The 60,948-nt window shown below is 45.5% G+C and overlaps 1 protein-coding gene across 3 annotated transcripts; it reads left to right on the top strand.

Annotated features, from left to right (window-relative positions):
* The first annotated feature begins 347 nt into the window (after window positions 1-347).
* On the top strand, window positions 348-31,580 carry SUCLG1 (succinate-CoA ligase GDP/ADP-forming subunit alpha). Of its 3 annotated transcripts, none has more exons than XM_084766566.1 (9): window positions 348-500; window positions 7,981-8,084; window positions 12,142-12,258; window positions 16,320-16,532; window positions 16,712-16,769; window positions 21,192-21,275; window positions 22,829-22,980; window positions 29,857-30,045; window positions 31,360-31,580. In XM_084766566.1, exons 1-9 carry the CDS (start codon window positions 404-406, stop codon window positions 31,384-31,386), a joined length of 1,041 nt encoding a protein of 346 aa, XP_084622692.1. In that variant the 5' UTR covers window positions 348-403; the 3' UTR covers window positions 31,387-31,580. The 3 variants fall into 3 exon arrangements, with proteins under 3 accessions (XP_084622692.1, XP_084622691.1, XP_084622693.1); XM_084766565.1 differs by having other exon boundaries at window positions 383-539; XM_084766567.1 differs by lacking the exon at window positions 348-500 and adding an exon at window positions 4,343-4,409.
* Window positions 31,581-60,948: the final 29,368 nt, after the last annotated feature.

The raw sequence follows: 60,948 nt of genomic DNA, 5'->3' as shown, positions 1-60,948 counted from the left end.
CTGGCACTTGGCGTTACTGCTGGCGCCTCCCCTAAGCGTTTGTCACTGCTTTTCCTGGGTGCCCATGACAGGAGTTTAAGTCTCCTACTATCACTTCCCTTTCTGCATGCAGCCTACTCGAAAACTACATTTCCCACAACACCACGCGTCGACCGGGCCTCGCATGTGGTGTCCCCTACATAGCCATTATGTTTATTGTTAACCAAACCCACATTTAGAGAAGAATAGAGCTATTGTCTGATTTTTCAAACTGTATTCTTATTTTTCTTTTCCACCCGTGACTTTCGCTCTTTGAGAAGAGACTCCGAGGACAGCAAGACATTCAGGCAACTTCTCTGGACACCTCTTTGCGCGAGCCTGGGCCAATGCCAAGGTCCTGGGGTCCTGGGAGTGTCATTGGGGGATGACCGCAGCGATAGTTGCAGCAGCTGCCACTGCGACCATGGTCTCCGGCAGCAGCGGCCTCGCTGCCGCCCGCCTGCTGTCGCGCACCTTCCTCCGTGAGTCGTGCCGGGGCTCTGTCCTCCATGCTTCCGCAGGTCTGGGGCTCCATGTCCTGGACCCGGCGGCGGCCGAGCTCTTCCTGGCCAGCCCTCGGGAGGGGCAAGGGAACGGGGGGGGCCAGACCCCAGTTGCAGCGCTCGGGTTGGGGGTTGGGGGGGGATAGGAGGGGGCTTTGTCCGATGGGGTCGTGGATCGGCCGAGGCAGAGTTCAGGGTAGGGTGTCCCGCAGACCCGGGAACCTATTCTAGTTGCCGCGGTGACGAGTGGTGGGATGGAGGTGGCGTTTAGGCTGGCTCTTACTTAGAGCCAAAGTTGAAGAGTTCCCGGATGAACTCTGCTGGGTGAGTGAACGTCCGGGTTGAAGAGACTTTACCCCGTACCTAAGGGTCCTACACTTGGGAGTTGACGGTTCCATCTGTAGTAAGGCCAACGGAAAGACGGTTTTGCACACCCAGAGTAAGCGTGGCCTAGTAGGCGCGTAGACGCTGAGGGTTAGCCGGCACTTTCACCAATAACGTGTCGCTCGTTACTAAGCTCTAGGAACACTTTAGTTTCTGAGAACTAATCTCCCAGGGTTGCTACTCTTTAAGTAATGCTGACTCTGTCAAAAAACGATTGCTGTGTCCAAAGTCTGTGTTAGGTGTGCTAGGACACAACGCTGGAATCTGTAACGTCGTGTTTGAAGTCTGGCTTAATCCATTCATACTTGTATAATAGTCCCCTTCAAAAAAAAAAAAAAAGACTTCTCCACGAGTGTGGTGGCCCATGCCTTTAATCTCAGCACAGGTAGGTGGATACCTGTGAGTTCCAGGCCAGACAGGGCTGCACAGAGAAACCCTGTGTCAAAAACAAGACAAAACCAACCAATCAACCAACTAACCAAACAAAAAGATTTCTCAAGCAATGTGTTCCCAGTCACATGAAAATAGCACCATATTGCAGCGAGTCTAAGAGAGCGTGCTTTGTGAAGCACAGCAGTGTCCTGCCTGTCACTAACAGGAGAAATGGTTGCCAGTTACATTTGTGATGAGCAGGTTGTCAGATAGATCTAGATTTAAGAGATGTTAAAAAGTGATGTGTGGTTTGGTTTCATTGTGCAGAATAAGTGAGCCAACTTACAGGTCAGGAATAGACACTTCGGAGCTGTTCCTTGTTACAGATTGTTTCTGTTTCTTCTTGCATCAAATAGTAGGCGAGACTTGATTCCTTTCTTGAGTATCCCAAAAGTGTTTAAGGATAAATGTGGGCACCAGTAGCTTTACTTCATTGCCAAATCCTTTGAAGGACAAAGGTCTGACTTGATAACATTGCCAAATAGGAAAGAGTTGAGTGGATTTGGGCAAGTTTTCTGGAGCTCCTTCTTGAACGATGAAAAGGCTACTTGACTGTGTTCTAGACAGAAGGGAGTAGATGTACCAGGAGTTACTGTGGGCGGTAGAGTTTGAGCACTGCTTGTGTTGGTTATGGGTCTACTCTAGCTTACTTGGAATGGTTTGTGGGTTAAGATGTGAAACACCTGATATGGACATTAGCCAGTGTGGTTGGAACGCCCAGCAAAGAGTGGCTAACCTACACACCCGTGTCTTCTTGCTCGCCTGAGCTCTTGCTGCCCCAAGGCTCTTCAGAGCCTGGTCTCCATCTGGGAGGTCTGCTGTCTTCGTAGAAGTAGCTCCAGAAAAAAAAAAAAAGTCTAGATGATCTGATTCCTTAAGTTCATTCTTAGCAAAACTTGGCATTCCTCCTCCCACTGAACTAAAGGGTTTTCTTCCAGACTCCCAAGACTGAGGGCCTAGAAGAGATTTAGCTGGAGTCATTGTGGATCCGAGTCCTGTTATTAAAGCTCTGAGGGTTCTAAGATATAAACCAGCGTTTTTTGTATTAGTAGTGTTAGTTACTAAGGTTACAAGTGACTTTATTTAATATATAAAAACCTCTAAGTTGGCAGACTTCGGAACCCTGTCACACCTGCCATATTTCTAAGCCACTGCAGTGGCCACATTGCCTTGCAAGGCTGTTGCTCCTGCTTCTCCTCTTCCTCCTCCTCCCTCTCCCCCTCCCTTCTTCCTCACCTCCTCCCTCTCCCCCTCCCTCCTTCCTCCCCTCCTCCCTCTCCCCCTCCCTTCTTCCTCACCTCCTCCCTCTCCCCTCCCTCCTTCCTCACCTCCTCCCTCTCCCCCTCTCTTCTTCCTCACCTCCTCCCTTTCCCCCTCTCTTCTTCCTCACCTCCTCCTTCTTGTAATAAATTACTTAGGCTCTTAGGTTAAAATAACTAGAGACGATAGGGAATCTCATGCCCCCCATCCTTGAATTTTATCTGCCTGCACATTATATGTTGAGGTCCAAATTTTTGCAATGTTGATTTGAGGTAAAAAAGATAAAAGTCAAACACTCCTAGGTGCTGCAGGGTGCTATTGGAGGGCAAGTTAGAAATTGCTAAGCTGCCCTCCATTGCACACTTTCATGGCTTGTGAAAGAAGAGGACAGTCCTGTTCAAGTGGGCAGGATAGATAAATGGAAGATGAGAATAATTTCTGATGAGAATGTGTAAAAATTTTGTAAGCACCACTGAAATTGAAATGAAGTCTTAAAAGAAACCTAGAGTGTTCTAGGTTCTTTAAAAATATCAACCAGGCATTACTGTAAATCACACCTTTCAAAATAAATAGTAAGAGAAGGCATTATTGTGATCCTTAGAATTAGGATATTTTGATGTCAGAAAGTAGATCTGACAATCCAGTTAGTTCTACTCTTTTGTTTGGAAATTTCACAGACCGTGTCCGAGGAGTTCGGAAATCCAGGTCCGCAGACACTGTGTAGTGTCTTTTTCACATGTGTGCCTTGGGAAGCTTGAAACTCCATGTTAGAAGCAGGATTTTTTTTTTTCTCAGTCACCTATGGAGGAGGCGTCCACTGTGCTCATGGGTACTGCTTGCCTTTCTCATGTCTTTGCCAAGTTACACAGGCTTGTTTGCAGACCCACGGAAGCACTTGGAAGTGTGTGGAAAAGGCGACACACATTCTTTTCCTTTCTAGTCTGTTGCTATTTGCTGCTAGGAACTAAACCTTTATTTAAGAAATAGAAGCCTGTTTCCAGATGTCTTGATGCAGCCATGAGAAAATGACTTGATTTTCTGGCCTCAAATTTGCTTCATAGCAACACTGAAGTTCAAAATGATTTCTCCTAGGTATAGGATAATAATTTGAGTTTGCCATGTGGCTGGTATTTTGTTGTGTTAGACCCATTTATTGATTTTTTTTTTTACTTTATAACATTTCTAAAATCTGGATATCTTCTCATTGGTGACACATTCTAAAACATGCATATTACTTTCCTTCCTATTCATACTTGTGCTTAAAACCAGGCGTGTGCTTCAAAGTTTATGAAACATGGTGCTAGTGAACAGCTAAGCCAATAGTATTGGCTTTATCATCAATATACAGTTTGTATTTGAATAGTCAATTGTGATTTGGTAGAAGTAGCTGCTGAGGTACACTCCCATGTAGTGTAGGTATATTGTGTAACAATTAACCCATTCCATCCTGCAGGAAATTCCTCAGGCAGGAAGGTAAACATCTCTAAATAGCTTCAGGAAGTTCCTAAAACTGACCAGATTCACTAGACCCCTTTCCCTCTCAGAGTAAGCAATAAAAGCTGAGCCTTCCCCTCAGACAGAAGGGAGCCAAGCTGCAAAGAAGACTCTCAGACCCGCTCAGCAGCCTGGAAGAAGCAGAAAGAAGCCAAGCTGCTTGGAAGAGACCACCTGAGGCACCAGAAAAGGGCACTCCTCAGCCTGCCAAGCTGCCTGCAGGCTGTGCAGTGTGCTCCAGGTTCCTAGCTTTGTGAGCTGTGATCATGCTGGGGTGGACTTTGGTGATGCTCTTGTCTTTGAGACATTTTTGCTCGAGTCAGTAACCCCTCACCCATATTCCTCTAAGTAACCCCAATAAAACTTATTGGTTCACCAAGTTGAACTTTGTTAGTGCTTGTACTTTGGTCTGTCCTGGGTTTCCTATCTGGGGTAAGTAGATGTGTATTCTGCATCTCCCCAGGAAAAGTTTTGTCATACAACAAGGTCGCTTCATGTGGGTATCACAATAGCATACACACACACACACACACACACACACACACACACACGGTTAATGCTGTAGTTAGGACAGGTTTGAGTGTGCCCCCAAGAGTTCACATGCTAGGAGTCTCCAGTGTGGTAAGAGGCGAGGTGGTAGAACTTTTAAGAGGAGTAATGGAAGGTGGTTAGACCACCAGGACCCTGTGGCCTGGAAGAGATTACTGTTAGTCTGTTAGTCTGTCAGAGTTCCTCCTGGACCCTGCCATGTGCTTGGTCAGCACCGTGACACCATGTTACTCCCCATGCTGCTCTTCTGGCGTGTTATAGTCCAGGCCCAGGGGTCCTTGCCAGAGGCTGGACAGATAAGGTTGCCCTAAAGTGTGCTAGACAGACTGGCTTTCTTTGTAAGTAATTCTGTTGTTAAAAGTCAGTTGCTGTGTTAAATCAGCTGCAGGTGGACCAGTACAATTAGTAAGCTTACATTGTTGCATTCATGGATACATACACACCAGGAAAGGAGGAACAGGGGCATGTTCTGAGGGTTGAGTGGGGAAGTCTCATCCTGAGCAGAGTCAGGCCATTGGTTAGGGGTCATAAAGGGCCAAGGCTCGAGTCCCACTCCTTGGCTATATAGTGCAGCATTAATGGCACCAGCCGTCTTATACGTGGTACAGGTTCTACCTATAGGAGATAGGACTGACTCTGTGGACTAACTGGCAAACCTGTCTCCTCTGTGGAAACATCTGTCTCAGTACTCAATCCCTCTCCTTTAGCATCACATTTATTTCAGTTTGTCCTTTCGTAGTTAGGTGCTTTTTTTGTTAGACATTTGGTTCCGTTACAGAGCCAGGGGGCTTCAGGGGGTAGGGCCTGAGTCTGGTCTGAAGCACTCAAGAACTCTAGCATCTGGTGGATAACTGCCACACTGATTTCTTACAGGAGTTTGTCTGCTCAGTCCGCAGCGCTGATAGTAATGATGGTAAGATAGTGATTAGTGATGCCCCCACACTGTACCCTAGCAGCTGTTTTACATGCTGTATATAAGCTTATTTCACCTCATATGAGCTGGTGAGGTACATAATATTATTTTTATTTTTACAGTGAGATTACCCTGTAAAAATGTTCCTTTATGAAAAGATTCCCAATTCATGCGCGAATGCTACACAGTACATGTACGCAGAGGTTAGTTTATTTGTGTATAGAATGTATGTGAGGACAGACCAGTGAGACGACTCTGGGTCAAAGCTCAAGTTGGACGGCCTTGCTTCATCCATGGAACCCATACAAAGGTGTAAGGAGCGAACTGACTTGCAGGGTTGCTTTCTGACCTCCCACGCTGGTGCTCTATCCTCCCTTCCCCTCCCCTCCCTTTCCCTCCCCTCCCCTCCTCTCCCCTCCCCTCTTTTCTCTCTTTTTGAATGTTCATGAAAAGCATATCTGGCTGGACTTACTTGATTTTAAAGTGTGAACTTTCTATTTTCTCTTATTAGGGCAGTGGTTCTCAACCTTCCTAATGCTGTGATCTCTTAATGCAGTTCCTAATGTTGTGGTGACCCCTCAACTGTAAAATTATTTTCATTGCTACTTCATAACTAGTTTTACTACTGTTGTGAATCATAATGTTAATATCTGTCTTTTCCGAGGGTCCTCGGCAACCCTTGTAATGTGGTCATTCAACCCACAAAGAGAGCGACCCACAGTTTGAGAACCATTCTTTTAGGGGAAGCTTTGCCTTTGTGCTCATGTAGGATTTCAGGAGAGAACCTGGCACTTCGATGCCTAATCTGCAGGCATCATCCCATGTTAACACCGCACCTTCCCTGTGAGCCACTGTTAACCCATTTACAGATGGGACAACTAAGGCTAAGAAGTACAGTGATGCTCTGGGTTGCACTGCTGGAGACCAACAGACCATAAACACTAGCCCAGGCCTGTTTGGTTTCTGAGAGTGATGTCAGCTGTTTCTGGGAACAGTACCAAGGCTATGCTGGCCACTTGCTTAAGCCTCCGGAGGTGGCCCCCCAAGATTTGGCCCCCCAAGATTTGGCCCCGATGGCTGTCACCATCAGTGTATCTTGGTGGCCATCTTTAGACCTTCCTGCTGTCCTGCTGTTTAATTTAGCTTGTTCATTTTCTCTGTATCAGTAAAAGTTCAGTATCTCATTCCTCTACCATTGTCATCTGCTGCATTTCTTGCTTATGGCCTTCATCAGAGTGTCTGTGAGCTAAGGGCAAGGATGATCTGAGTAGCATCCCCAGGCTCTGCTGGACAGTGCAGTGGATCAGCCTTACAGGCCTTGAGTCCTGGTTGTTCCCTGTGCTAGGACTTGGCTGCAGGGCCCCTCCCAGCCCCTGTTGAGCACAGTCTGGTCCAGGAGTGCAGCTGTCTGTTACGTGTAGAACGCGTTCCGAGAGTCAGGCTACAGCTAGCCCTGTCTCTTCCCTACAGGATGAGGTCCCCGGATACCTCTTCTAGAAGGAGCGTCTTCAGTTGTGGCTCCTGAGGTCTGAAGAGTGAACATGTATGGGGAGGCTCTGAGAAACATATGAAAGGATAGCTTTGTTCTGGAGCTAGCTTTCATGAGCTGCTCTGAGGTAGCTAGAAGGCCTGGCTGCTTTGAAGAGGCAGGGATGGACCATAGAGAAGACCGGCTAAGTGGCTCTGTGGAGGTTTAGAAGGCAGCTCATAATTGTGAGTCACATGTTGTTCTTTGCACTGATTTTTGAAATAGGAGTTGGTTGTAGTAGCTACTTAGACTTTCTTAGTCTCCCTTGAGGTGGGTTGCCGGAAATGACTTAGGAATGTGGCTTTTTGCTCATTTTCACATTTCTCATCTACGTTGGAGCTCATTTTAATGGGTTAATTTTGAATCCGACATCAGAAGGGATCAAGCCAAGTGATGTTGGGTTGTATTTTAAATGAATTTGGTGTAGCATTCCCTGCCATGCTCTTACTGGGGAATAAGTTACAGAGTAGCTCTCACATTCCTACAGTATGCTGGTGGCTCACCTGGTGTTCGCTGGGGCTGGAGTGGGGTGCTGCACACGGCACACAGTAGTAGGAATGATTTCAGTGTTTCATTGACCCTTTCATTTGAATCTCAGGTTCCTCTGAGGGGAATGAAAATTACAAATTTCAGCTTTTTTTCCTCCCTTCAGAAAGTGCTAGAAGACTGCTTCTTGGTAACAAAAATGGTCCTGGGAGGAGAACAGGCTCCTTGTGTTTCTTTTTCCAGCTTGCACCCATAGTGCACGTGTCTCACTTAACAAGTGGTAATAAGTTGGCTGTGATCACAGCATTGCTCTTACATTAGAAAATTTTTCTTTTTTGAAAAATGGGTTGTTAAGTTTAAATCATGGTTCAAAAGTGGAGGGAAATTATAATGTCTTTTTCTTTACTTCTCAGTGCAACAGAATGGGATACGGCACGGGTCTTATACAGCTTCCCGGCAACATCTCTTCATTGATAAAAACACGAAGGTTATTTGCCAGGGTTTCACGGGCAAGCAGGTATGTGCATTCCATTTTTATTTAAAGTGCAGACCAAAGATGTAAAGATTGTCTTCTACTTTTAATAACAGAGTAATAGTAATATTTGATTGGCACAGAACTGTGCCATAGAGAAAGGGGCTGTTAGGAGGAAGTCAGGTGGTGTGGTAAGCCTGCAGGGTGAACACTACTGGAACGACAGTGTCGGAGACCCCGTCTTTTTCAGCAAGCACAAGACTCCTGGCTTTCCTCCAGCACATTACTGCTCCTTTGAGGACGAGGTAACTAGACTATAAAGAAAAGCTGTCTTAAGCATGGACTCCACAGCTTGGTCTGGAGAAATGCACACATGGAGATGTTCCTGGAAAGTGTGGGCAGATGAATAGCAGCGTGACTTTTCCCGTTGAGCACTTGCTGTGGGCCAGGTGGGCTTTGGAGAAGTGAGATGGCAGCCTGGTTCTCGTTCTTCTCTGTCCACGCAGTCTCGCTCCCTCCTTCTGTCGTAGACTTTGCGTAAGTTGAAATGTACCTACGATTTGATTCAGCAGTGAAACCACCATGAGTCTCCCTTCCCTCTTCCAACCGTTCTGCTCAGCAGGAGTCTTCGGCTAGGTTGGCATGTGTCTATCCAGATGAAGCTACAGGCTCCCCAGTTCCTCCTGAGGAACTCCATGGTGAACTTCAGTATTTCCTTCTCAGTCTAGAAAGAGCTACCCAGGTGTCCGTGAAAAGGGTGTCCCTGGAGAGGGCAGGGTTTGTGTTTGCTTTTCAGATTTATTTCTGTGGACTATGTGTCTCATTCTAAAAACACATGTACAAGTATTTCGTGTTTACACAATGCCTCTTTTACAGCATTTGTGCTGCAGAACTGTTCTAATATACTGTAATTCCTGAAAGTAGATGCAGACACAGTCTCACAGACCAGCTTGCCACGCTCTAATGTGCAGGGTGATAGCAGAATGCCTCCAGATATTACAACTGTCATGCCCACGTGCAGGTGTCCTCACAAGGAAGATCTCCACGGGTGTGATATGTGTCTGCCACTGCCTTTCCAAGGACAGTCAGTCTAGTTTTGTGCATGCTGCATTTGTATATAATCAGATTCCTGAGGAAGTTCATTACACTTGATTTTCTCCTGTTTGTTGAACTTTGTATGACATTCTGTGACACTGTGACCTCTGCTGTCCTTGTTAGAGCTATGCCTCATGTCTAAGCGGTATTTGGAACTGGCTCTGCTTCCTAAATTAGGAAATGATTTATTTATTCAAATCTTTAAATCCCAGATTGGTCTTTCTTTTCTTTTCATTTCATTTTCTTTCTGAAACAGTCTCACTATGTTGCCCTGGCTGGCCTGGAACGCATGATGTAGTTCCAGGCTTTGAACTCATAGAGCTCTGCCTACAACCGGCTCCTGAGTGCTAGTTTTAGGGTCTTTTAGTTTTCCCCAACTAAGCCATTTCTCATTCACTTTCCTTGTATTTGCATTTTAGTAATTGTGAGTCTTAAAGAACTCAGATTTTTTGACTGACTATTGAGCTGAGTGCCACAGAAGCTGCACGTTGTCACGCTAGTTCCTTTCTCAGTGTGCACCCTGCTCACATAAATGAGACCTGTTTGTGTGTTAGGGTGGATTGTAGCCATATACATTTCTCATGGGTGCTGCAGGATTTCTCTACTGGCTTTTATGGTCTGCAGAAATTTTTCCTGTTCTAAACTGTATACTGGTTGCTGGTAACATGGAATCTATAAGAAATAGCTTATTTTGAATGGAAGCATTATCTTTCATTTGTAACACTGTAGGACTAAAAAGACGGAATCGTTGGCCTTTACCTGGAAGTATAGTCTAAACCATTGCTTCCGAGACTCTGGAGAAAAAGACTTTGTTGATCTAATGTGAATCAGTACTTTTGTGAAACACAGTGAATATTACAATAGTGTCACAATACTTGTGAACATTATTATTATTATTATTATTATTATTATTATTATTATTATTATTAAATTAGATTTTTGTTATTCTCTCACCTTTGGGATCTTTTCCCTTCTGTCTTGCTCATTTGCCACTTAGGCCAGCTGGTCTGTAGGCCATGTGGAATCACAGTGTTTAAAGACAGAATGCAGAGCACTGGCTGTGGCTTTTTCTAAAACTCCATCACTAGCTTCAAATTGGCTTTTTAATTTGCTCAGGGCTGAGTTTGCTAGTAAAAAATTTAATTGAAAAAATTTCTAAAGTCCTTAAAGTCATAATTTTTAATGCATTAAGTAATTAGGAACTTGAGTAGTTGGCGTGGCATTTTCAGGTCCCTGTCGAAGGACCACATGAACCTCTTCACTGTTGATTGGTCACTGTTGAGTGTCTGCTGTGTGTAATGTGTTGAATCAGGTGCCATAGTGCAATAAGCACAGTAGACAGAAGCCGTTCTCTTCATGGAGGTACCTCTCAGCTGAGAGGAGGAAAAACATCAGCAAATTCCATGGCTGAGTTATGTGGTGCACTAGAAAGTCTAACACCATGGAAGAACAGACCAAGGCAAGGAGGAAGAGTGTCTGTTGTGTGTGGGGTCATGTGGTTGGTGTGGGGGAGAAGATTTGATGTCAGGTGCTCAGGGAGGGTTTGCTCTCAGAGTCAGGAGTGTGCTGGCATCTCGTAGATTCCTAGTGCATAGTGCACAGCGAGTACCCGGGGCAGGCAGGCATGAGCCAGGGAAGCTGCAGTCAGACTGACAACAGTAAACGAGGGCTGACAGGTCTGCCGTGAGGACACAGGGTACCTGTTAACTTTCACAGCTAATGAACCGGAAAGAGATGGAAAGGTTCTCCTCAGGTTTATAGGATAACTCTTGCTGCTGTGGGAAGTACATTCAAAGGGAGCAAGGATAAGAAGCCACTGGGGGTGGGGGTTGAGGTGATGCCAGCCACTACAGTTCCCAGGAGAAGGTAGGAGAGACTGGCTGTTTGGAGGATGGGGTGGTGAGATTTACTAATGGCTCTAACTTCAGGGCATAAGAGGGAGAGGAATCTAGTGTAACCTCCTACTCGGAGTCTGAATGTCAGTGCCAGTGCAGTTGTCATCAACAGATGGAACAGATTGAGAGGAGAGTGATCAGGAACTCATTTGAGGTACATTCATTTAGACGCCCATTACCTCTGCAGGGGGAGGTGCTGGGGAAGCATATGAGTGTGTGCTCGCAGGCGGAGGCCTTGGCTAGTTGTGTGAGGAGTGTGAACCACATAGATTCTACTTGCTGCCTTGGTAAGGGTGGGCATCCCAAAAGGCATTGGCTGAGGTGGAAAAGAGAAGAGGAGGAAGTAGAGGCCTGAACGTTAGTGGGAAAGTCTCCCGCTCTCCCAAGCCATTGACCTTGTTACAGCTGGGTGGGTTTGGGGAGGGGGTGTGTGTGGCGTGTGATGGGAACGGTTTGGGAGTGCTGTAAAATGTCTTGCAGGATGGCCTCCCATAACAAGGAAGCCCCATGTCCCAGAGGCCAGGAATTCTGTGAGAGAAGTGAGTTGTAAGGATTGCAGGAAGTGGCAGGGAAGTCTGAAAGACCCACTGAGGCTCGACTGATCCTTAATTAAAGTAAGGCCAGTCAGCACAGCCTTGAGTTTTCTCTAGTTACTGTTTGATACTGTGTGTGTGTGTGTGTGTGTGTGTGTGTGTGTGTGTGTGTAGTGAATTAGATGAAACCAAGTTGTGTTTTTGCTATATATGTAATTTAAAGTGAAAGAGCCAGGGTTGGACAAATATAACGATCCATCATGGATTTGCAGTTGGCAAAGTGGGGTACAAGGAGAGGAGGAACAGGGGAAAATGGGATGGCCTTTTAGGCAAGCAACAGGGTGTTTCAGATCAGCAGGGAATAGAAAAGGACCCTTTCCATAGCTTTTCTGGCTTTGCAGAAGCCAGCTTCACTTGAGGGTTGACAGCAGTGCTTACTAAGTGGGTGAGAGGGCTTGGCTTGGGCTGTTGCCCAGGAGCACATAATGTGCTTTTCTTTTCCCAAGTAGCTGAGATTGCTCTTGCTTCTCAACTGTCTCTGTCGGTCTCTTTCATGGCTCTCGTGCTTTCTCCTCACAGGGCACCTTTCATAGCCAGCAGGCCTTGGACTATGGCACCAAACTCGTAGGAGGAACCACTCCAGGGAAGGGCGGCAAGACGCACTTGGGCTTACCCGTCTTCAATACGGTGAAGGAAGTAAGTAATGGTGTCTGAGAACAAGCGGGATGAAGGCAGGCATTCTGGGGTAGAGGGCTGCCTTTTGTCTTGCTCTCTGGATATCCAGTAGCCTAGAGAAGTTGGGATTGTGTTAAAATCCAGTAGTGATTTTTGCTAAAGATGTGCATCATCTGTTAAAGGCTTCTGTCTGGCTTCTTACCTGTGCCCCATTTTTCTTCCAGAATGCTAGTCCGGATATCAGCATCTGTTTCAAAAACTGTTTCAGAGTGCAGACTGTGAGGCAGGAGTGGTGCTGGGTGCCTCATGCACACTGGCCTAGCCAGGCCTTACCACATCCCTCCACGGCAGCTGCCCTTCTGTGGAAGCCCAGGGTGCTGCTGATGCAGAGGCTGATGGTTCTGCTCCAGGTCTCCCAGATGAGAAGGGGCAGACTTAGAGCCCTGTGCCAACAGACAGTATTCACAACTGCTTTCTTCACCAACCGCTGTTTCTTTAAAGTGTTTGTTTGTTTGTTTTTCCCCAGAAAGTTTAAAATGTAGAAAAAGTTACAAATACAGGATTTTAGATGAATCAGTCTTTTTTTTCCCCTCTCAGTTTTTAGGCTTTGTAAAACAAAGGTTTTGTTGAATCAATTCATATTTTATTCACTTTGACACAGGCAGATTTGACATTTGGATACCCTGTAAGTTCCTAGACAGGTGCTGTTTCTTTTCCATTAAGCGCGTACAGAGAACTTTCTAAATAAGTGAGAATAATACTTATTGCTCAGTGTGACGCCCCTGAAGCAGAACTTGTTGCCAGTGTCTGGAAGTGTTTGCAGCCTTAGGATTTGTTTCTTAGTAAAATGTGGCGTGCCCACGATCTGTTGGTTCTGACCTTGGTTTCCCTTGTTTGCTTGGCTCCCGTCTATCATTGCTTCACCCTGTCCCCCACGTCTTGTCAGTAGCTCCGTATAGTCTTGAACATACTATCCTTCCTACCGCTGTGGCCCTTCAATACAGTTCCTCATGCTGTGGTGACCCCAACCATAAAGTTATTTTCATTGCTGCTGTTGTGAGGTGTAATGTAAACATCTGTTTTCCAATGGTCTTAAGATGAACCCCACGAAAGGGTCATTCAATCCCCAAAGGGATCTGGGCCCACAGGTTGAGAAGTGCTGCTCTAATTAGTATCTGAGTCCTGAGTGCCAGGATCACAGGCATGTGTGCCACACAGACCTAGTGTTACATCTTGAAAGAATGAAAGTTAATGACTTCTAATTCTTCACGTCATTTCTCATTAGTGAGTCATCTGCCAGAGTCCTTTGACTTTGCTCTCTGGACACTGTTGAGGTGACACTGTTTATTGGGGACGTAGTGGTCAACACTCAGTCTTTGGCAGCACAAACTCATTCAGGGGCGATTCCTGAAGACATTGTCTTTTACTTGTGCTTTTCCCTCTACTTGCGCCTAAATATTTTATGCTTCCATATTTATAGTTGATGTAAAATCCCTTGGTGCAGCCTTTCAAAAACATTGTGAGTCCTGTCTTGATTATAGAGAGCCTCCTGCTGTAACTGCTATGAGCAGACACTTCAGAATCAGATACACCCTAGATTAAATATTGGCTCTGCACGTGCTGCCTGTGTGACTTTGTATAAGTTATTTACTATATTTTGTTTGGTGATTTGTTTTGAGAGGGGTTCTATGTAGCCCTGGCTGTCCTAGAACTTGCTATGTAGACCAGGCTGGCCTTGAACTCAGAGATCTGCCTGTTTCTGCCTCTGGAGTGCTGGGATTAAAGACATACACTACCATACCTATGCTATTTACTATGTTTTATAAAATTAATTTTTATTTGCCTGATTTAACTGTTGTCTCAGAGGTTTATTACCCCTGTCTGCTAATCTGGGCCCTAGTCCTGGAAGCTTCTGCCCTCTGTACAATCTAATTTAGTCCTAGAATGTTTTCAGCCTCTTGAGACTTACTGCTGAATGAGCTCACACTTTCTAGTTCTTTCTGAACCCTGACTGGCTGGTTCAACTTGGCTGTTCTGGCTCAAACTCCTCTCCAAGCTGACTGAATCAAATTGGCTTTTCTCAGCTTCTGGCTGAATTGTTCTGCTTGGCCTCATAGTAACTCTAGCCGTCTGTTCTAGTCGTCTGGCTGCTCCTCACTCTCTGGATCATTCTGTCTTCACCTGTGTCTAGCTTGTTCTCTCTTCAACCTGTCTCTGCAAAACTTTCCCTGCAGAACTGCCTCTGAATTCCGTGAACTGAACTGCCACGAGCTCAGCTCCACTGCACTGCCTCTCAGTTCACTGGCTCCATCGAACTGCCTGAACAGCACTCAGAGCTTTGCGTGCTTCTGTCTCCTAAGTGCTGGGATTAAACGGCTGCTTCTTTACCTGAAACTTGCTCTGTACCGGGTTGGCCTTAAACTCAGAGATAGGCTTGCTTCTGTTTCCTGGGATTAAAGGCATATCTGTAATCCAGCCAGAGTAACCATGTTGTTGGAGTAAAATTCCTCTACAGTGTCTTGATCGCAGCATCTTTTTTTGCTTTTTAAGAATTCTTAGGCAGTTTCATTCATTCATACATACATACATACATACATACATACACACACACACACACACACATATACACAAACGTGTGTGTGAGTGTGAGTGATACTTGCTGGTCACTCTCGCGCCCCGTTCTTCTTTCTCACTGGATGGAGCCCTTCTCAAGGACTCTCCTACCTACTTTGAGTCTTCATGTGTGTGACCCACTTAGTTTAATTTGAGTTGTTTGCCTATGCCTGCTGTGGAGCCTACTTAGGAGGGAACGTAGCAGTGGCTACACCACTGAAGAGAATGATACCCATTCCTGCAGCACACATGAACTGCTGTTAGTCCTCCGGGGAGGGCTGAGGCCTCCCGAGCCCCTCCTGCAGGCCTCAGAGTCTTGATCTGTGAACTGGAGTACTCTGCTTCAGGGGTCCTGAGGCCTGACTGAGTCCCGCTCGAGCCTTCACCGGCTTGTTGTGGATGGGTGCTGCTGCTCTTGCAGTCAAGCCTCTGTGGGCCACACAGAAAAGTGGATGAAGAGCCAGGATTGGTGGTACAGGCCTCTAATCCCAGCAGAGCCAGGTGCATCTCTGCAAGTTCAGGCCAGCTTGGTCTACATAGTGAGTTCTAGGACAATCAGGGCTACATAGAGGCCCTGTTTCAGAAAAACCACCACAACAAAACACAAGATGAGTGAAAGAATGCACGTGTGTCAGTGCCACATATGGATCTGGTTATGGCCACATGGAGAACAGTGATCAGATTGACCCTCTGTGAATGCTTTGCATTGTTATGGGTGGCAGCCTTACACTTAATGCTTGTTTAACCACTTCTTACTCTGTGGCCATGTTGTATATGGACTTGGTTTGATTTGTTGATTTCTAGTAAGGATGTATTAAGCGAGAAATGTCAAGTAAGAACACTGTACTTGAGCACGGGGGAACTGGCCCAGCAGTGGGGTGGAGCGTACTTGCTGCTCTTCTAGAAGATCCAAGTTTGGTCACTTTCCAGCACCCACACTGGACTCCTGACAACTACCTGTAACTCAAGTTCCAGGGGATCCAACGTGCTCTTCTGACCTCTGAGGGCACCTGTTTGAACACGTGTGATAAATCTATATAAAAAGGAACATTACTTGTTTGTTGGTAATACTTACCATAGATTTAAAATAGATGCATGAAGGTCAGTTGGATCTTCTAAGGAAGAGCAGAGTTTTAAGCTGCATAGGTGGCACTGGATGTTGTTAGTGAGTCTAGGGAAGGACAGTGAAGCTGTGCCCAGCCTCAGGAAGGAGGGAACACAGGAGCAGGTTAGGCGGTGCTCTCAGTGTCCTTCTATGGGGTAAGGTGGATAGAACCTTTTAATCCAAAGTGGCGTCTAAAGGGGACGGAGAGAGGCTCTGCTTGACTCTGCTTTTTCTGACTGTGTCGTGGACTACAGAATGGGGGAGTGAGGGGAGCCTGCCTGTGACCCCCATCCTAGACATTAATCAAATTAGCCTGTCGAATGTATTTTATTTGTGACTCAATCAGTTGTGATTAATGTTTCAGGCCAAAGAACAAACAGGAGCGACAGCTTCTGTCATTTATGTCCCTCCTCCTTTTGCTGCTGCTGCCATTAATGAAGCAATTGACGCAGAAATTCCCTTGGTTGTGTGTATTACTGAAGGTATCCCTCAGCAGGACATGGTACGGGTCAAGCACAGGCTGACACGCCAGGGGAAGACGAGGCTAATTGGGCCAAACTGCCCCGGAATCATCAATGTGAGTGAAAAATATGAAGAAAGCCCATATTTATGATTTCATGAAGCTAAGTGTCTTTGAATTAACGTGTGTGTGTGTGTGTGTGTGTGTGTGTGTGTGTGTGTGTGTGTGTATAAGACAATTAGGAGTAAGAATTTTCTTTGGAACTTTTCTGAAACTGCAATGTACTTTTCCTCCAGCCTGGAGAGTGCAAAATTGGCATCATGCCTGGTCATATTCACAAAAAAGGAAAAATAGGTGAGTAAATTTGTTACTTTCTGATAGATTAAAAAAAACTTTCATCATCCTAACTCCAAACTCACAGGGAATTTGTAAAGAAATTGTGTGACTGTAATAAATCAAACTATTCTTACAGCGAGACAGTGATGTGTCCCGAGTGTAACAGGTCTATTTGTGAATCAGCTGTAGTTCTGCAGATCCAGCGATGGTCTGGAGGGGAGTGGTCCTTCCTTTTCTGTTCAGACTCTGGGTTCTTCTGTGTTTTCTGTGTCTGGTGAAAACTAGCTTCTTGCTCAGCCGCTGTCCATCTATGTGGCTTTACCACTCTGTTTTCCCATTTTCTTAATGGTCATTTGGGTGTTTCCAGGTTTGAGCATTAAGAACAAGACTGAAATATAAGCCTTGCTTTGGATTCACTTTCATTTCTGTTGGACAAAATTTACAAGAACACAAGTTAGGTATGTTTGACTTTTTAAGAAGTTGCCAAATAGTTCAAGGAGATGACCGTGTCACTTTGCAGTCTGTCAGTGGAGAGTCCCATTTATCCCTCCTTCTCCCGGGCTCTTGTCTTCAGCAGACTTGTTCTTTTAGGGGAAGCAACAATGTCACATTGGCTTTCACTGTGATGTCCCTGGTGACTGAGGTCTGAGAGCACCTTCTCATGTCTTTACTCTTGATCAGGAAGGTGCACTTGGAAGAGCACACACACACAGGCGGGAAGTTTGCTTGGCTTTTAGTTTAAGTTGGTGGTGACTGCCCTTTCCCTACTGGACAGCATCATTTAAGGCAGTCAGACTTAACCACAAGATGGTCTGTTCCTTCTGTCAGCCCTGAGCCAAGGCTTCCCAGGGTTTCTGAGGTTCATCTTGTGTTCAGCCTCCCTGTATAGACTTCTTGCACCAAGTTTCATGTCAAAGCATGTCTCAGCTTCTAGGATACCCTGACTACCAAAGGACTGCTCTGGTGGCCCCACAGTGTTTCTTGCCTTTGTTTGCACAGAGTATTCCTGGCCCCTTAGGAGTTTCCTTGGGCTGGCCCTCCCTGCATAGTCTACAGACTTCCAAGTCTGGATTCTTTTGTTGACTTGGAGAATGCCAGAGGTCCGGCACCCAAGAGCCACCGAAAAAGAGCTGGTAGGATGTGTTTCCCCTAGGAGGTGGTCTGAGGCACTCTTTCATCTGAGCTAAGTCCCTGGACTGAGCATCCAAATTATTTGAAATAAATTTGGGGTCACAAAGAAAGCGATCACCATTCTTATGAAGACAAACTTCACTCTTGATCAAGCAGTGCACTTGGGAAGGGCAAGCCGGGAACATTCTTATCATTTCCATTTCTGCGTCCCATCTGAGACTTATTTTGCTTACGTGGATTTCACAGACTTTCTCAAAATGCTTTGGGAAAACTTTACTGTTATTTGGTGGGTTCCTTAAGGAAACGGCCAGTTCACATTTTGAAGTTAGCTGCGCTAGGCTTCACTTTGGACTCTCTGTGGCTAACTTCGACTCAGCTATACTATTTCTCCATAGCAATAGCTGGTGGCAGTGTTGATCTCTACCTATGACTGTAAGACTAACTATTAATGCTAAATAAGAACAGTTATCACAGTAGGGCATCGTTGATGTAGTCTGCAGAGTTTAGGTTCAACATCACAATTTTTGTTGATGACTTCCATTTTCTAACTTGTCATCCCCTATGCCAGCGTTTGGTAAGTTGTTTGAGGGAGGTTACGGGAGCTCAGTGGAGCCTGTTCCATATAGCCTGGTGCCTGTAAGTATGTGTATGTTCTTTGGTCTGCTTTGAATGCTGCTGCTAATACTTAGTAGTATTTGCTACAATACCAAGAGAGAACATCGAGCGGCGCCTTCACTAGCCCTGATCTCAAGAGGAAGTGGAGTCCGTGTGCTCTCTTACTGTGCTTTATGGTAACCCGTTTAGTGAACAAAGTAGTTCTTAGCTGAAAATGCATATGGTTACACTGTGGTATGTGAGGCATAACCTCTCAGTGTCCCACTGTTAATAGGGACAATAGGAAACAGAGACGGGGGTACTGAGAGAAGCAGATCCCATCCCATTCCTTTGGAGCAGTCCAGGGAGGACCCGTGTGGGGAAACAGCATGCAGGCTTTCTCTGTGACTTAGAGTGATAATTGGCATTTTTGTCAGATAATGGGGGTGAGCACCCCATTTTAAGGAGAATAAATGTGAAAAGATTGGGAAGCATGAAGGATAACAGAAAAAAAAAACTCGGAGGTTTTTTAGAAGAAGGAAACAATAGAAATACATTTAGAGAATAGGCCAGGTCTGTGCTGGATAGGGAGTTGGTGCAGACTGCCCTATAAGGCAAGGTGTTGTCAGGGAGCTTCGTGGAACTCACATAAAAGGACGACTGGATGGCGTGCTGGAGGCCCATGCATGCTTGCTTCCAGTTTGACTTTTCTATGTAGAAAATCTACAGTCTTGTGAGCCTGGATCCATAGAGCAGAGTGGTGTGTGCATAGATTGCACACATTGTGCCCGTGAGAATATGGTGACAACTGAGGCGCTGCACTGAAAGGCTGCACTGAAGCTGAGGTCATGGTTAGCTGATGGTCATGTTAGCTGATGGTCATGGTTAGCTGATGGTCATGTTAGCTGACGGTCATGGTTAGCTGACGGTCATGGTTAGCTGACGGTCATGGTTAGCTGATGGTCATGTTAGCTGATGGTCATGGTTAGCTGACGGTCATGGTTAGCTGATGGTCATGTTAGCTGATGGTCATGGTTAGCTGACGGTCATGTTAGCTGACGGTCATGGTTAGCTGATGGTCATGGTTAGCTGATGGTCATGTTAGCTGATGGTCATGTTAGCTGACGGTCATGGTTAGCTGATGGTCATGTTAGCTGACGGTCATGTTAGCTGATGGTCATGTTAGCTGACGGTCATGGTTAGCTGATGGTCATGTTAGCTGATGGTCATGTTAGCTGATGGCTATGGTTAGCTGATGGTCATGTTAGCTGATGGTCATGTTAGCTGATGGTTACGGTTAGCTGATGGTCATGGTTAGCTGATGGTCATGGTTAGCTGATGGTCATGGTTAGCTGATGGTCATGGTTAGCTGATGGTCATGGTTAGTTGATGGTCATGTTAGCTGATGGTCATGTTAGCTGATGGTCATGGTTAGCTGACGATCATGGTTAGCTGACGATCATGGTTAGCTGACGGTCATGGTTAGCTGACGGTCATGGTTAACTGAGGTCATGTCAGCTGATGGTCATGGTTAGCTGATGGTCATGTTAGCTGATGGTCATGGTTAGCTGATGGTCATGTTAGCTGATGGTCATGGTTAGCTGACGGTCATGTTAGCTGATGGTCATGTCAGCTGATGGTCATGGTTAGCTGATGGTCATGTTAGCTGACGGTCATGGTTAGCTGATGGTCATGGTTAGCTGATGGTCATGTTAGCTGACGGTCATGGTTAGCTGATGGTCATGTTAGCTGATGGTTACGGTTAGCTGATGGTTACGGTTAGCTGATGGTCATTGTTAGCTGATGGTCATGGTTAGCTGACGATCATGGTTAGCTGATGGTCATGTTAGCTGATGGTTACGGTTAGCTGATGGTCATGGTTAGCTGATGGTTACGGTTAGCTGATGGTTACGGTTAGCTGATGGTCATGGTTAGCTGATGGTCATGGTTAGCTGATGGTTGTGGTTAGCTGATGGTCATGGTTAGCAACCCATGGACATTCTAGAGCTGTCCATGCTTTGATGTGTTTTAGTTAACATTTAAAAATGTTAATATTTTATAATAACTAAAGTTAGTTATGCTTGTATAGAGTTGGGAACTCCTCTCTGCATCACGTATCTGTTGTAAGGTAAGTACTGCAGGGATTGCTGCATATGACTGTTGCCTTTGGGCAGCACAGGGCACTCGAGGCAAGCTTGATCTTCTCCCATAGGTCTTGGCTGTGAAGTTAGGCGTTCCTACCACAGGCTTGATGCAATGAGGAAGTTAAGTGGGAGGCTGGCTGAATGCAGGGGAACTTATCTATATAGTATGTGAAAAGTCTTGGAAAACTAGTTGTGGGGACGATAGATAGTGTTCCTAAATGTGGTTAATTCTGTTTTTTATGGTGCAGTGAAGGGTAACTAAAAAGCAGTCTGTTCCACTGCCCTAAGCAGGACTTTGTCTACCAAGTTCATATTAATATTATCCTCTCCATAAACGTTCTCAGAGGAGGGAGTTTAAGGCTTTCTTGTTTCCTTGTGTTGGCATTGGTTTCAAAGTCATAAAACAACCCTGACTAATGACATATTTCCTTTTTTGTCTTCATCATCTGAAGATACTATTGATCTAAATGGCAAACCATGACTCGAGTTTTATGCAGTCCCCGTCAGGTTCATGACCATTTAGCAGTATGCCACCCACACAGCTGATAGTTTTCATTCTCTTCCTTTTAAGGTATCGTATCCAGATCTGGCACTCTGACTTACGAAGCAGTTCACCAGACAACCCAAGTTGGATTGGGGCAGTCCTTGTGTATTGGTGAGTAGTTGGCCAGGGCCTTTCCTCATGGAATGGTACTATGACAAGGACATCAGATGGCTTATAAAGACGCTTTGGTACTAGTTGGTAGAGACATGTTATGATCTCACGTTCTGTTCGCTGCAGTGTGGCACTTTCTGTATTTCTCAGGATGATTCTAGGTTGAGGAGTGCACACTGTAGGCCAGGTGGCTGTGGGATGCACATTGTGTCTGAAATGTCACCTATCTAATTTGCTGTGAAGGAATGACTCCTCATATTTGACATCTGTATCTCAATACATTTTGTGTTTTTGTAGTTATTGAATTCTTTGTTTCACTATCTCTTTCTGGGCAACCCCAGGGCGCCTCTGATCTGAGGTTGCAAGGTGTACCTCAGTGGGCAGAAAGTCAAGGTTGAGGGTGGCTACATGCCCTAAGGTTTCTCTTTCTGCCACACAAGATTGACTGACACTTAAAAAAAGTCACAACAGGTTTTACATTTCAAAATTACCTGCCTTTTTGTTTTTGTTTTTACCAAAATTAGACAAGATTCTCATTTTTAAATCTTCAAATCCTCAGAATACCCCTTAAAAACCTTTCAAAAATAACTCTTTATAATAAAAATAATAAAGTAGAGCTATGGGATATTTTTATTATAATCTAAATAAATAAACTCAAATTGAAAACATGAATTGAGCCTTTCTATTTTCAGGACACATGATAGGCATGAGATTATTTGGTGCAATAGGGACTCATAACTGGTTTTGTAACAGACTTGCCAATTCCATCTTCTTGAGGTTCGGTGCTTCCCTTGTAAATAGAGGGATGACGTCATTTCACAGAGGCTGGGGATTCACCAATGGTGGGTCTGATACATGTGAAACAGAGCACAGGACTTCACGTTTATAATGTGAAAACTCAGGCATTGGTAGGCAGAGATTAGCGAGCATTTGCTTCATTGCTATCCGAGTTCTCGTGCTTAAGTGTCGGGTGCTCGGAGTTGAACCCTGTACGCAGGCTCTGCCAGTTCCCAACTTGGGATCTAGAGGAAGAGGGCCAGGGAAGAGGGCCCTGTCGCTCACTGACAGTGTGTCTTCAAACTATAAGTTTCTCTGCAGCACACTTGTCAAGAATTTCTCTGTGCAAAGAAATTTGTTCATTATTTTAAGTCTTTCCTGTGCCGCCTATAATGCGAATAGCTGTGTCTTTCTGAGCAGTGTTTTCAAGTCTATTAAATACATGCTCAGAGAAATAGAATCAGCAGTAGGTGTCAGGAGACACTAGGCCCCAGGCGCCCATTCTCTTTCAGGCACCCTTGTCAGTGTGGAGTGGTAGGACGGGTTATGTAAGAGGACCGCTTCTGTGGAGATGGGCAGCTCATCCCCATTTATACGCATATGGGATTATAAAAAATGTCTCATTTTGTGAGTTTTGAATGTTGAAAGATGATGCTACATCTGAAAATATTAAAGAAAGGGGGTACAGTGAACAAAACCTGAATTAGAACATTTCTTAAATATAATCCGATGGTTGATCCTTATTGAATGATGTTGCCATCCTCTGCCCTTTTCAGGCATTGGAGGTGACCCTTTTAATGGGACAAATTTTATTGATTGCCTTGAAGTCTTCCTGAAGGATCCTGGCACGGAAGGCATCATATTGATTGGTGAAATTGGTGGACATGCTGAAGAAAACGCTGCCGAATTTCTGAAGGAACATAATTCAGTAAGTCTGTCTTTGGAAGTCTACAGCTCTCTCCTCTTGACTGATACTAGGGCTTGTTTTAGAAATTATCTTTATTTTTTTAATAGATTCATTTCTCAAGAAAGCATAAAAGCTAACTTTAAACCTAGGCTTTTTATTCTATAAGACTCAGAATATTCTAGATTCTGAGCTTGTCCTGTTCCCTGCTTCCTATATGCTGTTCTCTACTTCTCTATTTTGAACCTCCTTTCCCAGGCATCACCCCACACTCTGTAGCTGGTGTGTTGGCCTCGTGTGGAGGGGAGAGGATTCAGGCCGTAGGTCAGAAGCCCACACTTGCCTTGAGGCCTACATGGAGGTCCTGGTGTTCTTTCCTAGATTCCAAGGGAAGTTAATGAATGTCCTTTGTCTTTCTCAAAGTTGACCTCTAAAGAGCCTTTCTTTCAGATCCTTCTCTGTGATTTTGCCTCCTGCTAAGCTAGAAGGCCCTTGTAGAAATGCCTTGGCACCAGGTCAAGTAGGAAGCTTTCTGCGTGCTCCAGGGGAAGGCTTCCCTGTTGCCTCTGCTGTAGAGTTTAATACATGGAGTAGTGTTGTTGTACTGCCTTGCCTTTGCCTAGGGATCTAAAGTCCTCTGTTGGGATTTGGTAAGTGAGGTGTGAGGGAGGAGATGCCACAGTGATGGAAGTAGGCTGCTGTCCAAATGTGACCGAGCACTGTGGGGAAAATATTAGTGTTCCTTCATGAGTAGTGAGAAGTGTTCTTCAGGAGGCGAGGCAAGAGGGAAGATGGGGACTGGAGAGGTAGCTCTTGAGGAGGACATGGGATCAGTTCCCCACACCCTCATGATGGCTTACAGTCATCGGCCAAGGCCAGTTCTTGGGGATCTGGTGCCCTCTTCTGGCCTGCACAGGTACCAGGCACATACTTAGTGAACATGCAGATACATGCAGGCAAAACATTCATATAATAAAATAAAAAATAAGAGGGGGCTAGCCTCCCCTTTGCTTGTTGGAGGGGGGAGCAGCAGCAACAACAACAACAACAACAAAGCCCCGAGGAGTGAATGAATGAATGCCAGAAAGAAATAGTGACTATGGCAGTGTTAAATGAGCCAGTAGTGTCAACTGCAAGCCTGGTACACAGGGATCCCTCACTTATTTGTGACTCAGGAGCTCTCAAGGACTGTTCTGAGTGTTCGTGATCTTCTGTGGAGATCTGAAGCTCCATAGAGTTGTGAGACATGACAACAGTTACATCCTCCCTTCTGCACCGTGGTCCTTACTTATCCTTCATGCGCTCACAACCCCACCCCCAGCCGTCTTGTTTCTGTTGAGAACATTCCTTAGTCTTGCTGTTTTGGTCTTGTCATTAGCACAGGCCTGCAGGAGTGTATGTGAGGGTTAGTGCGAATGATACTATAGCATAGGGAAGCAGAGTTGGTGAGCCCAGCTGCCTGTGTTCTCAGGATGCACCTGTAGAGGTTCCCCGGAGCCTCCACTTAGGCCTCAGGCATCCTCTGGGGCTTCTCATAGTTGCCTCCTTGCTCCTTCTCACGGATCTGTCTCTCACATTTGTTCCTAACTATGTGATTATCTTACATGCTCCCATGCTTGTGTCCACTCAGCGATAGGTCCAGGTTTAGACATCTCACCTAGTGCCCCTTGCCTCTCTACATTGTGCCCCAGCTTGCTTATTTGGACTGCCCCAGTGACACCCTCCCTGATGTCTCTACTCCTCCTCAGCCACTGGTTTCTCCCCCAGGCGCTGGTGCCTTTTGTCTCTAGGTAAAGACAGTCAGGGCTTTACACTTTGGATGTGAAGTGTCTCCATAAGCTCAAATGTGAATGGCTTGGTCCCTGTTAGGTAGCACTGTGAAGGTTCTGAAACTTTAGGAGGGGGGCCTAGTTGAGGGAGCAGGTCACTAGAGGCAAGTCCTTGCAGCGTTATCTTGCTCTTCTCCTTCTCCTCGCTCTCTCTGCTTCCTGGCCGCAGAGACGTCAGCAGGCTGCACTTTGCGCACATGTACCTCACTGGGGGAGCATGCCTAGTGTGCACTGAGTGAGCCTTCTGAAACAATGAGTGAAAGTTACTCTCTCCTTCTTTTAAGTTGTCCATTACGTGTGTGTCCCAGTGGTGGCTCCAATGGCAATGTTCTAGCTTCTTGCAGACTCCCCTGTCACCTCCTCAAATCTTAGTCCCATCTGATGTGCCAAGTTGCTGTTTGTGGATGTCAGGGGCTTGTCACCTCAGCATAGTCTGTAGAAAGCTCTGATGAATGCTGATAAATGAGTAGGGCAGATTGTTAGTGGCTGCCCTTTTTAAAAAAAAATTATTTATGTTATTTTATGTGCATTGATGTTTTACCTGCATGTATGTCTGTGTGAGGGTGTCAGATCCCCTGGAATTGGAGCTGTAGACAGTTGTGAGCTGCCATGTGGGTGCTGGGAACTGAACCCCAGGACCTCTCTGGAAGAGCAGCCAGTGCTGTTAACCTCTGAGCCATTTCTCCAGCCTGCTGTCTTAAGTTCAGAAAAGTTTGCAAGTTTAAGTAAAAACTGATTTTTCTTTAGAAAAAATCAGATACTGTTACACTGTCAAATTGAATATTAAAGTGTATTAAGGCTCAACTCTGAATTCCTTGAATAGTTTACAAATTTAGTGGAAAACCATGCACATTTGTTGGGTTGGGTTTTACAGAGCTTGTGTCTCTTATCTTAAGAAACTGACTTGTATGTGGTTCAAGGTTAAGCAGCTTAAGACAAAGTGTTATATAAAACACAGAATTTGTTCCACAGTCTGCTTCGCCCCTCGGGGTGTCCAGGTGCCACCAGACACCGAGCTGGAAAGAATGAAGCCGAGTGTGGACTGGGTGGGGTCCGCAGGATTCAGGTCCCACTGGGAGAGCCAGGGGGAGAAAGCCTTGTCTGAGGGTTTTAGAGTTACAGCAGGCTCAGCGCTATCTCAGCGAAACAGCAGCTCTCAGATGAAACTTAGTGAGACAGCTTCTGCCAGGTTACTCCAGGGGACAAGGAGTGTATCAATAAACCTTGCGGAGTGGGAAGAGTTTCCAGGGTGGGTTAACTTCATTGGCTGGTGCTTAAGGTATTGGGGTACCTCATTTTTATGAAGAGGCATTCCAGGTGCCAGGCTACTGACTACTGTGACTACCTTGAGAATTTCAGTGTTGGAGGACTCCAGGTTGTGTGTCCTGTAGCAGGGAGGGAGTGGTCCTGGTCTCAGGATCAAATTTTTGGCCTCAAGTTTGAGATTTTCTGGATTTGGACTCGTCTCTGACCTCTAGTTCCATGCCTGTTTCCCCCGGCCACCCAGCCTGCGCGCCCCGTAGATAACAGTACCTGGTGAGGAACAAACAATCAATAGTGCCTGCTGAAGGTTGAAGCGGGCAGAGTGTGAAGGACACGGTAGCCGTCTGGGCTGGCTGAGCTCACTGAGCTACACAGCCAGTCGCTGGGTGTAGGCTTGTCGTAGTTCTCATCCCCCTCTGTCCTGTTCTCCTACCACACTTCCCTGATCCTAGTTCAGCAGTCTCCACTGACTCTTCCTTTGACATTCTAAGCTTACAACCCTTTCCTTCCTAGTGCAGCAGCGCTGTCATTTTAGGGACTTTAGGGAACGGATGGGTAGAAGTTAACCCACTAACCAGGAGGTTCTCATGGTCTGTGCAGAAACCACGTGGGGCTGAGGAAATGGCTGGAGCTTGTTTGCTTTTCAGTCTGTTCCTGCTGGGTTTAGGGAGCCGAGGGCGACCTTGATGTTCAGAGAGCTCATTCTTAGCAGGAGACCAGGGGCAGCAGATCACATCCAGGGTGCTGTGTGTGTGGCAGACACACGGGAGAGGCCGAGCAGGACCACACAGGCCAGTCAGCCCAGGGCATTGGTGAGATGTGGGAGGAAGAGTCAGCTTCCTGCAGGAGGGGAGAGATGAGGCAGCCGTAGGCAGAAAAGCTGCATGTATGCAAGGAAGGTGAGTGAAGGGCAGAGTGGGAGTCAGCACGGAAAAGCAGCGTGGACCAGGGCCAGAGCCAGCTGTGTCAGGCCTGCGGAGTCTGCTGGAGTCGGAGCAGTGGGATAGCTCCGTACCTGTGGGTAAAAAGAAAGTCAGTTTTACTTAAGAGTGCTCCTGGTTAGGAAAAAGAGTAGTTTTATTACATTGTGACCCCTGAGACTATTGTGATTAACTGGAGTGCTCTCACAGCTGGCTATGAGCCCCACAACTGCTTCCAGCAAACACTAACTATTTGGAAAAACAACTGGTAAACAAATTGGTTCACTGGACCTAGCAAAACTTCTCCCAGAACACAGTAAGGAAGCTTGCCATATCAGGAAAACCACCGCTGCTGCTTGTTGCTAATGATAAAATCTGAACTTTCTAGCAAACAATTTAGAAAATGCTTTCTTCTGCCATGAGCTTAGGATGCTGGTTGTGATGGTGGCCTGTGCTTGTTGACACTGAATGGTGAAATTTAGAAGCATTTGGAACAAGGGTTCTTAACCTTTGAGTCATGACCCCTTTGGCAAACCTCTATTTCCAAAAATACTTACATCACAATTTATAACAGTGGCAAAATTACAGTTATGAAGTAGCAACAAAAATAATTGTGTGCCTAGGGGTCAGCAGCACATTAGGAACTGTATTGAAGGGCCGCAGCATTAGGAAGGTTGAGAACCACTGATTTGGAACATGTGCATACCCACTGAACTGGTATTTTCCAACTTAACAGTCTGGGTTACAAAACCACTGTGTGGGAAAGATTAAGCTTTGTCACAGGTGGAAGCAGTCTTGGCGGGCTTTACCCTTGGGGCACACCATGAATACCTTGTGAGAGACTGTTTGGAGCCTTCCTGGGCTTGGAATTCAGGAAGCCTACCTGGGAACCCCACCGTGGCTATTGTTTTCCTAATTGACCCTCGAAGGGAGGAGGAGACCGCCCTTTGCATGTGACTGGGAAGGTGGTGAGGAGAAAAACAAGAGGTAGAGAGAAAGAAGGGGAACGCGCGGAGAGAGAGGAAGGGACTGGACCAGCTCGTGGGACTGAGACACCTAAGGACCCGTCCTGCCGAACAGATTCCAGGAGGTTTACTCTTCTTTCCCTTTAACCTTTTTTTCCTTCTTGTATATGCTAGTTGGGTTGTTTAATAAAGTTTAATTGTTAATAAACAGAGCCAACACCACTGTGGATCAAAGAGCCACTGAGAGACCAAGACAGATGAGGCCATGACAGAGGGACAGAGGACAGAAGCGCATTGCTGTGCTTCAGTTTGCAGCATTGCATGTGACCTTTGAGAACTGACCACTTGAAGAGGTTTATGTAGTGTCAGAGGCATCCTGACGGCAGTTAAAATATGTCATCCTTTTCCATCTGTCTGTCTGAGACCGGATTTTCTTCTTGTACTTCAGCTAAATGAGCTTTAACAACAGGGCCAAGTACAAAAGCAGATATGATTGGACTTGTATTCAGCTAAACAGCCAGAGCTGTAGAAATGAGTGCAAAATGCCCCTTGTCTCACCAGAGTGTTTTAGACACCATTTTAAAGTGTTGGTTTTTTGGGGGGTCTGGAGAGATGGCTCAGAGGTTGAGGGCACTGACCGCTCTCCCAGAGGTCCTGAGTTCAATTCCCAGCAACCACATAGGTCTTGTTATCTCATCTATAATGAGATCTGATGGCCTTTTCTGGTCTGTAGGTGTACATGCAGACAGAGTACTGTATGCATAATAATAAATCTTTTTAAAAAGTTGATTTTTTAAAAGCAAATCCAAAAATATTTATAGAACTTGGCTTCATGTTGTATGTGTGTGGGTGTGTCCCCACATGCTGTAGCGTTCATGCGGGTGTCACTGGACAACTTTATAGAGTCTCCTTCCACCTGTATATGGGCTCCAGGGAGTGCAGTCAGATCATCAGGCCTGCAGGGCAAGTGCCTTCAGTGGCTGAGCCATCACTCAGCTTTAAGCTTTAGTGTAGTAAGTATTATTGGAATCACTACTTAGAATAAATACCTCAGAATTTAGTGCCGTGGCAGTGATAGGCACAGAGGTTGCATATTCGAAAGGACTTTGGTCATTTATGTGAACAGAAGTGCTTTAAGATCCTCGGTCACTTTTCTAAGTATCCAGGGTCCCCCAACTAAATGACTTGAGAACTGCTGCTGTGTGTGTGCGTGTGCGTGCGTGCGTGCGTGCGTGTGTGCGTGCGTGTTGGGATACAGCTATTGATTGAAGGGCTGAATTCCATGTTGTACAAGTTCTGCCTTCTATAGACCTTTCTTCCTGGATGCATTGTGAAACCTGACCATACATAGTCACGTGTTACTGGGTGGCATCTCATGATGGATTGATATGTAAGCATTTGACAATATTTGATAGTATTTCTTCAAGTACAATGCAAGCCCAACTGTGGTTTCCTGTGTGTGGGCTTTTAAACAAATTTAATGTCAGTCTAGAACAGTGATAGTTATGCAAGTGAGTTTGTGTACCAGAATGCATTTTTGTTTAATAAAGTCAGCTTGATCATGATCTTCTTTAGAGTGTAGAATTTTAGAGTAGAAAGAATTAGTGACTGTCATCCATTTCATGAATCCTATGTTATTGTCACAAGTCACAAACTACAGTTTTCAGGTGGGTGTGCTTTTTTAGTTATCAAAAGAAAGGCTCAGGTAGGTGTTTGTGGAGCAGCGTGTGGAGTGGTGATGTGCTGTTACTCAGCTGGCAGAAGACTTCGCTCAGTAACTTCTGCACTGGTGCGGAGAGCTGAGACTCTGGGAAGATACTTCAGTCACTGCGTTGAGTGATGGACCTTCCCTTCCCAGGCTGCTTACTTGCTTGCCAGCAGCCACAGATTTGAGGTCCAGTATTACAATGTCTCTCTCTCCAGGGTCCAAAATCCAAGCCTGTAGTGTCCTTCATTGCTGGTATAACTGCTCCTCCTGGAAGAAGGATGGGCCACGCTGGGGCAATTATTGCTGGAGGAAAAGGTGGCGCCAAAGAGAAGATTGCTGCTCTTCAGAGTGCCGGTGTTGTTGTCAGCATGTCCCCTGCACAGCTGGGAACCACCATGTATAAGGTGAGTTCACAGGAATTGTGGGCCATAGCTTACTGTTTTGATGCCTTTGTAAATGTAGACATTTGCTCCATTGTCATTGAGAAGGCATGGTGTGCAAAGTATTTCAGAGGCCACAGGTGCCGTGGCTTACAGCCTGGGAGGTGGAAAGGGTTGTGGCTTTGTGTTCTGTGTTTGGGGCTTTCCAGGAGAGTTCTTGGGATGTAGCCATCCTGACGTCACAGTTGTCAGTTTCCAGAGAGAGGGGCTGCAATTCAGTAAAGAAGCGAATAGTAAAGAGATACTGGGGTGAGGACCCTGGGAGGGCGGGGCTGTGGGTCCTGAGGCAGCGGTGACTGGCTGTGCGGTGCTGTCCAGTACTCACAGGTTAGCAGAGCTGTATGCCGGCTGCAGCTCTGCTTTTCCTGTCTAGTGGGACAGTGGTGCACCCTCAGCGGCTCTCCTCCTGCAGTCTTGGCAGTGATTCTCAGTATGTCTTTTCTGTCATTTACTCTTTTCCTGTCTACTCTCTGAGAGTTTTAACCTTGACAAAACAAAACAAAAGGCAGGTAACAACAAAGCACATCAGGAAAACCTAATTTGTCTCTTAACAACAAATCCCCGTGTCATAAGCTGAAAATAGGTACAAATTATTTTCCTAGACAGGAACAGTTTACAAAGAATTCAAGAATCCTGCTTTGTTTGAACTTTGCCCTCATCTTAGAGATTGTAAACCAGACCCCTTGTTTACCAAGTCTTTGCATATCTTACCTTTTGAATATCATATTCCTTAGTGGCAAGAAGCATGGGAGATTAGTAACGTATGTGAGGAGGGTGTTTGGAACACGTTGTAAGCCTTACCGCTTTGCTCCAGCAAGAGGCAGTTGGCGTCTTTCCTGTTGCTGCAGCTTGGCTACTAACTTTGTTCCTTCTGTCAGGGGCATTTGTTTGTTTCAGACATTTCTAGAGTTCTTGACATTTTGTTCAAATTCTAACTGATCAGTGTTGAGTTCTACTCTCCGAGTAAGTCTTTATTGCCTTATTAAAGGGCCTGTTGGGTTCTAACGCACGACATCAGGGGTTTGGATAAACAGTGATGCCCATCACCCCAGCAGTAATTCTGCAGTGAGGACGTAAGGATTGCAAAGCCTTCCTTTGGTTTGGCGGGAAGCGCCAAGCCGTCGGTTGTTCAGGCTGATTTGAAAGCAGCTGCTTTTCACACAAGAACCCTGTTCCCGTGCATTTAGCTCTGTGGAGCGGAGGCCCTAGAGGAGACCGGTTGAAATTCCCCTTGCCCATGAGTGTAATTTGCAGTTTTCTTCTCTTCTGTTTGTGCAGGAATTTGAAAAGAGGAAGATGCTATGAAGGGCACAACATGAAGATCCTTAAAGCTGTGGAAGAATCTCATAGACTAGAGAGCCAGTCCAGACTGTCAGCCATGCATCTGGCACTGGTCTCTCAGGACTTGGGAAGCCCAGGCAAGTTTTAGAATGTCCTAAATTGAGCTATTTTCACTTACTGTGTAACAGAGACATAATAAATCTATCATTTGATTTGAACATGTTGTGAAGACTTGTCATTGTGCCAGTGGTGGTAGTGGGGTGGGGGGGAGAAGTGCGTACGTGCACACACACACACACATGCACGCATGCATGCACACATGTGCACTGATGGCTCTGTGGAAAGCATGAAACTTTTAGCTGACTCAGACTGTAACAACTCTTAAGGCATTTGTCTGTTCTAGACATAGATCTTAGGCCTTTGAATCATAGGTCACGTGTATATGTAATCTTCACTGTCTGGGAGATAAATGCATAAAGACCCTTGTGTGTAGGAATGCAGTGTGGTTTCCTTCAGAGCCACTCCTGTCACCACCACCACCACCGCCATTGTTGCAGACAGGAGGCTCCTGCACTTGGGCAATCGGGAGTGTTTGTTAAAGAGCTTTTCTGGCTGTGCACAGGGCTGCCTCCTCTCCTGGCAGAGCCTCCGTCCTAGCTTGAGGTTTGGACATTCACTGCAAGAAGCAAAAAAGCCATCGGCTGTGCAGCCTTGTGTCTAAAAAAGAGCTTGTTAGCTGGAAATTCCAGTGGGAATTTGTCATTAAATATGACATGCTCAACCCTGATTCTGGAGTGGGGAAGAAAAAAATATTCTCAAATTGTGTAACCACCTTGAAAATAAGCAATAGCTTTCAGAAGTTGGGGGAATTCTGTCTTCTGGACAGAGTGCCTCAAAGCTGGAAAGGGAAGGCAAGTCCCCAGGGGCTGGGGAAGTTGACAAGGGAACCAAGATCTGAGCTCACATGACTGCCTGGGCTGCTGCTGAAGAGATGAGGAGCCTAGGAAGACCACGGGAGCCTGCCCGGGCCTGGAGGATGTGCAGTGGACAGCTGTGGAGTACAGGGGACCAGTCCTTTATGCACCAGTTTTGTCACCTTGAACGTACACAACGACTCATCCCACAGGATACCTGCTAGCATGTATGACACAGTGTAGGCTGGAACAGGTTTGCTCTGTAGCCCAGGCAGGGCCTAAAACTTACCATATAGTCCAGACTAGTGTTCAACTAGTAACAGACCTTCTGCCTCAGTGCTCTGAGTTCTGGCATTACAATAGCTTTGACACCTAACCTTAACAGCGTCTTTTAATGAGCTGAGGTTTTAAAATAAAAGGCAAGAATATTTTTTAGTTTTATTTTTCTCTGCTTTCTCATCTTAAGTACTGTGCTTCTGCCCCACGTTCATAGTAATAGTCTTGTTTTTTCATAAATCTTATAATTTAAGAGCCTATACATTTAGCTCACATCACCTCTAAGTTGATGTGTCTGAATAGCATGAGGTAGTAGCCAAGACTGACTTTCATTTCTTTTTTTTTTCTTTAAAGATTTATTTATTTTATCGTATATACAGTGTTTTGCCTGCATGTACACCAGAAGAGGGCACCAGATCTCATTATAAATGGTTATGAGCCACCATATGGTTGCTGGGAATTGAACCCAGGACCTTTGGAAGAGCACCCAGGGCCCCGACTTTCATTTCTTATAGTTCCATGCCTGGCCTGGTGTTAGCAACTCTGCCTTTAATTCTTGGCATATCTTGACTATTCCTCATCTCCTAGGGTCTATCCCTAGCCCCAAATATAGCAGTCTCATCTTGAGTTCTCCATAACTCATCCCTTTAAAAAAATGTTGAAGATACGTCTTTAACTATGTACATGTGTGGTGTTTGTGGGGGAGTATGTGCATGTGAGTGCAGATGCCCACAGAAGGTAGAAGAGGGCATCAGATTACCCAGGGCTGGAGTTAGAGGCAGTTGTGGCCTGCATACAGGCTACAGGCTCCCAAAACTCATTTTTTTTTCTTTTAACATTTTAAATGGATTCTTTGCATCCCAATCCCACTGCTTTCCCAGTCCTTCCACATTCACTTGTAACCCCCACTCCAAAGTAAAATAAGCTAAAACAAAACAAACAAACAAACAAAAAAACCAAAAATCAAAAACCAAAACCAACCAACAACAATAACCACCACAACAAAAACACCTCGCCGACCTCTCTGGGCAATGACTTGCTCCTCTCTCATTTGAAGCAGTCTTCCCACCGGTCACAGCTGTTGTGTCTCCTGCTGTTCATGTACCATTCTGCTCCTCTGCTTTTCCTGCCTCTCCATCCCATATTGGTTCATCATAGTGGCATAGGAAGCTGTGGTGTCCCACCCTTTTTCCCAAACAGGTTCACTTGCAGAAGTTCACTGCAATGAGTTGTTGGTCTGGCTCAAGGCATCTGGCTTCTGCCACACCATCAATACTGGATCCTCACTGAGACTCCTCTCGGATATTCTCCTGTTGCCCTAAGTCATGGAGATCCTGTGGCTTTGGTTCCACAGGCCTGGCCCCTTCACATGTTCCAACAGCTCATTGATGAGGTAGATGTGGTGGGCTAACTCAAAGCCCTGGTAGCTGAGTTGGTCAGCCCACCAGCTCTCCCATACCTGTGTCACTGAGGCCAGCTTTCCCTTGACCATGCTACCCGGGCCAGCTCTCCTGCACTGCTCAGGTGAAGGGTGGGTCCAGCTCCGCATGGCCCTTGGACATCCACATGACTTCAGGTGGCAGCCCAGACCACAGACATCTGCATGGCCTTTGGTGGTAACACGGGCCATTGCATCTCCTGCTCTGCATCTCTGCATATAGCACAAAACCATTCCACTTGTTTTTCCCATCTCTCCACCACATCCTTGCTCACTGTAGTGGTACCTGCCTGCTCACACCTCAGGCCTCTGCCAGAACTCGTTCTCGGCACTGGTGTGTGATAGATTTGCCAGGAGAAACAACAGGATGAGCTCAGCCATACTTTTCCTTGGTCACCTCACAGTCACAGAGAAGTCCTGACCAGGGAACTCTGTCCCCCAGGATCACCCCAGTGCTTCTCCCGCAGCATGCTGTCATGCGGACTTCCCCTCCCCAGCCCAGATTCCCAGAGTGAGTGTCTGTGTCTTCCCACTGTTGCAGCCTCTACCTGCTCAGAAAATCACACTTTTTATTTTATTTTATTTTATTTTTTTCTGAAGAGCCTGCAGCACTTACTGTGCCTTAGTCCCATCTCCTTAGGAGGTCCTGGTCTTCAAGAAGAAACACATCAACAGCCTTTGACAATGTCTAAGGGGTCCCCTGGGAGAGACCCTGATATCACTAACAATTGGGTCTCTTGGCTTCCTCCCTTTCACCTTTTCTATATTGTCACGCCAGCTGCCTCGCACCAAATGCTGCGTCCCGGAGTTTGGTTCAGTTCTGACTCTACCTACCTGCATTAGCTAGAGATCCGAGGGGTCAGGGCAGCCGTCTCACAAGGTGATCCTGCTGCACATGCCACCTACACTTAGCTTGGTTTGAGCTTGGAGGTTTCTGTAACTCCCTTCAGGCTAATTTGCTGGCATGACTCAATTCTGAAAGCACAGTGTTTATGACCGCAGTTTCATTATAAAACAACTGGAGATCGGCCAAGTAGAAAAGGGAACTACATCAAGGCCATGAGGGTAGGATGGAGGAGCATGCCAGAAGGGGGTTCACTTTTCTCTCAGGAAAAGAGAAGCCTGGGAAATAACAGACTTCCTGTGTTCTAGCCCTTCAGGAGTTGGAGGCAAGAGGATCAGGAGTTCAAGGTCATTCTTAGCTACATAGCCTGGGCTGCGTGAGACAGTGTTCCAGAGATGCAAGAGGTCTGGTGATTCTGGGCTCCAGCCTTACAGTGCTTGGCTACAAGCCTTTGCTGAAGAGTTGGTATTTAACAGTGAGATCTTGGAGAAGGAGGGACATAGCTGGGAATTACAGTTTAACATGTCCCTGTACCCTCTGCTATTAAAGGCCACTTAGAAAGAAGAGAACAATCCCTGTGGATGGCTCCTCAGAGGAGCTTTGACTTTATGACTGACTTTATTTATTTGGAATCCCGTGTTCTCATCTGGCTGTGAGCCTCCTATTGGAATTCTCTCTCCTGGGTAAGTCATTAATTAGGACTTGATCTCTCACGTGGTTGAATGTTGGTTGTCCTTTGACCTTTGCCATGCGAGCGCTTTAGTTTGCAGCTCCCTGAGTTGTCATGGTAGATGTCTAACAGACGGCACACTTAAATGAGAAGACCTTCAAGTCAGCAACTGGGAAAAAGCCTTTTCTACCTTTAGACCTTAGTTGACAAGTGGTATGCGCTGTTGATGAAGCTGGTGAGGCCAGTGCTATGTGTGAGGTCACAGGAAGGGGGGTGTGTGGCCTGCACAGAGGAGCACAACCACTGCCCAGGCCAAACCCTGACATGGAGGGAGGAGATTGCATGCCTTGACTAACCCACTCTCCTCTTGTATCTTCTGATGGGAGGGTTGGCTGAACCCTACTAGAAGGCCCAGCTGATGCCATGCATAGGGAAGTCTCTCCAGGCACGGGGAACCATGGCAAAGTGGAGAATGGGTCCAGAGGACCAATTAGAAACTTAGAATTTCGCCTTCTGTCTCACGTTGTCAAGGGTAGCACCTGGTCATATTCTCTCTCTCTGTCTCTCTCTCTGTCTCTCTCTCTCTCTCTCTCTCTCTCTGTGTGTGTGTGTGTGTGTGTTGGGGGGGATTGTGTTTTAAGTATCAGCAGAGGTGGGCTACAGGGTATGTTTGGAGCAATGCCCAATGGCTCCAGGGAAGTGCTTGGTAGACATTTGCTTTTGAGGGGAGTAGGGGGCCGACTGAGAGGGGCAGGTCAGGGTGCTGGGCCAATTAAACGGCTTCGGGGTTCATCTTTTATTGCTTGTCAGGGTTCCCTTGGTGACTGTGTGGTTTCAGGCTATTTCCAGGCTGGCCTCCCCAGAAAGGAACATTCCCCCCACCCCCACCCCCACCCCTAGAACACTGACACAGAATGTGGCTTGTACCTGAGGCTCACCACTTGGCAAGATGGGCCAAGAACACAATTCTCCTATTGTTATTTCTTTCTTTCTTTTCTTTTCTTTCTTTCTTTCTTTCTTTCTTTCTTTCTTTCTTTCTTTTTTTTTTTTTTTTTGTCCCTGTTGGTAGAATAGTGACCTGAAGATTGTCCTGACCTCATGTCTCAGCTAAGAGCCAAGGAACTGAAATCTAAACTCATAACTGAGTTGGCAGAAAAACTGAAATTTGACCCAAGGTCACTTCTCCCAGCTCCCAGCCCATGCCTTACTAGGCGAAGGGCACAAGGAGGGCACATGAGCCAGTCAGTGAAGGAAGGAGGTTTACATAGCCAGCATTCTTGGGAAGGCCAAGGGGCCAAGACAGCAGTGATTCAGATGTGTGGAGTATGCAGGGGACCCACCCTCTTGATTTTTCCCACATTCTGGGAGTGGGATGAGTTGGCCTGAGAACAGAGCACAGCGGGAGGGGGGATGGGAATCAGGACTCCTTATTTGGCTTTAGTGGCTCAGAACTCAACTCTTCTCTCCAATGAGCTGAGCAGAGATGATGGAGAGATGGAGAGGGCAGCTCGGGGTCACGGTGGATTTAGGAAAAGCCCCTGAAGAAGGAAGTGTGGTTCCACGAGCATTCTTACCTTACAGAGAATTCTGCCAAGGTGGTAACTTAGCTGATAAAGTATTTGATGTACAGACATGAGTTTGGTACCCAGAACCCATGTAAAAAAAGTTGGGCATGGTGTGCACACTGGGGTGGGAATGAGGAGACATGTGAATCCTTGGGGCTCCCTAGCCAGGCAGCCTAGCCTAATGGATGATTTCCTGGCCAAGTAAAAGAGCTGTCTCAAGAAAATAAAGTGGACAGCTCTTGAGGAGCAGCACCCAAGGTTGATTTGTGGTTTTACATACATGTGCACCTACTGTCCCCCCCCCCAAACATGCAGGCATGCAGAGAGAGTTGGGGGGAATGCCATCAAAGCTCTACAGCTCTGGGTACCTCTGGCATCAGCTCTGTTCAATATGGAAAGAGATTTGAAATTGCTGGTGATCAAAAGCCTGGTTAGGCATGCCGTAACCTAAGGGAAAATTGAACTGACAGTGTGAAGGTGACTTTTATTCAAATCGAGGAGTCTAAGCTTTAAAAAGGGCTTAGTTGGTTAATATTCTGATGTGCAAGGGGAGGCATCTTCTTAGCACCTGAATTAATGTTTCAGTATTCGAGCACTTTAGTTACGGGGAGTTGAGGGTCTTTCTGCCATGTAGTTGGGTGGGTGCTGTGGAAATGCTAGGCAGCTAGGGGAATGCCCCCCCCACCCCAATCACAAGTTACTTGCTGGTGAGAGGGTCCCAGCAGTGGGAAAGGTCAAGGAGATGCAGAGTCCATCTCAGAACCCCATATGGACCATATGTAATCACCAACAACTGATGCTACAATTGACCGAGCCCTGGGGTAAACCACACACCTTCCTTCCTTTTGACCACACATCTGCTGAAAACCTACCTTCTCATAAGCCTACACCGCTCTTGTTTTCCAACCAAACTCTGGATGTGGCCTGCCCCAAAGCTTGCAGGTGCAGTGCTGTGTTCCTCATGGTGGCTGGCCGTTCCTCTCATTCATCCTTTTCTAAAGATGCCTTGTGCTTCAGAAGCAGACTGTTTATTACCGAAGGGCACACCATGTATTTTATGTCTGTGTGGCTCCCACAGTCATGCCGTACACTCTCATTAAGCTCGATAAATATTAAAGGAAAATGGTCCTTTTTAGACTTCACTTGGCAGGACTCAAAGGAATTGTTTTATGCACAAAGTTAAAAAATAAGAAGCCAAACCCCAGCAAAATCATTTCCGTTTGCATTCTTCACTTTGATGATGTCTCTAAGGTATGGTTTCCTAGATTCTTTATGTCCTCAATATAGTCCAAATTACCTTATATTTCCATTTTATCTACTAGGAAGAAGGTGACATGTAAGGGCATAGGGCCTCCGGTCACCTCCAGTCATAAACCAAAAACTGCTGGGGTAGCTGCAAAACAGGTCACACACAGAACATTTTATTAAATACTTAAGAAAAAAAACACCTTGGACTAGGAAATTATATCCCATAAAGTTAATTCACAGTGGAAGGAATCACCAGGAGCTCTGGGAACCTTGGGATGTAACTCAGGCAACTGGGACAAGACAGATGAGGGCTGCTCTGGGTAAAGCCACGATGCATCATTCTGATGCAGACACTTCTTGGAGGTCACTAAGTGGGGCCCCACTAAGATGCTTTCAGACCCTAGGGAGGGAGAAAAGGGGAAAGCAGACGTGAATGGTCTGAGTTCGGCCTAATCTATTTATACTGGTAAACTCTATAGCTCACTCCCCATAGGGACTCTCAAAGTTAGTCTGTCTAAAACCTCCAGTCTAAAATCCAGTTAGCTTATGATCCCATACCCTCACATCAAGAAGAGAGCGAGAATTTTCAAACATGCACGTCCCTCTTGGTGTGTGTTTTCTTTGGAGAGAAATGAGGGCCTTGGAGGGATGGCCCAGTGCTGAAGAGCACTTACTGGTCTCAGAGGGCCTGAATTTGATCTCCAGTGCTCATGTTGGGCTGCTTGTGATCACTGTAATTTCAGTGCCAGCAGATCTGACCCCCCCCCTTTTGGCCTATGTAGCCACCTGCACACACATGGTGCATATAAAATCACACAGGCATGCATGCGTATGTACGCATGTGTGCACATGCACACACACATAGACGTCTAAAAAAGAAATGGGGGATGATCCTACATTTATTTTCTTCTCTCGGAGTCATTAGTTACCCCAGTTTCTTCATGGCAGTTGATTGCTCACATTTAGCTCCTAGGACCCCAGTATTTATTACTGTAGCCAAATCTTGCCCTCAGTTTTCTGTTTGTAAAGACCAATATCACACTGGGAGAATCCCACCAGCAAAGGCTATGCCCCTCTTCCCCTCCCTCAGAGACTCTATCTCCAGTTATAGGAATATGCTAGTTTCTAACTGCAGCCCAAAGCCTTATTACCTGAAGGAGCCGACTCAAGGTGTGGCTATGGTGCCTAACACGTGGTATGTGCATCTCTTTGGAGATTATATACATTTAGACACACATATACATTCTTATATGACACATCAAGCAGGAGGATATTTAGGACAATGCTCACAGGCTCAGCCATTTCCTTCATATAGCTGTCTCTGTGAAATTCTCTGAAATGGTTCTCTTTCTATAGATCGTACTCTCTAGGAGGTTGTTATAGGAACCAGATCATTAGCCTAAGCTATTAGAGAGGCCCTAAAGCCTCCTCCTACTTAAACTGCAAGAGGAGTCGATGAGGGATGCTCATTTCATAAAACCAATATATGTATCTCTCTAACTGGCAGCTACATCTTTGGTATACACACTTTTTAGATCACATCATAGCCTGCTAATGGCATTGTACATTTAAGGAAATTTTCAGAAGTTTGAGACTTAGTCTAGAAAACAAGTACACATATTTGCTAAATGATCACTTGATCCTACTGCGCACATTATAGTGTTCTGTGGGTTGTGGTCTGCATGGAGGTGTGTTTAGAAGGAGTCTTAATTAGGCAGCTCTGTGAAGTTCTCGTAAGACTCAAGTTAGAAGAAAACGAAGGATTGGAACAGAAGTAGCTATGTCAGCTTATCACGAAGCCAACTGAGCTCAAGCTGTTACACTCTCCTATTTGCTCCTTCAAGGCTCTCTCATGCACCCCAATAACATAATTTTCTCATCTTCTTGTGTTTTCTGTACAATGCCATAAGCTTCAGGCCTCAGAAATCTTGGCCCTGCTGTGGGAGGGTACCATCAAAACCCTTCTGTGATTTCCAAGGGATCTGTTTTGATCGATGTGTGTCAAGCCTCAGACCTAGAGACCCTACCTGTGTATTTCCCAGAATCTTTCGGCCACAGCCTCCCCTTTCCTACCTCACTCTTCCTCACTCATACACTTTTGTAGCATACCAACCTTTTCTTACCTCTAAGACACTTGGCATGCATCCCTCTGTTCACCGTGGGTCAAATAGCTTCTTAGCTATTAAAAAAAAAAGTATATGTTTGTTTTGCTTATATGTATGTGCATGCAACACATGTGTGCAGTGCCTGCAGAGGCCAGAAGAGGGCATCAGATCCCATGGACCTCCAGTTCCAGATGGTTGGGAGCCATTATGTATTGCTGGGAAAATCTAGTCTTGGTCATCTGGAAGAATAGCCAGTGCTCTTAGGCACCAAACCCTACACTAACCCTCCAGCCCTTCCTAGCTATTCTCTTGGCTTATCTTCTCATTTGAAGTCTTTCTCTCACTTTATTAATTCTCCTTCAGTGTAGTTATCAGCTCATTTCTATGCTAGAAATTTTCATGCTTATTTGGTGTAGAGTTTTTTTTTTTTGCACATTTGTTTAATAATCTGCCTAACAGGCTGTTGGGATGTGAAATAAGTGGCGGCATGTCTAGCTCACATGTGTTGGCACTGCAGAGTCAATACCTGGCATATCAAGTCTTCAATGATTAATGAATAGATGTTTCTAAGGTACTGAATAAAAGAGCATATTGATTGAACTGGCTTCTTTTTTTTTCTGTTTTAATTGTTATTGTTTCTTTTATTGTGCAATCTTGTTCTTAATGGCAGGGGCCATCTCTATCACTTGTGCCAGGCACATGACAAATGTCTTTAAGAAGTACTTTCCAAGTCTGTTGAGATATTAATTACAGGGGGGTTGGTAGAATTGCGTGTTACTGACTATAAATGTAAATGTAAATGTTATTACCTATCCTTTACCCACTTCTAGTACAGTATAAACTCACTGATTCACCACCTATTCACTCGGAAGTACCACCTTACTGCATTAATTCGTTTCTCATTGCTACAGTGAAATATCCGAGGCTGAAAAAACTTTCTTTTACATGTTGGAAAAGAGTTTGGAATCTCTTTCCTGGAACTTGTTTGAGTTTTCTATGTCAAATACAAGCAGAACGTTTTGCTTCCAAGGTGTAGGCCATTTTTGCCCTTCATAAAGATTGAAACAATAACCTTACTGTGTCCCCATGGCTTGGAAACTCCCAAAGAGAAATGGAGTTTTGGTTTTGATTTTCTGCACTCTTGTTGTCTGAAGAATGGGTTAGGACTTCCAAGGTCCCCAGCTGCTACGGCTGGCATGACATGATTTAGGACTTCACTATTCAGGAGGGAAATACCATCAGGAGAAACACGCTAAGGTGTCATTTTATCTTGCCTTGCTCTTTTGGGTATAGGATTCCAGTACACATCCAGTTTGTAGTCAGGTCTGGGTGCTCAGCCTGATTCCTGACCATATTATATGTGTGATCTGTATGATCATGATTAACTCACCCAACTCCCTAAGATGCAACACTCTCGTCTTAGCTTCATTCCTGTTGCTGCGATAAATATCCTGACAAAAGAGACTTAAAGGAGAAAGGGTTTATTTTGTCACAGTTTCAGGTTGCAGTCTACGATAGCAGGGAAGTCACTAGGGCAGGAGCTTGAGGGAGTTGATTATAAAACTAGGCAGCACAGCCAGCCCCTTGTCGATTTGACATATGAACGTATCACTGTTAAGCCACAACCTTTCCTTTCTTGTTTATCCCCAAGATCACACATTAATATACACATCACAAAAAAAAAAAAAAAACCACTTACAAACTTAAGTCCCACAGTCTTACAAACTCAAACACTTTAAAAGTTTGATGTCAAGGAAAAAAAAATCCAAACTCTTAAAAATCAAGTCTTTCAACTGTGGGCTCTCAAACCAAAATTAAGTTAAGTACTTTATTTCTAGATGGAGGAATTACAAACTCAAACACTTTAAAAATTTGGTGTCAAGAAAAAGAAATCCAAACTCTCTTCATAGTGTCAAGCCTCAGTTTTTTCTCCATGACCACTTCAATCCTGGGGCTTCAACGGCTAATGAGGCTGAACCTTTACGAATGGCCTTTCCTGGCTTCTCACAGTGCCAGGCCTCAGTTGCTCATTAGGACCCGTTCATGCTTCCAAAACTGGTATTACCTGAGAGGTTCTTACACATGCCAAATTCAGCTACCAGGATATCCTGGCGGACTCTGTAACACAGCTTCTGTGTGGTGAGCTTGAGGAAACAACTCCCAGAAGATTTCATTTTAAAGATGATGGTCTCAATTGCCACTAACTTCCCAGCCCTAGCTGACCAGTATTGCTTTCCCCAAAGGTTTTACTTCAGTGACACTGGTCTTTTGTTAATCAGAGCTTGCTTTTTAGGCCCAGCTAAACACAACCAGAGAGTTTTAACTCAAAATTGCAAAGGGTCCTGATAGAGGCTTTGACCTCCCCATGAACTTTACAAGCCAGGCCTCCTTCATCTGCATTGATTTTGGCTTTATCGTCCATGCTCCCACAGAATAGCTCACCAAACTTTGAACATTCAATAGCTTTTCTAGCTCAAATTTCCAAAATCGTTCCACAACTCTCCTAAAAGAAACATGGGCATGTCTTTCACATCAAAACCCCACTCCTGATACCATTCTGTTAGGATTATCATTGCTGTGATGAAACGCCATGATCAAAGCAACTTGGGAAGGAAAGGACACAGTCTTGTAAACTCATTTACTTATAAAGATTTTCTGCTGTTTTATTTGAGATGACTTTGTTTTCTAAAGATATATTCTTGTGTATGTTCATGTATGTACAGGTGTGAAGATGTTCAGAAGCTCAGAACTCTTGGAGTTGGAGTTACAGGTGATTGTGAGCCCCTTGATATAGGTCCTGGGAACTGAACTCAGATACTGTGGAACAGCAGCAAGTACTCCTAACCACTAAGTCATATCTCCAGCCCTGGCTCATGCTTCCACATCATTGCTCATCGTTGAACAAAGTCAGGACAGGAAGTCAAAAAAGGGAAGGAAGTGCAGGCAGGAGCTGATGCAGAGGGCATGGAAGAATGTGCTTACTGCCTTGCTCAGCCTTCTGTCTTATAGAACCAGCCCAGGCCTGCCACCACCTACAATGGGCCTAGCCTTCCTCCATCAATCACTAATTAAGAAAATGTAGGCTTGTCTACAGTCCGGTCTTATGGAGGGATTTTCTCAACTTAAGCTCCTTCCTCTCTGATGTCTCTAGCTTGTATTAAGTTGACATTAAACTAATCAGCACACATATACATAATTGGGAATAGAGATCAAGGAAATAATGCATGCATGCTTATGCTTAACTCAATTTCTCCGGGATCCTCTTCATAGGGACTGGTGCCGCCCACAGTGGGCAGGTCCTCTTACCTCAATTCATATAGCCAAGACAGTTCCTCTATCAATATGTCCATAGGCCAATTTGATATGCAGATTCCCTCACTGAGACTCTCATCCCAGGTAATTCTAGATTGTGACAAGCTCACAATTAAGACTAACTAACCATTAAAATTCACATTCATCAAATGAGAAGAATGGCATGATCTTCATTGGATTCTTGGGAAGCCTAAATGAGTGATATTGTGATATTTAAAAAAAAATACTCAAGCACAGTAATAAGGTGCATGCCAACCACTCAACAGTGGTATCTGATGCTGATAAGTTTAAATGTAAGTTCTCTGAATACTTTATATGTCTACACTAGTGGCCTTGGCATCAGGATGCATTTCTTTTCCAGTCTTTCCAAGTGTGGCTTTGAATGGAATGGATAGCAGGTCTCTACCTACAGTGAGCCACAGAATTGTGGGAGTAAAACTTTTGGAAGGATTCTAATGAGAAATCTACAGCGAACCTTGTAGCTACTTTATAGTCTAGTGGGTTTTAAATTTAGTGTGCACCAGTCACTTGGAGACCTTGTTATAACAGATGTCTGGGCTCCGCTGCTGAGCCTTTGATTCAGTAGGCTTGGCAGACAGCTCCTATAATGGCCTCTGATAATTCCTTCTCCTGGTGCTCATGTCCTTGAGCGTGGATGGAACCCAGTGGCTCGTTCACTTTTAATGGGTACAATACGGTAAAAGTGGTTGAATGTCACTTCCAAGACTAAGTTATAAAAGTCAGGATTCTGTTTCCTTTGAGGAAAGCCATCTGCCTGTTGTGAGTTACTCTATAGAGAGGCCCTGTAAGCATGCTTTAAAAATATATTTTTGTTGGCGTTCTTGTACCTCTACTTCACTTCTAACCCTTATCCACCCTAATCCTTTCCAACCCCCCAACACTAGGTAGGAGAGAAAGAAGGTTTGAGGGGAAAGAGGCAGCATATGTCTCTTTAGACTACTTCCTGCTGTTTAGGGGCCTAGTTCCTTGGGGGCAAGCCCAATCTTTGTAGTCAGGATATCTAGCCGTCCAGCAGATTAGAAATAGCAAACGCAGCAGCCGTGGGCAGCAGCAGGGAGAGCAACAGCCACCACAGGCCCTCCTGGGGTTATGACATTTATACCCTCTCACAAATTCTCAGAATTAAACTATCTTTAGCTGGCACAGGTTACACCCCTCCCCTGCTAGAGCATGAGACAGTCATAGTTAATGGCTGTGGACAAACTGAAGCAGCCCCATATCCCACACCTGGGATTAAAAATAATCTTCACATAATATAACTGGGTTTTTAAAAGAAACTCAAACTCTCACTACAAGGCCTCTCTTCTAAAGCTGGTAAAGACAGGAGAACTGCCACTAGCCTGGGTAATGGATTTCATCCTTGAGATGACCACTAGCACATGCTGTGGTCACTGCTACCTGTGACAGAAGCTGAACTAAGGGCATTCTGTTAAGCCATGCCCCAGTTCCCACCTGTGGTGGCTTGAATGAAAATGGCCCCATAGATGCATATATTTGCATGCTCAGTCCCACTTGAACTGTTTGTTTGGGAAGGATCAGGAGGTGTGGGCTGGTTGGAGGAGGTGTATCACTAGAGGCAAGCTTTGAGGTTTCAAAAGCTCACACCAGGCTTTTTCTTTCTCTCTGCCTGCTGCTTGTGGGTCAGGATGTAAAGCTCTTAGCTACTGCTCCAGCACCATGCCTGTCTGCTTCCTGCCATGTTGGTAATGGATGTACCCTCTGAAACTGTAAGCAAGTCCCAACTAAATGTTTTCTTTTATAAGAGTTGCCTTGGTCATGATGTCTCTTCACAGCAATAGACCAGTAATTAATACATGATCCCATGGTAGCTATGAGATTAAAATGTCCTAAGCTACTCAGTTTGGGGAGTACATTTGGATGACTAATACAGTGGTTCTAAGGCAAAGTTTCTATTTTCACCAAGTTCTCAGATGATGTGGATACTGTTGGTCTGCAGCAGCCAATGAGAGAGCAGCATAGGGATAAAGAGGTGTCACTCAAATGGCCTTCTCAGATGTAGGGCATTTACCTGCTCACCCTGCTTTCTGCATCCTCCCCACCAGCTGCGTGCATTGACTCAGGAGCTCCTTCTGTGGACCAGCCTTCCCCACTTATCCCCATCAAGCTCAGGGGCACTTGCTGAGTGTTTTCTGTGTGTGTGGTCCATACAGGAGAAAGGCTAACTTAACAACATCTCTTTAAGTTTTTATAGCTCATGGGATTCTTTAGGAAATGAATGGAATAGATCTTATTCCCATTTCAGAGACAAGAAGGTAGAATCAGTAGAGGTTAAAGCAATTGCTTAATTGTATAAGGAAATAGACTGATATGAGATTTGAATCTATTTTTTTCCTGGTTCTACATAATCAATATTTTCTAGTGAAGGAAAGATAAACCTGTTTTTTGGGATCACAAGTGCAGGATTGGAACGGTCTCGTGAGAGAACAGGTGAGGTTAATCCACTAGAAGAGCAACCACCTCGTGCAGGAGCTTAATTATTGCCAGCTGAAAAGATCCCGTGAACAGACTCTGGGAGGAGATATATAAATGAGCCAGAACTGGAGGCGGGGGTGGGGGGCTTTTTTGGAGAGGTGGGATAGATTTGGCTGTTCATCGCTGCACTTCAAGACGCTCCTAGAGAGAACTGCTTGAGGGAAGGCTTCGGGGCTCCGGTTCCTGCTGAGGTTCTGGGTTCTAGTTACTCTAGGTTCCAGCAGAAGAAATCCTGCTGATTGTACCAGGAGAATCGTTCCTCAGAACTGATATCCCTAAGGTTTTGTTATTGTGTCCACTAATCCTCATTTCCTATTGTTTTGGTTAGTCGGGTTATAAGTGACGTATGCTCAGTCACTAAGTTGGCTTTTTTTTTCCTCCTTTCTTTCTTTCTTTCTTTCTTTTTGTACATTAAAAAAATTTTTTTTATTAATTTATTCTTGTTACATCTCAATGGTTATCCCATCCCTTGTATCCTCCCATTCTTCCCTCCCTCCCATTTTCCCCTTATTCCCCTCCCCTATGACTGTGACTGAGGGGGACCTCCTCCCCCTATATATGCTCATAGGGTATCAAGTCTCTTCTTGGTTTCCTGCTATCCTAAGTTGTTAATAAAATATATTGGTTAAGAAAATTGAGCGTACATTCTAGTTTCACCCTTCCCACAATGCCTTTCTTCTGGGAGCAGATAACGTCTTAAGCTAAGGGCTCTGATAGTGTTAACTATTAGGAAGGCAGCCTTTTAGCTTCCAGTTTTGAAGGGTGTGTGGCAGTTGTGTGTGGGAGGCATGGCCACATGCCTTCTGTTCATCTCTGATGATGGATCAAAGGAAGGCGTCCATCCAAGTCCAGCTTAGGGAGCCAGAGAGCTTCCTGGGGCATGGCTGACTCAAAGGCAGCTGCATGAGTGGAAGGCTGTCTTCATGGTGGAACACTTTTGAAAACTCTGGATGTTCTGGAGTTCTCTGCCCAGCGTGCAGGACGCGCCACTGGATAGTGTCTTCCACAGCAGTGGCCTTCTGCTTCTATAACCTTGGGGGCAGGACCTTGAGAACCAAATAACTCTCTGGGCGTTGGGCCCTTCCAAGTTTGACCCATTTCTTCGGCCTCACGAGCCACCCCTCTGCCAGGAGAGGATATTTCAATTCATAGGCCATTGTTTCAGAAAAATGCCTTGGAAACATGGTAGATAAACCAGAAGGCACAGAGTCAACACGGCTTCTTCCGTCTCTCCTGTGCCTTCAGGGCTGTGCCTCTTTTCCTCTCTACTCCACTTCCCCTCTTCTTCCATTTATCCATAAACTTTTGTCCCTCCTCTCCCCCACCCATAACTTCAGCATGACTTGGCTTTGACTTATGCTGTTAACTCTGCTTCTCGTTCGGCAATGACTCTTCACTTCAGGAATGTGCCTCTAATTGGCTGGAGACCTGTCCCTCGGTTCCAATGATCAAGACAAGGAATATCTGTTTGCTTAGAACTCCTCAGGCCATCCTCTGCTCTTTATCACCTTACCCTGACCCCGTGCTGTCAGCAGGTCACATGTCAGTTTGTGTTGCTCAACTCTTCTTGGGTGTGAATCTTTCCCTAGAGCACGGTTGGATGACAGGAATTGCACCATTAAAGAAAAACTCTTTCTCTGCCAGCACCTCCTCGCCAAAGCTCCTTAGCTATGGCTGGGACTTGGTTCTGGGATTATGTTTGGCTTGTGTGAAACACTGTCTCAAGCACTGTATGTTCACATGAACAACAGGCCTATTGTATTTAGAAAACACTATTATTATTATTATTATTATTATTATTATTATTATTATTATTATTGTTTATTTTATTTTATTATTTTTTTTGCAGCCACGCACTGCCTTTGGTTCTTAGCCTTCCTGCCTCCTCTGCTTCCTTCTGCTTGAGATGATCCACCAACCTTGCGGGGAAGGCATGTCATAGATACCTTGGATACTCCACTTAGATTTCTACAAGCATATCATAGCCTCTTATTCTCTGCACTTTGGCCCATTGTGAGCTTCTATATCAATTTCCAGCCTCTACAAAAAGAAGCTTCTCAGATGAGGGGTGAGAGATGTACTGATCGACACATGTAACGACAGGTCATTAGGAACCAGCGTAATACTATGCCTTTTCAAAAATATTAATATAAATTATTAATGCGTCTGTGTACACACACACACACACACACACACACACACACACACACACACACACACACACACACACTTGTGTGAAGGTGCCCACAGAGGCCAGAAGAACTTGGATCCCCTGGAGCTGGAGTTATAGTTACTATAAACCACTTGATACAGACTCTGGGAACCAGCTTCTGGTTTCCTGCAAGTGCAGCAAGGCTTCTAACCACTAAGCCATCTCTCCTGACTCCACCTGTGCTGGGATGACAGCCACGCACCACCAAACTTTGTTTGCCCTACGGTGTCTTCCCTGAATAAATGTCTCATGGTTTTCTGGATTCTACAGGCATCAGGAGTGTTTATGATGACGTTGATCTGGGGCTAGAGGCATCCTAGGCTGGGGCAGGATGAGTGCTGCTGAGTGAGGTAAGGAGTTCTTACGCTAAATTACATGGTATGGTAATTTTGATGAGAATGGCCCCCATAGGCTCATATGTTTGAATATGTGGTCCCCAGTTGGTAGAACCGCTTGCAAAAGGATTAGAAGGTGTGGCCTGTGTCACTGGGTGTGGATTGAAGGTTTCAAAAGCCCATGCCAGACCCAGTTTCTCTGTCTCTCTGTCTCTTTGTCTCTGTGTCTCTTTCTGTCTCTCTCCCCTTCTCTCCTTTCTCTCTCTGCTTCTAACTTATGGTTCTGGATGTAAGCTCTCAGCTACTGCTCCAGCATCATGCCTGCCTGCCTGCTTGCCCACCCACCCACCTGTCTGCCCACCCACCTGCCTGCCCACCTGCCCACCTGCCTACCTGTCTGCGTACCTGCCTGCCTGCCCACCTGCCTGCCTGCCTGCCTGCCCGCCTGCCCGTCTGTCCACCCGCCTGCCCACCTGCCTACCTGTCTGCCCACCCACCTGCCTGCCTGCCTGCCTACCTGTCTGCCCACCCACCTGCCTGCTCACCTGCCTGCCTGCCTGCCTACCTGTCTGCCCACCCACCTGCCTGCTCACTTGCCTGCCTGCCTGCCAGTCTGCCTGCCACCCTGCCCGCCTGCCCGCCTGCCCGTCTGTCCACCCGCCTGCCCACCTGCCTACCTGTCTGCCCACTTGCCTGCCTGCCTGCCTGCTATAACATAATACAATAGATGGAGTAACTTACAAGCAGCACGTATTCATTGCCCATAGTTTTAGAGATTGGGAAGTACATCAAGATTCTGCATGATTTAGTGCCCAGTCTCTGCTTTCACATGGTACTGGAAACACTCTTCCTCTGGAGGTGCCAAAAGGCTGTATTTTTATGGCAGAAGAGAGGGAGAGATATAGCTAGCTGATATGTAGGACATCCGATATGTGACCTCTGTGGTAGGGTTGTTTTGACCCCTATGGGCTCGTGATCCACAGGTTGAGAACCACTGACCTAAAACTCTCACTCACTTCTTTATACCGTCTCACTGGGGGTTACATTTGTTTCTATTAAAGATTTATTTTTTAAAACAGTATGTTTGTATGTGGCTATATACACATAAGGGCAGTGGAGGCCAGAAGAGGGCATGAGCTGCCATGGGTCTGGAGTTACAAACTGTAGTGAGCTGTCCAATGACTTGGTGCTGGAAAGGGAAACTCAGGTTTTTTGAAGAGCAGTGTGTGCTCTTAACTGCTGAACATGACACCGGCCATGAACTGATTTTTAACACAAACATTTGGAATTACAGAAACACCAAAGCCAAAACAAATTCCACTGTGCAAACTTCAACCTCCTTGAGGCTGTCACAGGCATCATGTCTTTCTGAAGGCCAGAGCATTCCTAGACTCCCTTGTATTTTGGTTCTGTAGATGATCCAGCTTCCATAGACACAATGTTAGGTGGAAGAAAGAGGTCAACACCATGAAGTGTAAGCAGTTGTAGAGCTGTCCCCACCCCCAGCATCTGCGGCAGACATCATCTTTGTAGGTTCAGCTTTGCCCAGATTCAGCTTTGTAGGTATTGAGAAGCCACGAACATACTTTGCTGGTGAAGATCACAAGAGTGTGGTGCTCTCTACACTAGCAGGCGGCTTTCTCAGCCCACTTTCCTGACCCCAGAAGACTAGATGGGCGGGTGCTATACTGCGCTTTCAGGCATTCCTGCAAGGCCAGCTCAATGATTCCATCGCTTTTTAAGCCATTTAATAATGAGTCTTAAATAATTTAAGATGAAAAGTTACTAAAGTGCATTCTATGGCATGTTCTGAACCCAGAAAAATGTAGAAACTATAACTAGACAGTCATTCAGGCGAGGGACTCTGAGGCAGCTTCTTAGCTTGGTTGAGTCTAATGCCCCCAGGGTTTGATAATGTAAGTACTTACAATGTAGCTGTCAGAGGTAAGTAGTAGATAGGCTCCTGGCAGATCCTGGGAAGAACAGACAAGGATACTTAGGTCCCAAGCTCATCTGGAGTAGCATGCCTATTAGAACCACAGCTATCACAGACAGCATGGAAGAATTGTGATGGAAAACCACAGAGATGTGCTGGCTACCTACTATGACATATGAAAAGTTGACAAATGACTTGGATTTTTAATTTTTCATTTGGAGGCCCAGTCAGAGAATTAATGTGTCTTCTGCCCTAAAAAATCTGATATCTCTGTTGCTGTGGAGGTGATATAATAAAAGTCGGCCCAGATTCTGGTGTGTGTGTGTGTGTGTGTGTGTGTGTGTGTGTGTGTGTGTGTGTGTAGGAGTGAGTGTTATAACTGTGCAATCCCAGAATCTGTTGTCTCTGTTGCACCAGAAGCTGATATCTCCTGTACATAACCCCTCTTTCTCTTTCTTTCTGTCTTCTTGAGAAAGAGTCTCCTGCATCCCAGCCCGGACCAATGGGATTGTAGGCGTCTATCACCATGGCAACTCCTGCCATGAGACTGGTAAGGCAGAGTGGTCGATGGGAGGCACATGTCTCCATTCTGCAGGACAGAGTATGATCCTGGAGCCAGAAGATTCAAGTGGCAGCGTCCTAATTCCTCATCTTCTTTTCCGTCTGACAGAGGCTCCCTCAGAGGGTGATGTCTGCTGTGGAGCTTGGAAGGTTGAGGCCAGTCTTCTGGTGCCTCTGTCAGTCACTTAATATCATAAAGTGGCTTGCTTTAATAGATGGAATGGGTTCTGTCCTTTGAACGGAGGCCAGAGACAGAAGGCTCATAAATTATTTCATCATTGGCTTTTTACATTCTAGCTCAAATCACATTATTAAGCTCTTTTAAGGGCCGTAAAGGACCCATTTACAGCCTCAATAGAAATGACCCATAACAGCTCTAAGAGAAAGACAGATAGGCTCTGCTTGAATTCCTCCTGAGATAGTTTCTTAGACAACCCATTCCATTTTGAGCAAACTCCAAGTAAAGGTATTTTTTCCATAGTCAACTGGAATCTCTGTTGGTAATTCATGACCAAAGACAGAGTTTCCTGTTAGCACATTGGTTTCGTCTCCTGTTAGCTATAACTTAAAATTCTTCTGTTCATTCCACCTGTAATTTGGCTGCCAGGTTCTTTAACACTGTGTATAGCTAAGAGGAAGTGGGAAGAGAGGGTAGTATCGGTCTTTGTGGGAACTGTAGAGGGTGCCTGAGTTGATAGTGCACCAGACCATAGTATCTTAAGGAAGAAAGATTATTTTGGGATAGGCTTCCAGAGGGATAGAGTACAACTTGAGGTGGGGATGTCAGGAAGTGGTAGGGGGCACGACAGCAGGCAGACCTGGTGCCTGGGACAGGAAGATAAGAGCTCACATACTCAAAGGCAAGCACAAGGCAGGGACAGTGAACAGGAAGTGATGTGGGAAGTTCCACTCTCAAAGCCCGCCCCCAGTGACTATTTACTCCAAGGAGACCATCCTCCTCGAAGAGTGCCACCAGCTGGGGTCCAAGTGCTCAAGTACATGACCATTGGGCACATTTCTCATTCAGACCACCACAGTGTGATTTTTAATGAAAATGTTCCTTGTGAACAGGAGTCTACTGCCGTCAGGTGCTTCTTTTTCCAGCCACTGGGATGTTTTATTTTCACAGCAGTTTACCAGTCATTTATTAATTCATTTATCCCAGGGTAAATGAATAATCTTTGGGTCATGCACTTATCAGCATGCGTTTTATTACTTTGAATATTTATTAATGAATTATTTATTAATGAGTATTTATTATATAAATATTTATATATCACATTTTTTGTTTTCATTTCTCATACTGCTTATTATCAAACAGTTGTTTGTATTCTCATTGTGTGCCTTCCTCTGCTAAAAAGAAAATTCCAGGAAGAAAATGATATTATCTTCTATATTCTTTAAAGTTTTTTCCTTTATTCATTTTTATTGTAAGAATATTTACCCTCATGTCTGTATGTTCAACATGTGTGTGTCTGGTCCCTGTGGGAGATCAGAAGAGGGCATCAGATTCCCTGGAACAGGAGTTATAGACAGCTGTGGGCCACTCACTGTATTGGTGCTGGGAAATGGATCCTGGGTCTTCTGCTCTTAACCCCTGCTCTTAACTTCGGGGCCATCTCTTCAGCCCTGTCCCCCTACCCCCATTTTTTTCAACACAGGGTTTCTCTGTGTAGCTCTGGCTGTCCTGGAACTCATCTGTTGACCAGACTGGCCTCGAATTCAGAGACTCACCTGCTTCTGCCTCCTGGTTGCTGGGATTAAAGGCGTGCACCACCATCACCTGGAGATGCTGCCTCTTTTGAAAATGCTTTGCCTGCATGTTTGTATGTGCACCACATGTATACATGTATACAGTGCCTGCAGAGTCCAAAAGAGGGTGCCAGATCTGCTGGAACTAGAGAGAACTGTGAGCCTCCACGTGGGTTCCAGGAACCTAACCTGTGTTTTCCAGAAGAGCAACCAATGTTCTTAGCCACAGAAGCATCTCTCTATCCCCAAGGCTCTGTTTACATTGATCCTTGCTGTATCTTTGGAATCTGTTCTAGAACATAACCAGAGTCCATTGTTATTTCTGCCTTTGTCTGTGTACCCGCCCTTCCGTGTGTGTGTGTGTGTGTGTGTGTGTGTGTGTGTGTGTATGTGTGTGTGTGTGTATGGATGTTTGCAGATACAGGGACAGGAAGAGGAGGTGAAGGAACAGAGGGAAACTGCTTTCTCTTGCTGCATCCCTGAAACCTTAGTTGCTGAAACCTTGGTAACTGAAAACATGCATTTACTTCAGTTTTTTTTTCTTTTCTACTTCCTGCATGTAGTCTATGCAGGGTCAAATCTGGAAGCTCCCCTGGGTCTATATCCAATCCCAGTTCATGAGAGTCTTCGGCTGAATTTATTTCCTTGCAGTACAACCCAAGGGCCACAACTTCTTAGTCTGTTAATGGTAAGAGGCAGCTTTCAGTGTTTCTAGGCAACCCCAGGCCACATGATCTTCTCATTGGCAACGCACACATGGCAGTTGGCTTCTTCAGGGTGCAGAAAACCCCTCTATCTAGGCTGCTAAATTAGAGCCTGGTGTAACGCAATGTTTGTATATGTACATATGTGCTTGTGCATGTGCACATGTGTATGGAGGCCTGAGGCTGATGTTGTCTTCCTAGATTATTCGGTAGCACACACACACACATGCACACACATGCACACACACAGAGTGAGAGTGAGAGAGAGAGAGAGAGAGAGAGAGAGAGAGAGAGAGGGAACACTTACACACAAACAAGTAACAATGACAAAACAAAGCATTGAAAACATCTTGTGGAACGTGTAGTATGTCACAGTGTGCCCCACAGTACATCTTTCTGTCCACACACAAATGTTCATTGCAACGAGTCGTTGGTCTGGTTCAAGATCTCTGGCTTCTGTGACACCATCAATACTGGATCCTCATCAGGACTCCTCCTGGTCATTCTGTGTGGCTCTGTGTCATGGAGATGCTACAGCTTTGTATCAGCAGGACTGGTCCTTTCATGCATCCCCAACAGTTCACAGATGATGTGGATTTTGGGGTGGGCCAACTCAGATCCCTGGATCTGGGCCTGCCTGGGTGGCAGCCGAGCTGGTCAGTATATGGTCTCTCCCTTATCTCTACCACTAGGGAGAGATTTCTAGCACTTCTCTGTTGAGGCTACCCAATGCTACCATCTGCAGGAGGCAGAGTCAACCCTCCCACTCTCATAACCTTGGAGCTCACTCACCAACGCCCCCAGAGCCAGCTCCACTGTGCTGCCCAGTCAAAGTGTGGGGGTCCATTCTTGCGTATCCCACTCTCACACCCATGCTTTTGCCATCAGGGCCAGCTCCACTATGTTGCCCAGGAGAGGTGCAGGGCCAGATCTCTGAAGGCTGCAGCCAGTGCAGGGGCAGGACTAGCTCTCCAAAGGCCAGCTCTCCTGGCTGCTGCAGGTGGGAAGGGAAGGAGGGAGGGAGGGAGGGAGGGAGAGAGGGAGAGGGAAGGCATCACCTCTGCACCCACCTCATGGCAGAGGAGTGGCAGGGCCAGCTCTCCTGCACACCCTACACTGAGGCAATTTTACTGGGCTGGCCAGGTGATGTGTGGGGCCCGTTCTTCCAAGTGATGCAGCAGGCAAGGGGCAGAGCCAGCTCATAGTCTGTCATGACCACAGGGTCAGCTGTCCAGACTGCCTAAGGTAGTAAAGGTGAGGGGTGAGTGGTAGGGCTAGCTCTCCTTCACTCTCACCACCAGGGTTGGATCACCTGTGCCACCGACCATTAGGGTCAGCTTTACTGTGCTGTCCAGGCAAGGTGCAGGACCTGCTCTCCTGAGTGCTGCAGCTGGTGAGGGGCAGTGTTAGCTCTCCCACACTCATGCCCTCAAGCCGGCTTACCCATACTTGCCACTAGGAACCAACTTCACTGACTGCATGAGGCACAGGGCCCACTCTCCCTAGTGCTGCCAGCAGTGAGAGATGGCACCAGCTCTCCAGAATGCCACATCCAGTGAGGGGCAAGGCCAGCTATGCACAGCTCCTAGACATCCATATGGTCTCCAGCTGCAGCACTGACCACGGAGCCCTCATGTTCTTTAGTAGTAATATGAGCCACAGACATTCACAGCGCCCCCTGCTGCTACATAGCCACAAACCCACACATGACCCTCAGTGTCAGCTTGGGTTGGGGCTTCACTGTGTCCCGGGTGGCAGACTCACTGCTGGCCACTCACAACAGGCTACTTTTCTCCGCTGTTGAATCTCCAATTCCATCTCTCTTCACTGTACTCAAGTTGCTCCACTTTTCTTTCTCTCCCGTCTGACCACCACATACTCGTACACTGCGGTAGCTCTCGCTGCAGCCTGGGTGACATCCGCCATCCGTGCATACTATGTGGAATGGCAGCAGGCAGGTGTCTATGGCCCGCCTATGGTGAGCACTGGAGGTCAGGTCTGTGGTCACATCTGTGTATAATCTTCTCCCCTCAGATGCAAACCTGTGCACAGCAGAATGTTGCCAACATGACGAGACACAGAGTCTCTGAGTAAGTTACATGATATGGACTGGGCAGAGGGCTCAGTTGCTCAAGTGTTTGCCATGCAAGCACGAAGGCCTGAATTCAGATTCCCCTGCACTCACATAAAAACACAGGCTTACACATCTGTAATGCCAGCACTGGGGAGGAGGAGAAGGCAGGAGGATGGATCCCTAGGACTTTCTGGCCAGGCAGTCTAGCCAAATCCATTCAGTGACTGACTCTGTTAAAAAATATGTATAAGGTCCAGGCGTGGTGGCACATGTCTGTAATCTCAACACTTACGGAGGCAGAGGCAGGCGGATCGCTGTGAGTTCGAGGGCAGCCTGGTCTACAAAGTGAGTCCAGGACAGCCAAGGCTACACAGAGAAACCCTGTCTCAAAATACATTAAAATATATGTGTACATATATATTATATATTTATATATTTTGGAGTGTATCTGACACAGGGGCCCAGGAATAAATAGAAACAGTCAAGGAGAGATATCATTTTTGTTTTTCAGGTGCTTTCTACTCCTTACAGATTTTACCTCCCACTCTGCAGGCAGCGTATCCCACTGCCCACAGGCTCAGCCTGGGAGGACGCCAGGTGGATGCATATCAGAAGTTCCTGGTGCTGGAATCTGTGGCTTGGTGAATGATCCACATCATTTGCAATCTCCCTCTGGACTCTAATTTCTCTCCAGTGAAGAGGAAATTCAAGAGAGACTGAGGCTGCTTCCTGGTTCCTGGCTAATGGGCAATTAAGAAATAAGAGGGTTTCTAACAAGACGGATCAAATTCTAAGCTGGACAGATGTCTGTGAGTGATGCCACAGTTACCTGGTGCTGGCTTCTGAAAGGTTTCATTTAGTGACCAATGAGCCTGAACTGCTCAGGGAAGTGACAGTAGCTCTGCAAGAAGGCTTTACTACATAAGGGAGGTGTCTTTTAGTGCTTATCTTTCCTCCAAGTGGTTGAATCACCTGAATTTTAGTTCTTGTTCTAGTAAAAAAGAAAGAGGCTTGCAATGGAAAGCCTGTGGGTATGTAGCTAAGACAGCAGCTCTTATGCATTTGAAAATCAGAGGATAAAAGAACAGACCACTGTGCTTGCATTAAAGGAACCTGCCAAAGACCTAATATATTTCAGTGAATTGAAGGTTGATCTGATGTATTTTGATGCTAATTAATAAAAGGCCATCACACCTGGGCAAGGCAAAGGTGTGGCTAAGGTTCCTGGGCTTGGGGAGACAGAGAGAATCTTGGGAGGAAGAGAGACCAGAGGAGAGGAGAGGAAGAAGGAAGGCCACCATAGGTTAGGTGGAGGAGAAGCACATGGCTGGTGGGGATGGATATTTGGCCCAGATGAAGAACATTAGCAAGTATTTGGGATTATGGATGGGAAGTAGCTTGATAGAAATTATTAGAAGCAGATGACATGGGACTTAGTTTAGGGGATTAGTATCTGCCCTGCCCCAGGTTAACTAAGGCTATTTTAAAATATAACAGGTATCTGTGTCTTGATTGATTGCTAGTGGGTTAGCAAATACTGTTGTAATAATAGTTGTAGGTCTAATAATAAATATTATTAGGCCATATTGGTAAGTTAACCGCAACACTAAAGCCTCATCAATTGTAAGAGACACATCACTTATGTGTCAGAATGATGGAAACCAAACAAGGACAAGCTACTGATTGTAAGACAAGTAGCCGTTTAAGACATGTTAGTATATTTCAGTGTGATTGGCGTCCTATGGCCGCCGTGTCTGGACTTGGTGCTATGTCGAGAAGCTCTGGTTTGCAGCAGAGCCAGGGGCTGAGAGTCCTCAGGATATGACACTGATTACTCCACAGCTAGTAGAAAATGAACTATTTCAGAGTCAGTCATGTCCTTGGACGCCATCCAACCTGACCTCCCCTTGAGAAAAGAAACCAAATCCCCTGCTTTGATGGATTGTTTTCTGGCTTCTGTCCAAATATTTTGAATGTGGCATTGTGCCGCATTTTCTAGGGTTCTTTATCAGACAGTGAGGGCCCAACTTAAGGTGAACCGCTGCTTTTCTAGTTTCATTCTTTTGTGTGGTTGTAACAAATAGCAACAGCAACTACAGAGAACCAAGGGTTTATTTGGCTTACAGTTCCAGCTTGTAGTTGTCATTCAGGGGAAATCAAAGCAGGAACTCAAGGTAGAAACTTGAACCAGGCATGCTTGCTGTTCTATGAAGCATATAAAAGCCAAGGAACTCGCTCACAGGCCGAGAAGCACAGCAGGGGCACTGGGGATGCTGCTTCCTGGATGGCAGGCAGCTCTCTTATGTGCTCAGAACTACCTACTTAGGGAGTGTTGCCACCTTCTGTAGCCTGTGTCCTCCTACATCAACCAACAGTCAAGACAACCTCACAAAGACATCTCCACAAGCCAATGTGATCTAGTCAATTTTAGATTAAAATTGTCTTGTGAGATAATTCTAGGTTGAGTCAAGTTCCCTGATAAAGTTAACCAGGACACTTATTTACCAAGACTACACTGGGTGTGAGAAAATTGGATGGTTAATAGGGTAGGTATTGGGGATGGAGAGATGTCTCAGGGGTGAGGAACACTGGCTACTCTTGTAGAGGATCTGGGTTAGATTCTAACATGGTCCTCATACAACTATTTGTAAATTCTAGTTCCAAGGGATCCAATGCCATTTTCTTGTACTCGTGGGCACTAGGCACAAAAGTGGTGCAAAAACGTACATCCAGGCAAACACTTATACACATAAAATAAAATAATAAAAAGTAAGTAGGTGTTACTGGTGGAATGAGAAAACCAGAGCTCTCTATATAGAGAGAAGCCATGCCAAGGGGAGGGCAATGAGGCTTACAGCATGTGCCAATAATAATGTCTCGGTTTATTTATCATACCTATGATAAATGCCTGTAATTTGCCATGGTCCAAGTCAATGAGGGATACAAGTTCCCAGTACTCTCTCTTCATAGTTCACAGGTCTGTGTTGGTGAAGCATCAGGAGTTTACCTGAAGAGGAGAGAGTCAGGGCCAGGCTCTCAGGATAGTGCTAAAGTTGTTTGTCCTCATGACCGAACTTTACAGATACTTTGCTCCATCCCCACATGGAAAACTTATGCAACTCCAGTACCACCATCAGTGGTGCTGAGCTTCTGCATTGGTACTAATGTACCTTGGTTAAAAAAAAAAAAAGTGTCTCCCAAACCTTGTCTGGTCTTGCTGAGGTTTCAGTGATCAGATCTCCAAATGCTTGGCCAGTGTCACCATTTCTGTTGGGAGATCACGTGCATTTCCTACTAGCATCATTCAAATCTCATGCCCTCTGCCCTCTGTAGAGGTCAATATCTGCAAGTGACTCACAACTATCAATTGCAGATACACAGATTAAGCTCTCATCTGTCTTCATGTATAGATCTCTCGTGGCTCTGAATTGCATTTGACCAGCTATCTTCAGGAGTTCACCTTTTTATTACCATTCCCCCACTAAAATTTGTCCACGGTAGGTTCACAGTCATCCACAAAGGAGTTGTGGATTAGCTGGCTTGTCTTTGTCAATGCCCCTTTCCCAGAACCACCTGCTCTACCCACATCGGTTCATATTCAGTCACTGCTTCCCGGCCTGAACGTCAAGCTTGGCTGGTTCCACTTCAGATGGGTTTTGGACACCAACCAGGAGAAATTCAATATACAAACTCTTAGGAGAGCTATTCATAGATGTCTGTGCTTAAGTCCAATTTCAGGAAAGTATTAAGTAGATTTTTTTCCCTCAAGGTCAGTGCCAATGGGTTGTTGATGGTTTTGGGGAAAGCTAAATGAAAAGGAACCTATTTTCTCTTGAGTTGGAAAGGTATATTTTTTAATCCTAAGTGAATTTAGAGATATAAATAGAACACATCTAAATTCATTACAGCAAGCAATGTTGTTTTCTAATTCATAGTCTTCAAGATCAACCTTTGTGCATTTATTATTGCACATTTTTCTCTTTTCATTTTCAATAGGCTGCCTACCTCATTATAACTTCATATTTAAACTTTTCACTTAAAGATCTATATTATATTTGCTTGTACTATAACTTGCATAGGGTGCCTAGAGGACAACTTGCGGGAGCTGGGTTTCTCCTTCCAAGAGGTGAGTTCTGAGCATTGAACATGGTTTGTTAGGCTTCGTAGCAAGCACCTTTACCCACGGAGCCTTCCTGCTGGCTCCAAGCATTTCACCTTAAATTAATATTTTATTTTGTTTCCTTTGCTTTGTTTAATCTTCAGGTTCTTGAGCCACTTTACATCTCTTTTTAAAATTTAACTCCGTTCTAAGCAAAGGGACACTCAAAAAGACTCAAACAATATTACACAAGTATTGTACTCATGCAAATCAACTATAATAAAGGGTTTACTTCCAATACTTTAAAAGTGCTATTGCATGCTGTATAGGATAATTAAGTAATACAAGCTAATTGTTAGTTGATCAAATCATGGTCATGTCAATTAATTGTTAATTACTATTTTTATCACAAGAGTATACATCCTAGGTTTTACAGATAGATATGATTCTATAGATAGATAAGGTAAAAGAGTTAGATAAGGTCTTCAAAAACCTCAGAGACCTACAGAATATGGCATTTAAAGATTTTTTTTATTATTTTACAGATTCTTTGACAATAAGACAGGTTAACACCTGGCAACACCCAGCCTACCTCAAAGAAGATGAGGAACATCAATGAACTCCTTATGGAGATAGCTTCAAATGTGGCAAACCAGCCACTGCGCAAAATGTTCTCATTCTTGCCACTGACAGAATTCTGCCTAAAAAAAGGGCAAGCTTGGATACAGGCGGAGTCACAGTCAAACTCTGCCAAGACAGGGTAAGCAAGTTCTCAATAGTTCCTGCCTCACAAATATGTCTGTCAGATATATTGGGCCAGAAGGCTGAAGATGCTCCTGCAATATTATAGAGAGATTTGGGTGACTGTTCAGACAACAAACTGCCTCTGTCATCTTCTCATTTGGGAAGCTGTTAACTCGCACTTCCTGTCTACTCAGATAATTAATTTTATTCCTTCTCAAGTCTCTGATGGGGTTGAAGACCAGATAGTTTAGTTTTACAGTTAAGCTTAATTGTTTAGGGGTTA

This window comes from Acomys minous (genome assembly GCF_964271855.1).
Source record: "Acomys minous genome assembly, chromosome: 17".
In the NCBI taxonomy this organism is placed as follows: domain Eukaryota; kingdom Metazoa; phylum Chordata; class Mammalia; order Rodentia; family Muridae; genus Acomys; species Acomys minous.
Note: the sequence above shows the minus strand (reverse complement) of the source record. Positions and strands in the feature narration are given on the sequence as shown.

Coding starts and splice junctions, on each gene's coding strand:
- SUCLG1 (XM_084766565.1), top strand. CDS start 404: ATGACCGCAGCGATAGTTGCAGCAGCTGCCACTGCGACCATGGTCTCC. Junction 8,085..12,141: donor AGGGTTTCACGGGCAAGCAG/GTATGTGCATTC, acceptor TTCTCCTCACAG/GGCACCTTTCATAGCCAGCA. Junction 30,046..31,359: donor TGGGAACCACCATGTATAAG/GTGAGTTCACAG, acceptor CTGTTTGTGCAG/GAATTTGAAAAGAGGAAGAT.